We start from the raw sequence: 69,875 nt of genomic DNA on the forward strand, positions 1-69,875 counted from the left end.
GTTCTCATGCACCCCAAGCCCCATGACCACATCACCCTTCCCAGACCCCAGTCAGGTGAGCACTTCCCACACACCCTGAGCCCTGCAGAGAGGGACTGAATCGGCCAGTGGAGAAAAGATGCACTAGATCCTTCTAGTGCCCCTCCACCCACTCCCCCTCTGCCTTTCAGCCCCCCGGGAAACAGATGTCCCCGTGGATACCAACCTCATCGAATTCGATACCAAGTAAGAAACACTCCCTGCCTTCTTACTTTGATCCTCTAGGACAGAGGTTCCCCTATCGTCCAGATCCACCCTCTTACCTTGTGGGTGTTTCCTTCTGGTGGGGGAGATGGGTAGAAGTATCCAATCAGCTGAGTCAGCCTGTTGAGGCTGCCACTGCCCCGGGTCTCTTGTGAACCTCTCTGTCTGGTTCTAGTACTGCTCAAGCGCCAGACTTTAGGATGGGGTGGGAGGAAAGCGGAGTGGGGGGGCCCCAGGAACGGTCAGAAGCCCTTACATCGTCTCCTCGTTATTGTCACCAAGCTACGCCACAGATGATGACATTGTGTTTGAGGACTTTGCCCGGCTCCGGCTGAAGGGGATGAAGGATGATGACTGTGACGACCAATTCTGCTAGGAAAAGGGGCTGGGAGAGGTAGGGGCTGGACCGAGATCCCACTGTCATTTCGGGTGGGAGGGTCCCAGCCTCTCCTCCTTCCCCATCCACCCAGGATACACACTGGACCCATCATTTGTTGAATGTGGGCATTCATCTTTGGACGTCAGCTCTGCGGCCCTAGCCCTGCTCCCTAGGGTGGCAAGCTGTATGCCCACCTAAGGTTTTGGGAAGGGAACACTGAAAATGAGGAGTGATTTAGAGAAAGGAGTAGAAAGAACTCCCACATTTGGCCTCAGACCAACCCGCTCCCCGCCCCCCAAGTCATCACTTCTGCCTCCCATTCCTTGAAGATGAGACTGTGTGTGTGTGTGTGGAGGGCAAGGCCATTTCTTTGTTTCAGAGCATAGGGAAGAAATAAACCTTTGAATAGGCATGAGTGTGTACGTGTTTTCTCAGCAGAGTTTGAGGAGTGTACAGTGTGCCCATCCATGATGCTTTTTCCTACATCTTCAGGGTACCTTACACCGGTTATCAATAAATGTTTACTGCTATGCCTGTGTCCCAAGGTAAATATTGAAACTTGGTTTGGTCGGTGCACACTCCAGGGTAGAGCTTGGTAAAGCCACAAAGTAAACCGTCTTCTACAAGGAAAACACTAACTAACTTCCCTGAAGGTGAGATGGTCCAGGGAGCTGGGCGGGGGGGTGCCTCTCTGTTGAGGCTGGCAACACATGACCACATTGTGATCTTGTTAGGTTTATCTCCACTGTTCCTTCTGGTTTGTAAAGCAGTCTGCTTCTGGGACTTTATAACCACATCTGCATACCTCACCAGACAGATGCCATACAAGCAACCTCCGTAAGAGTCATACTGTGTGGGCCAAAGCCAGGCATGGTGGGAAGGCGTCAGCCACACTCTACAGACATTTCTCACCTCCTACATCACCCACTGTAACTCCTGCAGGTGACCTTTCTATCCTGGTTAGGGTTACTATTGCTGTGATGAAACACCATGACCAAAGCAAGTTGGAGAGGAAAGGGGTTATTTGGCTTACACTTTCTACACCATACATAGCCCATGTTGAAGGAAGTTGGGACAGGAACTCAAACAGTAGGAACCTAGAGGCAGGAGCTGATGCAGAGGCCATGGAGGAGTGCTGTTTACTGGTTCACTCTCCATGGCCTGCTCAGTCTGCTTTTTTATAGAACCCAGGACCACCAGCCCAGGGGTGACACTACCCACAATGTGCTGGGCCCTCCCCCATTGATCACTTAAGAAAAAGCCCTGCATGCCTGCCTATGGCCTGATCTTATGGAGGCATTTTCTCAATTAAGGTTCCCTCCTCACCAGTGACCCTAGCTTGTGTCAAGTTGACATAAAGTGAGCTAGGACACCTTTCTAAAGGCTCCATCCCATGAACATCCCTACTGTGTGCCAAGCATGGTATAAGGACATACATGTTTTAAATCATTCCCTGGTGGCACTACCTGTGTCCCAGGAATGGGAACCGAGAATGCATTGGTGTGATGTAGGCTGAGGTTGGGGGATGATTTCCCTAGAGGAAGTGAACTTTAAGCAGAGAACTGAAAATGAGTTAGGGGGTGTGCATGGACAAACATTTGGGACCATGGCAAAGCCTCACAAGAAGGCTGGAAGGTGTAGCATATAATCTCAGACCAGGGACCGGAGCAGCCAACAAGAAGTGAGGTAGGTTTTGTTGAGACAAATGGGAGCAGCTTGCGTGGGCACTGGTCTGTGCTGGAGCTCATGAAGTTGTAATTAAATCATTTATCCACAGGCCATCTCCCCTACCCGTGCCGGATTGGTCACAAAAGGAACTAGCCCCTTTCAAGTCTTTGCCTCTAGTGTCCCTGACCCCTGTGACCCTGCTCCTTGACCTCTAAGGCCATGGACCTAGCTTCACCAGGGAGGCAAGATAAAGATCCAGACTTAGGCTCTTCAGTCTCAGGTTCTGAGTCAGAAGATCCAGAGGAAAAACCCATGACTATGGGTTGGAGAACGATGCCTTTAAGAACAACAATAACAACAACAAAAACTGATGTTTTCAGTGCTGTTTAGAAGGCAATCCATGCACATGGCTTAAACAAAAATCTGAACAGTATAAAACAGTAAATAGTGAAAAGGCAAGCTCCCTCGTGCCTGTCCCTGACCCTGATTTCTTTCTCCTACCAACCATCGCTATCCTTGTTTATTCAAAGACCGTTCTTTGTGTTGAGTCACACACATGAAATCCTCACTGCCTCATCTCAATACAGGGGCAGCAAGCCATGAGCTCATCCACATCTCGCTGCCTTCACTTGATAGTGTTACCCGGAAGAGGCTTCCTGAAGCCCTGCTCACACCCACCCCATCCCTTTAAGGAGCAGCTCTGTTAGTCACTAGATGTTTACTGGTTTCCTAATGGACATTCTGAATGTGCACTATTTTTTTTTTTCAGTTCTGTTTTGTAAGTTATCCTTGAAGATCTGTCTTTTGGGCTGTGTGACATGCGCTGTAGGGCAGAACCCTGAAAGGAGGGCTGCAGACTGGAGGGATGGCTCAGCAGTCAGAGGGCATGGACTGCTTTTGCAGAGGATCCGAGTTTGGTTCCCCGCACTCATGTCAGGCAGCCCACAATAGACTAGAACTCCAACTCCAGGGATCTGAGTCTCTCTTCTGGCCTCCATGGCACTTGTGTTCATGTGCATATAACCTTCACACAGACAGACAGACAGACACACACACACACAATTAAACTTTTTTTTTTTTAAAGAGTTGCTGGTTCAGAGAGGGTGAACATATTTCTAATCATATCAGTGCAGGTAAAATACAGTGTTACTGTTTCATTTTTATTTATTTGTTTGTTTATTTATTTATTTACAGACAGGGTTTTATCACATAGCCCTGGCTGTCCTGGAACTCGCTATGTAGACCAGACCAGGCTGACCTCCAACTCACAAATCTGCCTGCCTCTGCCTCCTAAGAGTTGGGATTAAAGGCATATGCCACCATGCCCCAGATTTTTTTTTTTTTAACATATATGAGTGTCTTGCTGGCATATATATTTTTGTATCACGTATGTGCAGTACTCATGGTGAGGGCGTCAGATCCCCTGGGACTGGAGTTACAGGTAGCTGTGAGCTGCCAGGTAGAATCAAATCTGAGAATCAAACCTTGGTCTTCTAAAGAAAAATCACTGCTCTTCACCTCTGAGCCATCTCACCTGCCCCAAGTATTTCCTATCTCAATTACATTGATCTGATTATAAGAGAAGATAAACCCAACTTCCTGAGCTGATGCCTTTGTATTTCTTTTAGGGGATTAGGCAGGTGGGGCAGTGCTGGCTGTTAAACACAGGACCTCAGCATGCTAGGCAAGTGCTCCGTCACTGAGCTACATCCATCCACACACACCCTGAATAGATGAAAAGCTCTTAAGAGTGCAGCAAAATAGGGCTGGGGAAGTGGTGCAGTGGTCAAAGGTGCTTATTCTCAGTCTTGAAGAGCCAAGTTCAATACCCGAACACACAAGACAAATTGTCCTCTAACCTCCACACATGAACCATGGGACGCGTACCTACACACTCATATATAATACAGATTTTTAAAGAATACAGCAAGATCTTGCCATGTAAACTAATCAAGTCTCAGATGAGCATTGCATGTTTTCTCACATGTGTGCAAAGGTAGCATAGAAAAAGAACTGATAGGCAAGAAGAAGGGGTCCATGGGGTAAAGGGGTTAAGAGAGGGTAATAAGGCAGTGAAAGGTAGCATAGAAAAAGAACTGATAGGCAAGAAGAAGGGGTCCATGGAGTAAAGGGGGTAAGAGAGGGTAATAAGGCAGTGAAAGATAGCATAGGAAAAGAACTGATAGGCAAGAAGAAGGGGTCCATGGGGTAAAGGGGTTAAGAGAGGGTAATAAGGCAGTGAATATGGTCAAAACGTCATATATGTGCATGAATGGCATAATGAAACCCATTATTTTGTACAATAACATACACTGATAATCTAGACATAATGACACACTATAATTCCCATACTTAGGAGTCAAAGGCAGGATAATTGCCTCAAGTCTGGGGCTAGGCTGATCTATGTTGAGTTCCAGGACAGCCAGAAATACAGAGTGAGACACTGTCTACGAAACAAATAAATGCTGGGTGTGGTGGTGCACACCTTTGATCTCTGCAGAGGCAGGCAAACCTGTGAGTTCAAGGCCAGCTAGGGCTAAACAGGGAGATCCTGTCTCAAATAAATAAATAATAAACGAAGCACACACCGACAAATGGAAAAAATAAAATGAGCACACTAATAAAGGCTGAAGTACAGCCCGGTGAGAAAGCACTCACCCGGGCTGTGTGCATCCTGGGTTCAATCCCCAGCCCCGAGGGAAAGAACAGGCAGAAGGCAGGGTTTGTTAGCTCATTGGTGGAGTGCTTGCCTAGCTGCCCAAAGCACAAGAAAGGAAGGAGGGGTGCGGGGAGGAAGAGGAAATTAACCCTTTGTAGTATATGGTATTCTCCCAGGTTGTTACATCTTCTGCTCCTTTAGTTGTTGTTGTTGTTTGTTTGTTTTTTTTTCTGAGACAGGGTTACTCTGTGTAACAGTCCTGGCTGTCCTGGAACCAGGCTGGCCTCGAACTCAGAGATCCTGCCTCTGCCTCTCAAGTGCCGGGATTAAAGGTGTACGCCACCACCGCCTGGCTGCATCTTCTGCATTTGTATCTTGTTCTCTTTTTATTTTAGAGCACACGGTGTGACATTGTTTGATATCTCCACACCACAGTGTTGTATAGCTTTCACCTTTATCTAGTTCCAAAACATTTCGGTTGTCCGTTTTGAGGCATGGTCTCCACTCTGTAGCCCAGACTGGCTTGAACTCTTGAGCTTTAGGCTTCAGAGTGCTGAGATTATAGCAAAACACTTACTTCTGATATTATTAATGCCCACACTTTTAGTCTGAGGTAGACTTTTATAGCCATTTTCTTTTTTCTATGTAACAGTTTTATTTTATTTATTTATTTTTTTAATGATTTATTTAGTTATTACATATATAGTGCTCTGTCTGCATGTATGCCTGCAGGCCAGAAGAGGGCACCAAATCTCATTACAGATGGTTGTGAGTCACCATGTGGTTGCTGGGAATTGAACTCAGGACCTTTGGTAGAACAGCCAGTGCTCTTAACCTCTGAGCCATCTCTCCAGCCCTAGCCATTTTCTAACTGGCTTCTTCGTTTATTTGGTCAAAAGCCTTTTACACTTCCGTTAGCTCATGATTTGACACTTCGTGTTCTTTCCAGTTCACACACCAAGATCTTATCCAAGACCTTATCAACCACTCTCTCATCAGCACACTTGGTTTCTCTTCCCTTTCACAATTAAAACCTCACCGCTAGATCCATCACCCACCCCCACCTCTTTACGCTAACATTAGGGCCAGTGGCTAGTTGGTGTACACTGCCAATGACAGGAGTCACATGACACTTATTTGTCCATTCGACAAATACCTTTGAACCCGTAGGTTCTGACACTGTGCTGAGGCCTGAGTAGAGATCCAGGACCACTGATCGTTTCTAACCTAGGCTGGGCTTTCAATACCTAATAACTCCGTGACCTCCTCCTCTGCCCCATACTACTAATTTTACACCTGCCTCATGCTCAGTGGCTTCTCCCCCCTTTTCCCAGATAAAAAACAAACAAACCAACCAACAAAGCATGGGTGATTTTGGCATCCCACCTCCTGCTCCCCTACATTGATGTAGAAGACAGTTCAACACAGGAAGGTTATGGTGCATCCCTAGGGCAAGGCCAGTCCCTCCATCTCTGCTCACATCTTCCTCTCATCTCCTCCTAGATCTCAGTTCATCAAACCGCCTCCTCCTCTTCAACCTCTCTCTCTACTGGCTCTTCCTCCAAGGTAAATAAACCCATTCCAGTCCCTTCCATTGAAGGGAAGGAAGAAAGGAAAGAGAGAGAGGACATAGGGAAGAAAGCAAGGGGAGGGGGGAGAAACCTCTCCTCTACTCCGAAGTCTCTTTCACAGGAATGTCTATCTCGATTTTCTCTCCCACTTTTCTCTGGTTTGGATTTTGTTGTTGTTGTTTTATTTTTAATCTTTATTTTCACTTTATGTATGTGGGTAGTTTGCTTGCATATATGTCTGCATACTACATGCATGCGGTACCTATGGATATGAGAGGAAGGTGTTGGATCTCCTAGGACTGGAGTTACATTTGGTTGTGAGCCACTATGTGGTGCCGGGAATTGAACCCAGGTCCTCTGGAAGAGCAGTCAGTGTTAACTGCTGAGCCATCTCTCCAGCCTCTTGGTTTGGTTTTTTGAGACAAGTAGATAAGACTGACCTTGACCTCTTCTTCCTTCTACCTCTGTCTTCCAAATGCTTGGACTTACTGTCAAGCTTCGTTCTTTTTTAAATTTACTTTTTATTTTCAAGGTAATAAATACAGACCTTTTAAGGTGGCAGATAAGCACTGGAGTAGTGTTTGCCTAGCACATTCAAGACCCTGAGTTTATCTACAGCACCATATACATACAAAAAAGAGTCATGTGGTGCTACAATATTCTTTTGTGTGGTGGTTGTATTTGTTTGGGTTTTTTTTTTAATTTATTTATTTATTATGTACACAGAAGAGGGTGCCAGATCTTATTACAGATGGTTGTGAGCCACCATGTGGGTGCTGGGAATTGAACTCAGGACCTCTGGAAGAGCAGTCGGTGCTGTTAACCTCTGAGCTATCTCTCCAGCCCTGGGTTTGTTTTTGTTTGCTTGTTTGGTTGTTTGTTTTTGTTTTTTCAAGACATGGTTTTTCCTGGAACTTGCTCTGGAGGCCAGGCTGTTCAAACTCTCAGAGATCCACCTGCCTCTACCTCCCAAGTGCTGGGATTAAAGGTGTGCACTATGTTTGGTTTTTTTTTTTTTTTTTTTTTTGGTTTTTCGAGACAGGGTTTCTCTGTGTAGCTTTGCGCCTTTCCTGGGACTCACTTGGTAGCCCAGGCTGGCCTCGAACTCACAGAGATCTGCCTGTCTCTGCCTCCCGAGTGCTGGGATTAAAGGCGTGCGCCACCACCGCCCGGCCAGATCTGCCTACTTCTGCCTCCTGAGTTCTGGGATTAAAGGTGTGTACCACCACCACCCGGCAGCTTTAGAGTTTTAACAAGGCCAGATCCCACGCAGGAGACAGAGCCAGGAGGATCTCTGTGAGTGTGAGGCCAGCCTGGTCTACAGAGAGAGCTCCAGGACAGGCACCAAAACTACACAGAGAAACCCTGTCTCGAAAAACCAAACCAAACCAAAACAAACAAACAAAAAAAAAACAAACAAAAAACCAACCAACCAACCAAACAAACAAACAAACAAGTTTTAACAAGAAAAAAAGTAAAGGCCTGATTTCTTTCTCCCTGGAGGGATCCACCCTCTCCACCTCCTTCAAATGTCTCTGAGGACATTTCCCCCGCATCTCTGAACATACTCATTTGGCCCCTTCTTGACTTCCCCTTTCAGCATCATCTAGCAGACGCCCAGCTATGACCTATGACACAATGCTGTCATCTACAAAGCTCAGACTGCAGACCATGCTGTAACTGCAAAATTGAGTTGCAAAATAAAAAGTGCAGGGGCTGGAGAGATGGCTCAGCGGTTAGGAGCACTGACTGCTCTTCCAGAGGTCCCGAGTTCAATTCCCAGCAACCACATGGTGGCTTACAACCATCTGTAATGAGATCTGGTGCCCTTTTCTGGCGTGACATGCAGATAGAACACTGTATACATAATAAATGAATAAATAAAATATAAATCTTTTTTTAGGTGGGGGGGGGGTTTGAGGCAGGGTTTCTCTGTGTAGCTTTGCGCCTTTTCCTGGAACTGCTTTGTAGACCAGGCTGGCCTCGAACTCACAGAGATCCGCCTGCCTCTGCCTCCCAAGTGCCTCCCAAGTGCGCCACCACCGCCCGGCCTAAATAAAATAAATCTTAAAAAAAAAAAAATAAAAAAAATAAAAAATAAAAAATATTCATCCCAGGGATGCAAGGATGGTTCAACATACGAAAATCTGTCAATGTAATACACCATATAGGGCTGGAGAGATGGCTCAGAGGTTAAGAGCACTGACTGCTCTTCCAGAGGTCCCGAGTTCAATTCCCAGCAACCACATGGTGGCTCACAACCATCTATAATGAGATCTGGCGCCCTCTTCTGTATACTTAATAAATAAATAAATCTTTTAAAAAAATATACCATATAAACAAACTGAAAGAAAAAACCCACAAAAATAAAAAAATAAAAACTGCAAAAAAGGGCTGGAGAGATGGCTCAGAAGTTAAGAGCACTGACTGCTTTTCCAGAGGTCCTGAGTTCAATTCCCAGCACCCACATGGTGGCTCACAACCATCTACATGTAATGAGATCCGGCTCCCTCTTCTGTGTACATAATAAATAAATAAATCTTAAAAAAAAAAAAAACTGCAAAAAAAAAATCTAATGATGAGAGGAGGAAAGGGAGTGACAAGATTTTTTTTTTAAATTTTCATTATGGTTTAAATAAATTTAGGATCTTGTAGGCCTCATTTGAAGATGAATTTATAGATGCAGGCCACAGCTTGGACAAACCTGGCAGAAGGTGAAGGCCGAGCCCATCTTTGTCCCTCCTGATCCTCGTATAATGCTTTCCATCCTGCCCCCATCCCCCTGAGTATTGTACCGGTTGGGATCTGATCAATATCCGGTACTGAATTATGCCTCTGCGAAGATTTCTGGTGGACTCTGTGGCCCTCTCTCTTTTTATACAATTTTGTTTCCCTTGAGTAATAGTCATTTGAAATTTGCTTATTCTACAAATACATCATGAATTCAGCCCTATACTCCCTTCCAAGAGTCTACATTTCGTTCTTTCAAAACTAAAGATGTTCATCTCTTTCATCTCCTTGAAGACATATTTCACAATCTGTCTATTGATCTGGGGTTCATGGTCACCTCTCATGAATGACTTCTTTCTCAGCTCGTGGATGTCCTAGCTGCCTCTTCCGTGGGGAAATCTGACAGTCTGTACAGACCAAAATGTTTTTATTCTGTCTTCCTAATTGGGAGTTTAGCTTTGTGAATCTCTACATACCCCCTTAAAATCTATTCTCCTGAGGTGTTGCCCCTCCCTTCTGTATTATGCAAAAGGTGTGGCAAAGGCAGACACTGGACTAACAAATGTAGATCAACAAGGGACAGACAAGGTAATCCCTTGCCTTTGCCATTGGAAAACTCCCTGAGAGGCCTCTTGCAAGCCCCGGTGTCAAATTTGGTTCAGTCCTTTCTTGTCATTGTAGAAGAAACTTCTTTTCAGAGCAATTAAAGAACCTAATGCCTAGTGTAAAAAACCATACTGCTTGGGGTGATAGCTATAGGAGAGAAAACAAAAAACCATAAATCAAAATTGGTAAAGATTAGATTTAGAAACTCCCCAAAGTTAGGGTTGGGGAAGGGTTTTGTTTTTGTCTTTCAGGAGAATGAAGGCATCCAGCCAAGGAATCTGAAGAACACTGGACAAATGAGACATCTGAAGAAAAAGAACAAATCATCTGGAAAAAATGTCCCATGAAAAAGATTTTCTGCAGTGAGCCATGACCATGCCTAACAGTGACTTTGAAGTCTACAAAAAGATGATGGGACCCCACAATGACGATTCTATCAGGACAATGATAACACCACTAAGCTGACAAACACCACCCAAAGATTGGCTTTGGACTACAAACTGCTCAGGACAATATTGAGATGCCTAGCTAAGATGATACAGCCTCACAATCAGGACTTGACCATAATCTTAAATATGCTTTGTGTCCCCATAAGACTACCAGTATCCCCAATCAGCAGAAAGTAGCCTAGAAAACTATACTCACATTCCCAAAAAATGGATTATGGATATTTGTCTTTGTTTAGGGAGGGGTTGGTTAAAAAGTGTTATTGGTCATAGTCAGTCTCTTTTTTTTTTTTTTTTGGTTTTTCGAGACAGGGTTTCTCTGTGTAGCTTTGCGCCTTTCCTGGAACTCACTTGGTAGCCCAGGCTGGCCTCGAACTCACAGAGATCCGCCTGGCTCTGCCTCCTGAGTGCTGGGATTAAAGGCGTGCGCCACCACTGCCTGGCGTCCGTCTCTTTCTAAAAGAAGAAAGGGGGATATGATATAGAAATATATTATCTAGAAATGATAGGATAAAAGGGTAGATTATTGAATCTACTCTGAAAAGAAAAAAAAGACAATATAGATTAAGATAAAAGGTAGAATATTGAATCTACTCTGAAAAAAAGAGGTATAGAAATGATAGGATGGGGCAGGCGACACGCCGAGGGACGAAGCCGAGCCGCTGAACCGCCGCCAGGTCCGCTCCGGCTCCACGCCGCCCGCCGCGCCGCCGCCCGCGTCCTTCTCCTCCTCCTCCTCCTCCGCCAACGCCGCCGCCGCCGCCATGGGAGTGCAGGTGGAGACCATCTCTCCTGGAGACGGGCGCACCTTCCCGAAGCGCGGCCAGACCTGCGTGGTGCACTACACGGGGATGCTTGAAGATGGAAAGAAATTTGATTCCTCTCGGGACAGAAACAAGCCTTTTAAGTTTATGCTAGGCAAGCAGGAGGTGATCCGAGGCTGGGAAGAAGGGGTAGCCCAGATGAGTGTGGGTCAGAGAGCCAAACTGATAATCTCCCCAGACTATGCCTATGGAGCCACTGGGCACCCAGGCATCATCCCTCCACATGCCACTCTGATCTTTGATGTGGAGCTTCTAAAACTGGAATGACAGAAGTGGCCTCCTCCCTTGGCTCCTTGCACATGGATCTGCCATGGAGGGATCTGGTACCTCCAGACGGGTGCACATGAATCCATGTGGAGCTTTTCCTGATGTCCTACCACTCTTTGTATAGACACCTACCCGACTGAATGTGTTCCGTCACTCAGCTTTGCTTCGGACACCTCCATGTCCTCTTCCCCTTCTGTATGTGTGTTGACTTAAACTATATGCCATAAACCTTAAGTTACTTTGTTTTGGGGTGAAGATTCAGTTTCAGTCTTTCAGATCTAGGTTTCCAATGAAGTATATTGTCAAGTATTAACAGCACAAGCGATGGGTTAACTTTAGAATAGGAATTGGTGTTGGGGGTGGGGTTTGCAAGAATTTTTATTTTATTTTATTTTATTTTTTTTGGATGAAAAATTTATCTATTATATATTAAGACATTCTTGCTGCTGTGCTGCAAAGCCATAGCAGATTCGAGATGCTGTTGAGGGCTGGATTTTTCTCCAGTGAGGGAGGTCCTGTTAAATTGAAAGCCCTATCCAAACTGAAGTGGGAAGGGAGGGAGCGAGCCTTTGCTTCTGACAGTCCTCCCACCTTCTGAAACCGTCTGCCTTTTAAAGCAGGTCCCTTTACTGCTGTGTTGGACACTACAGTAGGGTCGGTAGGGACCTCTGAAGCCTTCTTTGTGACCTGGCTTAATTTGTTTTTCATCCTATGGTTTTTCTAGTGGATTTTCAGGACTTTTGTAATCTTGTAACTATCCAAGCTCCACTTCCTAAATTTTAAGAACTTTATGGAAAGTTTAAATTGAAGGTGCTGTTTGTAGACTCACCACCCAACGGACGCCCAGTCATCACTACAAATCCTGAGTGTTCTCTAAGAAAATGATGCTGGTCATCACAGCTTCAGCATCTCCTGGGTTTTGATGCTTGGCTCTCTCTGCTAATCTCGGCTTCCCAGCTATTCCTCCTCCAGTTGCTTCTCACCCTCTGCTGTCCTGTGTAGTGATTTGGTGAGAGAAAGTACGCTTTTGTCCCCTGCCCTCTGCACCACATATGCGTTTCAAGTTTATTATTGCAATAAAAGTGCTTTATGCTGGCTTTTCTCAAAAAAAAAAAAAAAAAAAGAAATGATAGGATGGGCCAGGAGGTGGTGGCACATGCCTTTAATCCCAGCACTCAGAAGGCAGAGCCAGGCAGATCTCTGTGAGTTCGAGGCCAGCCTGGACTACCAAGTGAGTTCCAGGAAAGGCACAAAACTACACAGAGAAACCCTGTCTCGAAAAACCAAAAAAAAAAAAAAAAAAAAAAAAAAGAAATGATAGGATAAAAGGACAGATTATAGAATCTACTCTGAAAAAAAGGGAGAATATGGATATGATAAGACAAAAAAGGCAGATTATTGAATCTACTTTAAAAAAGCAACTACTAGTTTTAATTATTTTACATTGGATTTTTGTATTTTGCATACAAATTTTGTATATTGATACAAATTTGAGATTGATTTTATTGGAATATACTGTACATACACTCTTACCTTGTTCAAGGTATTATACCTATACAGTTCATTTAACAGTGTAGTGCAACTTGCTAGTCCTTGAAAGTTATTATTATGTTACCAACTAATTAGGATATAAAGAAATGCAAGTTAGTAGTTAGTCATTACAATCAAACTTGTAAGTTATATTAGGTATGTTTTCAAGGTCAAACAGATATATTTTAGATAGACAGGTCATCTTCAAACACTTCAGAGATCTACAGAATATGGCATTTAAGATTTTTTTTTGGGGGGACAGGGTTTTGTAGCTAGAGTTTTCCTGCCTGGCCCACAGTCAGGACAAATCTCTGTCACCCACCAGTCCCACAGCTGCTCAGACCCAACCAAGTAAACACAGAGACATATATTGCTTATAAACTGTTATGGCCATGGCATGCTTCTTGCTAACTGTTCTTATATCTTAAATTAACCCATTTCTATAAATCTAAACTCCATATGGAGTTTACTTTCTTTCTTTCTTTTTTTTTTCTTTTTTTCGAGACAGGGTTTCTCCGTGTAGCTTTGTGCCTTTCCTGGAACTCACTTGGTAGCCCAGGCTGGCCTCGAACTCACAGAGATCGGCCTGGCTCTGCCTCCTGAGTGCTGGGATTAAAGGCGTGTGCCACCACCGCCCGGCGTGGAGTTTACTTTCTTTGTGGAAAAAGTTAGCCACTGGGCAAGAAAGTGTCCTTGCCTCAACTGCTGACAGTTAGCTGTCCAAAATGGACAAGTGGGACACAAAAGAAAGGACTGCTGAACCTTGCCAAGACAAGGTAGGAAGGCCCTTTAGAAAATACTGCTTCACAGATGAGTCTGTCAGATATGCTAGGCCTGTAGGCTGAAGATGGATGTTCCAACACTGCAGAGGAACCTTGGGTGACTGACCAGGCAGTCAGTTGTTTCTGTCATTTCTCACATTTTTTGGAAATTTCTTGTTTGCACTTCCTGATTACTTAGGTAATATTATTTCCTTCTCAGGTGTCTGAGGGAGTTGAAGATTATATAGTTATAGTTTTCCTTGTTAACAGAAAAGAAACTCACTAAAGAGGTATAAAGTGTATAAGTTTGTTATTTTTTTTTTCCAGAGCTGAGGACCGAACCCAGGGCCTTGTGTTTGCTAGGCAAGCACTCTACCACTGAGCTAAATCCCCAACCCCAAGTGTATAAGTTTGAAAGACATCAAAAGACAGTTTTAGGTAGCAATACAAGTTAGGATAGAAAGTGAATTAAGTTGGGTGATGGTGGCCCACGCCTTTAATCTCAGTACTTGAAGGCAGAGCCAGGTGGATCTCTGTGAGTTGAGGCCAGCCTGGTCTACAGAGTGAGTTCCAGAACAGGCACCAAAACTACACAGAGAAACCCTGTCTCAAAAAAACAAAAAACAAACAAACAAACAAAAAAAGTGAATAGGATAAAATATGGAGTATTTTCTCTGGATTTGTCAAATGTTAATGGACTGGACATTGTTAATGTAATTATTGACAGTATATATTATATATACTTATTATATATAGTTTTTCTTATATCAGTTATAACCTTTTATTTTCTTAGACAAAAAAGGGGAAATGTGCAAATATATATTTTGTACCCTAATAAAACTTACCTGAAGATCAGAGAACAGAACAAGTCACTAGATTAAACATAGAGGCCAGACAGTGGTGACCCAGACCTTTAATCCTAGCACTCGGGAGGCAGAGATCCGTATGGATCTCTGTGAGTTCAAAGCCACCCTAGACTACATGAGATTGACTCAGTCTAGGAGAGAAAATAGAGCCAGGCAGTGGTGGCACACACCTTTAATCCAAGTACTGGGAAGCATACATGTCTTTAATCCCAGGAAGTGATGACTGGGTGGAGAAAGGTACATAAGGGTGAGGAGACAGAAACTAAAGGCTTTTTCGGCTGGAGCTTTTCAGGCTAAGGATTCCTAGAGGTAAGAGGTGGCAGTAGCTTGTTCCTTTATCTCTCTGATCTTTCAGCATTTACCCCAATATCTGGTACTGGGTTTGGTTTTTTATTTATTATTATTATTTTTTTCCGTTTTTCTTTTTTTTTCTTTCTTTTTTGTTTTTTTTTTGTTTTTTTTTTTTTTTTTTTCGAGACAGGGTTTCTCTGTGTGTAGCTTTGCGCCTTTTCCTGGAACTCACTTGGTAGCCCAGGCTGGCCTCCAACTCACAGAGATCCGCCTGGCTCTGCCTCCCGAGTGCTGGGATTAAAGGCGTGCGCCACCACCGCCCGGCCTATTTTTTTTTTTTTATTAAAAAAACCGTTTAGCAATTTGTGTTACAGGCCTGGAACTGGCTGGTGCTCAAATTCCCATCTGTTACATACCAGCTTTTCATTTTCTTTACCTGAAGGCAGAGTTCCTCAGTTTCTCTTTCATCCCATGATGGACTTTTTTCTTTTCCTTTTGAGACAGGGTTTTTCTGTGTAGCCCTGGCTGTCCTGAAACTTGATATACAGTCCAGGCTGGCCTCGAATTCACAGAGACCCACCTGCCTCTGCCTCTGGAGTGCTGGGATTAAAGGCGTGTGCTACCAATGCCTGGCCCATGATGATATTTTCATATCTTCATGATTTAGTTTTCCAGGCCATTCTTCTGTAATCAACCCTGTTTGTTTGTTTGGAAGAAGAGACAAGGAACATAGGCAACATACTAAGACACTGTATCAGCAGAATAAATGGGGGCATTCTTGCTATGTTGCCGAGGCAGCCCACAGACTCCTTCCTGGGCTCCAGGGATCCTCCTACTCCAGTCTTTCAAGTTAGCTCTGACCACAGGAATATGCCACAGTCTCAAAAAAAATCAATCAAACATATAAAATCTCTTATCTGAGCCCACTAGGATTTGTTTTTCCTCTGTATTTATTGCTTTCATGCTAGAAAGTTCTTCAAATATCAAGAAATCCTTTTCTGTCTGGTCATACTCAAAAGTGAAGTGGTAGTGTGAATTTGTAATCCCAGCACTCAAGAGGATGTCCAATTCCAGGAGAGCCTGAGGTGAAAAGAAGTTGACTAACTCTTCCATGTATACAACCGGGACTTACCAGCAATGAATTTCAACATGGTCTTGTCTGGCTAAGGACTTTGTTAGAACCCTGGTGTTAATTAGATTGTTTTTCTGAGTAATCAAGTTTCCCAAGGAGCATCCTATGGTGATATTTTATTTGTACTGAAATGTGATTTTATTTGTATGTTATAAATAAAGTTGCCTGGGGGTCAGAGCTAATAGCAAGCCATAGCAGAAGCCGGCAGTGGTGGCGCACACCTTTAATCCTGATCACATGACAGGCAGATCTCTATGTGTTCAAGGATACAGCCAGCATGGAGACACACGCCTTTAATCTCAATATCAACCATAGAGACCTAGAGGTCTGTATAGACAGGCAGTGACAAGGAGGTCATATGGTTGGGTTTACAACCAATAAGAAGGCAGAACAGAAAGTCAATAAAAAGACAGACACACAGGAATTAGGCCTCTTTTCTGAGGGGAAGGACAGAAGTGGCAGGAAGGGTAAGAAGGCGGTTTTAAGTCTCAGCTTTAGCTACTGCTCTGACCTCTTGGGCTTTTAACTCTGCATTTGGCTCTGTGTTTCTTATTTAATAAGACTGTTACATCTACAGCATCCTGGAATCTTTTTGTAGCTTTGCACCTTTCCTGGAACTCACTTGGTAGCCCAGGCTGGCCTCGAACTCACAGAGATCTGCCTGCCTCTGCCTCCCGAGTGCTGGGATTAAAGGCATGCGCCACCACCGCCTGGCGCATCCTGGAATCTTGAACCTGGAAACTATAAATTTGGCTGTCAAGTGTAGAAACCATAACCCAGTACATAAACATTCACTTCATTTGTTTTCAGTGCCATGCTTTTTTTCTCAACTGTACCCAGGCACCCACCAAGCAAAAAGACCTGCTTTCCATTTCCAACAAAGAACTTTCTGAGGCAAGGTGTGGTGGCACACATGTACTTCCAGTACTTGGAGGCAGAAACAGCACAGAAGAAACTCTGAGGCCTGCTTGATCTGTAGTATTTCCCAGGCCAGCCAGGTACACAGCAAGATCCTAATTTTTGTTTTGTTTTGTTTTATTATTTATTTATTTGTGTGTGTGTGTGTGCACACGCCTGAGTAAATGTGTGTCCACAGAGGCCAGAAGAGGGCATCGGGCAGATCCCCTGGAACTGGAGTTACAGGTAGTTGTTAGCTGCCATGTGGGTGCTGGGAATCGATCCCGGGTCCTCTGGAAGAGCAGCCAGTGCTTTTAACTGCTGAGCCACCTTTCTGGCCCCCAGAGGTTCTAATCTAAAAAAAAGAAAAAACACTTGAGTATTCTCCTGGCGTAGGGGGTAGTTGCCAAGATGTGTGAAGTCAAGACCTGGTAGTTTAATTACTTCAAATAAGCCCCTGAATTTCAGTACCAGCTTTACCCAAAGTCACATCACGACCACTAACTTAAGGGCAGTCTGCTCCCTAGAACTTACTGTTGGTTTAGTTACCACTTCACCACGAAGCCAGCTACCACTAGCCTCTGGCCCCCAACCATCATCTAATGTTTCCATATGCATTCCCGTCCCTTTCTCTTTGGCCGTTTTTCTTTTCCGGGCTGAGGATAAAACCCAGAGTTCCAAACAAAGCTTCTAAGCCACAGTGCCAGCATTTGGGGTCTTTAGGTTAGCCTTGACTTTGCCGTCTGGGGCCCCTGGCGTTAAGGTTAGCACCATCACTACTTATTTCTCCACTTTTTAGTGTAGTTTTTAGTTTGTTTGGTTTTCTTGCAGAGAGAATTCCATTGAGCACAAGCTGGCCATGAGCTCACTGTTTAGCTGAGGATGACCTTGAAATTCTGATCCTCCTGCCTCTACCTGCCCAGGGCTAGGGTCATAGGCATGTGACAATATGCCCCGTTTTCCCATTCCTCTTTGTCATTTTGTTTGTTTCTTGAGACAGGGCCTCACTATGTACTCCTGGCTGGCCTTGGAACTGGCTATGTAAACCAGGCTGCCTTTGAACTCCTAAATGCTGGGATTAAAGACGTGGACCACCACACCCAGCTGCTCTTTTCATTTATTTTACTTGCATGAAGAGTTCCCCAATTTTTCTCCCAAGGTCTTGGAGACTTCTTTGTTAGAAATGGAAAACAGGGTTTTCACCTTGATGGGCACCTGGGTATACAGTTGAAGGGGCAAAAATGACAGAGGGCCAGGCGTGGTGGCACACGCTTTTAATCCTAGCACTCAGGAGGCAGAGCCAGGAGGATCTCTGAGTTTCAGGCCAGCCTGGTCTAGAGTGAGATCCAGGACAGGCACCAAAACAACACAGAGAAACCCTGTCTTGAAAAACAAACAAAACAAAACAAAAAACAGTTCAAACACCACTTCCTCCAAGAATTCTTTTCCTGGGACTGAAGAGAAAGCTCAGTGGTTAAGAGCACTGAGTGCTCTTTCAGAGGACCCTGGTTCGATTCCCAGCACCCACATGGTGGCTCAGAACTGCCTATTACTCTGGTTCTAGAGAATCCTATGCTCTCTCTGATCTCCATGGACAGTGCATGCACATTGTGCACAGATATACATGCATGCCAAACACCCATACTCGTAAAACAAATAAATCTTAAAAATAAAAAAAAAAAGCTTTGCACCTGCACTAACAAAACACTGGAGTGGGAGACCATATCGTTTGTCTTTATATCCCTGGAGCTAGCACCTAATTGATAATCAGAGATAGAAAGGTGGATGGAAGGAGCCAGGACCTGAGAACCACCTGGGCTCCGGATCAGGAAGGAGCCTTAGGGAGAATAGCTTAACACTCCATCAGGCTTCCCTTGGGAGAGATTGGCCAGCAAAGAGCCCATGACTACCCAGTATGGAGGAACACACTCGAATTTCCACCGCCCTCACCTGCACAGGGCCAATGCTTAATAAATTCTTATAAATTCAATAATGCCATCAGACAGTGTCAATTAAATCTGACAGGTCTAAACAGCTTTTGGGCCACAAGAACTGTTTCAGTGGTGGCTCACACCTTTAATCCCAGCATTAGGGAGGCAGAGACTTCGTTATTCAACTTGCGGGGGCTGGGGTGAGGGGCAAAACTTGTGCGAAAGTCATGTCGGGCCACTCTTCCTCAATAAATCAATTAAAACAGCCAAATTAAAAGTGGAATGCCGAAAAAGTAGGCTTACTCAATGTGGCCACATCGGGAAGAGGGACAAAGAGATCCAGCAAGCCCCGTTAGCCAGCCTTCACGGTCCTAAAGTAACACCAAGGTTATTTATAGAGGACTAAGAATGTGTACATCTAAGTAGTCCCAGTCAAGGGGTGGTCACACCCACCACTGACGCATCATTGCCTGGGTTCAGTCTCATTCTGTAATGTGGTGTGCAGGTTATTAGAACTGTGTAAAACCTTGGAAGACGAGCCCCCCCCTCTGGCTGGTGCCCTTTCCTTCTCCCAGCATGAGAGTCCTAGGAAAATACCCATTTCTTTGGGATCCATTATTTCAGTTGTCTGACAGTCAGAATGAAGAGACCCAAGTGTCTCTTTAGAGTATCTTCATCTCTGTGAGTTCCTGCCCAGCCTGGTCTACAGCGAGACCCCCAGAAAACAAAAAAGTCGATACCGCCTCTTTCCACCCGCCACGATCTGACACTAGAGTCCTGGAAGTCATACTAGATCAGGTGGACCCGGAAGGGCGAGGCCGCGCTGAGCATCCTGGGAATTGTAGTGTTCGCTACAGTGGCCTCTGCGCAGGCGCACACAAACAGGCATTTCCGGGCCTTGGCGCCCCATCTCGAAAAAGACGGCCTGCGGGACTTTCCCCGGGAACCATGGCTACCTACAGCCTGGCGAACGAGCGGCTGCGCGCCCTGGAGGACATCGAGCGCGAAATCGGCGCCATCCTCCAGAACGCAGGTTCGGGAGGCGGGGAGCGCAGCTCAGGGAGAGAAGGCCGGGCGGGACTCCGCGCGCGGTGTGGGCGGGACCTGAGTGCTGGCCTGAGGGCGGGGCTACGTGGCCAGCCTCGGTCTAACGCCGCCCTCTGCCCGCCCTGGCAGGAACGGCGATCCTGGAACTGTCCAAGGAAAAAACCAACGAGCGGCTTCTGGACCGGCAGGCGGCAGCCTTCACCGCTTCTGTGCAGCACGTGGAGGCGGAGCTTTCGGCTCAGATCCGCTACCTAACCCAGGTGGGTGTGTTTAGAAGGTGCTGGGCGGGGACCCCAGCTCCCCACCACAGCCCTAGCCTTAGGGGTTCCCTGAGCTTTAGCTGGGTAAGACTGTTTGTTATGCCGGCGTAGGCATTTTCTTTTTCATTCTTTTTTTTTTTTTTTTTTTTTTCCTTTTTCAAGACAGGGTTTCTCTGTGTAGCTTTGGAGCCTGTCCTGGAACTCACTCTGTAGACCAGGCTGGCCTCGAACTCAGAGATTTGCCTGCCTCTGCCTCTGCCTCCAAAGAGCTGGGACTAAAGGCGTGCTCCACCACCGCCCGGCTTGAAGTAGCCTCATTTCAGGGCTGGTTTAGTCCTCTTAAAGCTAGGGATTAAAAGTGTATAGGGTGTGTAAACAATACCTAGCCAGACCAGGTGGTATAGGCCTGTAATCTCAGCCACTCAAGAGGCCGGAGAATCACAAGTTCAAAACCTGTCTGGGCAATTTAGACCCAGTAGGTAAAAAAGAGGGCGGGGCCCCATGATAGAGCACCTGCCTACTATAAAGGAGGCCCCAGTGCTGAACAGAACATAAAACTGAAGCCACTGAACTTTGCTCCCAGAAACTTGACCTGATGATGCCCCATATGCTTGGGGACCAAGTAAAGGGACAGCACTAGGCCAAAGTCCTTACTCTGCAGTCTTATCCTCCAACTCTAGGAAGTACTCACTGCCGGCCACATTTCACAGATGAGGTTCACATGGGTTAAGTGGTTTGCCTTAGATCACTGAGCTACCACACAGCTAAGGTAGATCAGAGACCTGATGTCTGGTGGTGGGGTGGTCAAGAAAGGCAGTGCTCCACTGATTGATCTAACTGTCCTGTAGGTGGCCACAGGGCAGCCCCACGAGGGCTCCAGCTACTCTTCCAGGAAGGATTGTCAAATGGCACTAAAGCGAGTGGACTATGCCCGCCTCAAGATCAGTGATGTGGCACGCACCTGTGAACAGATGCTGGAGAACTAAGTCAAGATGATGCAGAGTGTGACCTGCACCCTGGGACAGAAGCCAGAGACTGGTAGGCTGGGGAGCAGAGTGATGCGTGCTCTACTGGTCAGGGCAGATGAGGACCATGGAACAGAAAGTAGAACTGGAGACTCTAGCCCACGCCTGCCCACAGATCTGTTCTGGCTCCTCCAGCAAGATGGCCCTGCTTTCCACTACACAAGCTCAGAGGGGAGTCAGAGAGACAACTGCCCAACCCACTTCCTCATGCACACCCTGCCCTAGGGTTCCAGAAGATCCAATAAAAATATCCTTTTTTTGTTAAGGTCTATTTTTACTTTACAAATATGGCTATTTTCCCACATGTATGTCTGTACACCACATATATGCAGTGCCTGTGGAAGCCAGAAGAAGGTGTTGGATCCCCTTGGAAATGGAGTTACAGAAGGTAGTGAGCCACCATATGGGTGCTAGGAATTGAACCTGGACCCTCTGGAAGAGCAGTCACCACTTTTAACCTCTGAGCCATCTCTCCAGCCCCCCAATAAAAATATTCTCATAAGCAGGCATGATGGCTTGAACCTGGAATCCCAGCACTTGGGAAGGGGAGGGGGAGGTTGCTGAAGTTTGAGACCACTCGGGGCTAAGTACATAGCAAGACTTTTCCTCAAAAAGGAGCCCGAGTGGTGGCACACACCTTTGTCCCAGCACTCAAGAGGCAGAGGCAGGCAGATCTCTGTGAGTTCGAGGCCAGCCTGGTCTACAGAGCGAGTTCCAGGACAGCCAGGGCTACACAGAGAAACCCTGTCTCAAAAAAAAAACAAAAAAAACAAAAAAAAAAAACAAAAAAAAAACTGAGAGAGACAGAGAGAGAGAGAGAGGGGGGGGGGGTTATGTTCCTCATTGGAAGAAACAAAACAGGAACTGTTTTAATAATAAAAGCTGTAACTTTTTTATAAAGATCAGGCTCGCTCTCTGGGATCGAAGAGATGAGGAAGTGAGTCCAGCCTGCACAGAATCAGCACAGCGTCAGCACAAGAGGGAGAAAGCCTCGGCTTTCGGTGTGGGATTGGAGAAGAGCTGATGTAGTGTGAAGGGGAACTTGTGGCCTGGGGGCACCATCAGCACTTCTAAGGGGACAAAAACTGAAGCCAGTGTCTGCAGAAGTTAGTAATTCTAAAAAATAGAAAAAGTTGTTAAGGTTTATGTGTATGAATAATAGTTTGCCTTTGTACGTATATGTGCATACCTGGTGCCTGTGGAGGTCAAAGGAGGGTCGTCGGGTCCCCAGGAACTGGGGTGACATACTGTTGTGAGCCACCGCCTGAGTCCTCTGCAAGAACAATTGCAGCCCTCAGCCACTAATTCTAAAAGCAATTTTACTATTACAATTAAAGACATAGAAATTGGCCAGTTTATTGTTACACAATGTAAAAAAACAGACATTTTAAAAAATTAATTTATTGGTAGTGGGAGGGTTAAACTTAGAACTTTACTCATGCTAGACAGGCTCTCTACCCAGGGGCTGTACTTCTAGATTTATTTATTTATTATGTATACAGTGTTCTGTCTGCATGTATCCCTGCAGGCCAGAAGATGGCGCCAGATCTCATTACAGATAGCTGTGAGCCACCATGTGGTTGCTGGGAATTGAACTCAGGTCCTCTGGAAGAGCAGCCAGTGCTCCTAACCACTGAGCCATCTCTCCAGCCTGGGGCTGTACTTCTAGACCACATAATTTAGAATAGTACATTTTATTAGCAGCAGGGGAGAGCACTAAGGGGAGGAGGGCTGCTCATATATTATTAATCATGAAGAGCAGAGGCAGGTGGATCTCTGTGAGTTTGAAGCCAGCCTGATCTACAAAGCGAGTTCCAGGATAGCCAAGGCTGTTACATAGAGAATTCTATCTCATGTTCAGCAAGTATGTAATCCACTATGGACGTGGAGGTAGGAGAATCAATAGTCATCCCCAGATACATAGGGAATTTGAGGCAGGCTTAGACTAAATAAGACCCTGGCTAAACAAAACAGAACTCTAAAAACTTATACATTTTTTACAGAAGTAAATTAGGGCAGATGTGACCTTTGTCCAACCCCAGAACCTTGTAGGTAGAGGCAGAGAATGAACAACTTAGAGCTGCCCCAGATTATTGTCTCAGAGCAGCATAAGAAAGAACGAACGAAGGTCCAGTTCACTGATGGAGCCCAGCCTGCCACCGACCTCCTGAGTCCTCTCTCACAAGCTTCCGTTCTTCTTCAGGCTCTGGAGTCTTGGTTCACAAGTGTATAATGGAGCTGCAGATCTGGAAAGAATAAAGAAATTGGGAGGTGAACTCTGAGATGAAGCAGAACTGAGGCAGGACATGAACTGAATGGAAAGTCAGACTCCTCGACATTAAATAACCTAAAGACCTAGTCCATGCTGGCTGACTTCCCTCCCGGCCCATGGTGCCGACAGCCTTACTATCTGGTGGACCCTTGCCAGGAAGGCTCTAGTCCCCGAGGTGAGGTTTAGGAGTCTCACGTACCTGCAGAGCTTTGCCGCCCCGCTCTCCTCCTGTTGCACAGAATGTACACTATGGCTGCTGTGAGAAGAAAAACAATGGCCAGGAGAGACAGCACTGGTGCCGCGGCTGGTAGGCCAGCGGAAGCTCCTGGCGTTCCTTCTTGCAGGTTGCCCTCCGACCGGTTTTTATTGGCCTCAGCCTCAGGTCCAGCTTCGGGATCATAGCCTGACGTGAGAGCCGTGGTTTCATAGCCTGACGTGAGGGCAGTGGATTCGCTGTGGTGGGTGAGCTCTTTGTTCAAGGACAGTGTTCCAGGTGGAAAAGTGGACTGCTGGGTACTCTGAATCGGTGCAGGGGTGCTTGTGTCTGGAGGTGTCCCCTCTGTGGCCACTGGGATCCAGGTGCTAGCATGAGGCAAATGCTCCTGGTGGTGGAAACTCTTCCTGTGACCATTTCCACACTCTGGAGAAAAAACAAATAAAGGATCAGGGCTACTGGAACAGCTGAAGTATCTTCCTCACCTATCTTCAGGGCAAGGCCATTTTATACACACACACACACACACACACACACACACACACCCCACACACACACACACACACACACACCCTTGCCACCAATAAGAAAAAAAAAAAAGCAGATTAACCAGAAAAGCAGAACAAGTTGAGTCAAAGTCTGATGGGACACAGGAACCTATTCCATTGTGCTTAGACTGGATGAGGAATGGACAGTTGTATGATTGGACAGGAAGGGTTCTGATTAGTGGTCATGAACAAGGGGGGTTAGGGTGTAGCATGTACAAGACCCTGGATTAAATCTCCAGTCTCCATCCCCACCCCAGGGTAACAGAGGGGACCAGTATGGCCTTGCCAGATTCTTTTTGGCCTCCAAGTCCGGGCCAGAGCTCCTATAGCATGAAAGTATCTATTATGCCTCAGTTCCAGGTGACATAAGTCATGGAATTCCTCTGTGGCCTGCTGGCACCCAGAAAGGTGGAGAAAAGTCAGAGTGACTTTAGCAGTCTCTCAACTGCTAACATCACCGATTTGGGTGTCATGTTCTGAGCCCAGCAGAGGGAGGGGCATGGGGAGCATCCAGGGGACAGTTGAAGAGCTGTGTCTACAGCTCAGTGGTAGAGTTCTTGCCTAGCATGTATGAGGTGAGGTCCTGGACTCATTCCCCAGTTCTGTGCAAAAAGAGTTTTGGGGCAGGGCAGCTGAAGGCCAGGGGAGGAAGACAGTGGCAGAGGGACAGACGGACAAGGATCACAAACCACAAAGTCACAGGGTAAGCAGGGGTGCTGCACTGCACTGGACCCTGGAGGGACTTTACTCTTCATCTATAGCTGTTCTGGGACTCACTTCCTGGTAACAAGGCCCAGGGTATCTGGGAGGGTTGAAGGAAATAATATAGGTCTCCATAGCCTGAAAGGCAGTGTGGGTACCGTTGACACCAGGTAGACTATTGAAGAACATTTCCTATTTTCTATCTTTCTTTTTTGTTTGTTTGTTTTTTGGAGACAGGGTTTCTCTGTGTATCCCTGACTGCTCTGTAGACTAGGCTGGCCTCAAACTCACAGAGATCCACCCACCTCTATCTCCCAAGTGCTGGGCTTACAGGTGTATGCTACCACGCCTGACTTGTATGTTTCTTGTATGTTTGAAAACTGGCTTATGAATACTTAAGAACTTTTCATTTAGTTGATTGAGGATTTTGTTTTTTTTTTAACCTAGAAAAAAAAAAGAACTATAAAATATTGAACTCAGAGTTGGGCCTTTAATCCTAGTGCTCAGGAGGCAGAAGCAGGCGGATGTCTATGAATTCAAGGCCAGCCTGGTCTACAGAGTAAATTCCAGAACAGCCAGGGCTACACAGAGAAGCACTGTCTTGAAAAAACAAAAACAAAACCAAAACAAACAAATAAAAAAAATTGAACTCAGTAAAATACATGCTGTTTGGGGATTAAATACAATAATATCTGCAATTTATGATGAAAAACATTTAAAATCAGGTGAGTTGAAAGGGGGAGTGATGGTACATGCCTGTAATCCTAGCACTTGTGAGGATCACTTTAAGGGCGGAAAAAGAGCAGGAAGATTGATGATGGACAGAGAGATGGATAGATAACAGAACGGGTTTGCAATAATGCAGGTATAGTAAAATGCTGTAGAACCAATACCGTAACTATTACTGATTGTGTATTTGCTTTATTATGTAAATAAATATAAAATTGTAAATCAAATACTGAAGAATGTAGTTGATGTTCATAGAGGTTGTTCGCTGTATAATTCTTTCAACTTTTTGTTTTGTTTTGTTTTGAGCCCTGGCTGTCCTAAAACTCACTCTGTAGACCAGGCTGGCCTCAGATTCACAGAGATCCACCTGCCTCTGCCTCCCAGAATGTTAGGGTTATCCACACCTGGATAAACTCTTTCAACTTTAACGTTAATTTTCATCATTAAGTATTAGAAAATGAAAAGAGTACCTTCAAGTGATTTCAATTAAAATACGATAGTGAAAGCCAAGCCCATTGTAGAGACCTGTAATCCCAGCGATGGAGAGGTTGAGGCAGGAGGATAACAAGTTCAAGACCATTCTGGTCAACTTAGCCAGACCCTGTCTGAAAATGTTTAAAAAGCAGGGCAATAGCTCAGTGGTAGAGCAGTTTTTTCGCATGACCAATCTCGAGTACACTCTATATTATAGTAGTGACTTCAAGAAAATATAAAGTAGGGCTGGAGAGATTAGGGCTCAGTGGTTAAGAGTGCCGGCTGCCTTTCCAGAGAACCTGGGTTCAATTCCCAGCACCAACATGGCAGCTCATAACTGCCTGTAACTCCAGTTTCAGGGGATTCAACACCTTCATAAGACATACGTTTACACAAAACATGAATGCATACGAAATAAAAATAAATTATATAGAAGAAGAAAATGGCGTGTGTGGTAGAGCAAATTGGCTGAAACCAGAAGATGACAGAAAAGATATTGATTGAGAAGGCTCAGAATTAAGAAAGCACTTCAGCCAGAGTTAGGAAGGTGCTGTGTGGCAGAGACACAGGAAATGTAAGATGGAGGCCCACTGGAGAATAGAAAAGGGTCTCACCTTTGCTATCAAAGCAGCGTACCAATTCACGAACCCACTGGTCTTGGCTTCCTCCACACACACTCGTGGACGGTAACTGAAACCTGCAAGACGAACAATCTAGCCTCCTATGACCACTCCTTCCCCTTCCTACTTTTCCTCATTCCAAAGATGTGGAGTCACCCAAGGTGAGTCCCACTAGAGCTGGAAATCCCCATACAAGTGAAACTGGTAAGGAGCTAGGCTCCCCCATCCCGACTGGGTGTTCGGGTCCTATAACTTCCGGGGGTGGGGTGGGGTAGGAATCTGTACCTGATGAAGAATGAACAGCGATCGTATGTTTTCAGGTATTTTCGGATATGATCCACAGTAGCAGGCGGTATCCCGGTGCCAGAACGAATTCTCCTATCACAGGAACAGCTTCCAGTGACACTGCCCTGGTTGCCATCACCTGAAGGGGAAACAGGGATAGGCCTTGGTGCTCAGACCGTTCGGTTTCCAGCTCAGCTATCTCACTCAGCCTCCCCTACCCGCCAGACCAGTGTAATGCCAGTCCCAGTCTAAGCCCAGACAGCCTTCCCCTAGTCCTGGCTGCTGCCTTTGGCAGCTCTGGGCTGAGTTCTTGATCCCTCAGTTCTTGTGCCCCTCCGCAGCTTCCATTCTGCCCCAGCCCCACCCCTTGACTAACCTGGCCGGGCCAGCAGATTCAGCAAGAAGAAAAAGAGCGCTAGGGGCAGGGGTCGGAGGCCCTGCCTCATCTCCGGGCTCTGCGGAGCTTGCTGCCGCCAGGGCACCTAGCCGACATCCAGCTGATTCTCTTGCTTTTGATTCTTCACCCCGCCTGCCTCAAGTTCTGCGGAGCTCAGATGGGGAGAGGGCGCGAGGTGGTGGTGCCCTCCGTCCCCGCGCGATATCCCGAACCGACCGTCTGGTCGATACCGGGGAGCCTGCGCTGCGCCCAGCTCCCACGTCCCCACGTCGGGGAACCCCCAAAGGCGGAGCTCCTTCACCCGACTCTAGACTCACCAGCAGTCGTGGGGTCAGCCAAGACTGCCTAACAAAATCGAAAGAAAGCTCGGACCGTGGCGCCAGAGGAATCTGAGAGGGCGAGCCGTGGCCCCCCCGGAAGAGTGACTCGCTTGGGTTCGGGGATGTCAGACTTTCGCCTGTCTGTCTGCTTCCCGGCTCCAAGATGCTTTCACTTCCCTGGTCCGCTGGGTCACAGTGGGATCCAGTCACATGGCCAAGGTGAAGCAGTCAAGCAGGTCACCAGGCCTGTGGGAGTGTGCACGCACTGGCCGGACGCCCTAAGCATGCCACCCAAGTTATGAGCAGTGGGCTCGGGCAGCCCTGACGTCACCGCGGTCCTCCAGCACGAGGTATTTACCTTCGAAAAGTGGCGGCGGCTGCAGGTACCGGAGGAGAGGAGCGGCCGGAAAGGGGTGGGTTTACTGGGGCTCACCCCAAACTGATCCTCGCCCGCCCGAGAGAAGCCTCAGTACTTAACTCTCGCTTGTACTTCCCACAGATCAACAGACCCCAAGTTTTTCCCTTCTCAGGAAGCCTTTCCCCGTAGGATTAGCCTTACCTCGTGTCTTAAGCCAAGTCTCGCTTTAGGATTTGAGTCACTGAGTTTTGTGCCCCAACTATGATTTCATCCCTGAGTACTCATCTTTAACCCTAAATATCCACTTTCCAATCTAGCTTCCCTCCATCCTTATCCCTGCAAATCCTATTCTCATTTCCTAATACTCTATAGATTTTATCTCAAACCCATACATACCCTTCTCCTTTTTGTGACCCAGCCCATACCCTGGCCACTACCCTGTTCCTGACGGTTACCAGACATCCCTTTCTGGGTCCAGGCCCTGTGTGTGTCTGAAAACATGGAGTTTGTGTCAGGATACCGGGATGAGTTCCTTGATTTCGCTGCTCTTCTCTTTGGCTGGTTCCGCAAGTTCGTGGCAGAGAAGGGGACCATGGGGACCAACCTTGAGGGCCGATGGCGTCAACTGGAGACTCAGATAAGGAGGCTGCCCCAGGACCCTGCCCTCTGGGTGCTCCACGTCTTACCAAACCGTAGTGTGGGCATCAGCCTGGGGCAAGGTGCAGAGCCAGGTCCTGGACCAGGCCTGGGGGCTTCCCGGCTCCTGGGAGATGAGCCTCCACTCCACCTGAGGGACCTGAGTCCTTACGTCAGTTTTGTCAGCCTAGAGGATGGGGAAGAAGGGGAAGAGGAAGAAGACGAAGAGGAGAATGGAAAGGCCAGTTCAGGCACAGAGAAGGTGGAACCACAGGGAGGTGGGGAGCCAGCCCGTCCAAGCAGGGAATTCCCCCAGGAAGCAAAGCCTCCAGCCGAGTCACAGGTGACCCAGCAAGAGACAAGCTGTGATACTGGATGCCGAGAGGACAGAGGAGAGGATGAGAAGGCTCCTGAAAAGAGGAAAGGGCGGAGGAGTGGTGAGAACCCAGGGTGGCCCTGCCCTGTCCCCTGTCCAGACACCTTTCTGTACTCCTCCTATATCACTCAAACCCAAGTAGGAGTCACAAGCTGGTAACCTTCATGCAAGTCTGATGCCCGAAGTTCTGCCATGATGTGGTTCTGTCTTTTAATTTGAATCAGCATCTAGGCACTGTAAAGAATGAAAGTCCAGAGACCTTGAATCTTAAGAAAAATCCAGGTGCTAGGGCTGGAGAGATGGCTCAGAGGTTAAGAGCACTGGCTGCTCTTCCAGAGGACCCAGGTTCAAACACCAGCACCCCCATGGTGGCTCACTACCTTCTGTGACTCCATTTCCAAGGGGATCCCACACCCTCTTCTGCCTCCCGCCGACACTTCATGCATGTGAGGTACAGACATACATGTGGAGAAAACACCCACAGGCGTGAAATAACAAAGAAACAAAAACCCCGATTTTGATTAGGTACCTATGTTACTTACATGCTGGCCCTGTATAGCAGCTGCCCCCTTTAGATGGGGACCGCCTCTTTGATCTAGTCCCTTCTACTCATTGAAGTTGTCTGCCCCTCAAGGCATCTAAATTTGGTATATCTGACTGTGACTATCTGTCCCCTTCTCTCACCCAAATTGTCCCTCTTTCCCCAGAGGCTGCCCCCCTGCACCTCTCCTGCCTTTTGCTGGTGACAGATGAGCATGGCACCATCTTGGGCATTGATCTGCTAATGGATGGAAGCCAGAGCCTAGCCACTGAGAATCTGGCTCCTCGGGCCTATGCTCTCCTTTGCCATAGCATGGCCTGCCCTATGGGCTCTGGGGACCCCCGAAAGCCCCGACAGCTTACTGTGGGAGATGCCCACCTGCATCGGTATACATATCTGCTATCAGAGGGTGGGAAGGAGTGGGATCAGAACCCCTCCTCCCCCCCAGCCCTTTCAGCCTGACACCGCCTTCATCCCCATGCAGAGATCTGGAGAGCCTTGTCCCCAGGCTGGGCGTGAAGTTAGCGAAGACCCCCATGCGGACATGGGGCCCTCGGCCAGGCTTCACTTTTGCTTCCCTCCGGGCTAGGACATGCCATGTCTGTCACAAGCACAGCTTCGAAGTGAAGTTGACACCCTGGTGAGCACCCCCAAGGCTGGAGTCAAGAGAAGACTCCAGCAGTCAGACAACCAAGTAGAAAGGCGGGCGCGGTGTGTGTGTGTGTGTGGGGGGGGGGGGTGTCCCTGCAGACAGACAGAGGGAGGGCCAGGAAGGTAGGAAAGGGTAGGAGAAACAAGTTAGCCGCAGGATGCAATACAAACACGCAGATTACAGCTGACAGGACCCGCAACGACTAGCAGGTGCCAATTACCCCTGTGTCCCCAGTCCCCAGTGCGGTGCTGTCTTATACTGTGGGGAGGCTTGTTTCCAGGCCGATTGGCACCGATGCCCAGACGATGTGAGCCACAGATTTTGGTGCCCGAGACTTGCCGCTTTTATGGAGCGAGCAGGAGAACTGGCAAGTCTGCCTTTCACCTACACTGCAGGTACCATAAGAAGGCCAACGTGGCAGGGAGGGGAGCCTGGGACCAGGTCTTTGGGATTGGCTCCAGGGCTCGAGGAATGAGTATTTGGTTGAAGTCTGCATCCTTGGGATATGAGCTGGTGCTGTGTACTGGGTATGAGGGATCAGAGACAGAGCAGCTGAGGCCGAAGGACCTGACCCCTGAGAGAGACCCGGGCATCTGAGGGCATGATTCAAACGCTTGCTGCCCACTTCTACCACTGTCCAGTTGCACGACCTCAAATAGTCCACTTAGCCAGGCATGGTGGCACGTTCCCAGCACTTGGGAGGCTGAGGCAGGAGGATCTAATGTTCTAGGGAACCCTGTGCTACATGACACCTTGTCCCAAAAACAAGACAAAACAAGAGCTGGCCCTGATAGGCATACCTGTAATCCCAGCACTTGGAAGGTGGAGACAGGAGGAGCAAGGGTTCAAAGCCATGCTCTGCTACATAGTGACTTTAAAGCCAGCCCGTGCTATAATGAGACCCTGTCTCAGAACAAAAACTTCCCACTTCAAACCCAAGTTTCCTCATCTGTAAAAGAGGAATACTAGCGAATATAAAAATCACATTTAATTATTTCAAGGGTTATGTAAGCTCTTGGTGCCTGGAACATGGTAGACACTCAGAAAAGAAAATTCCTTCCCTATATAGAACCAGGCTCAAAGTCAGGGTCCTTAGGGATAGCAGAGGAAAGCTAAAGTCCTGGGGCCTAGCCCCCAAGCCCTCAGTCTTCACCCCCTTCTGCAGAAGTGACCAGTGAAACCTTTAACAAGGAAGCTTTCCTGGCCTCTCGGGGCCTCACTCGTGGCTATTGGACCCAGCTCAGCATGCTGATTCCAGGGCCTGGCGCCCCTAGGACCCCCTGGGGCAGCACACCATCCCTCAGCCACCTTCTCAATGGTATGTGGGTCCTCTTGCCAGGAATGGACTCTTAAGCCTAGAGGGAAGGTTGTGGGGCTGGAGGAGTGGACCAGGTCCTATATAACCACTACCACCCCTGTACTAACACCATGGGGGGGGGTTGGGGGAGTGGACCAGGTCCCATATAACCACTACCACCCCTGTACTAACACCATGGGGGAATTGGGGGAGTGGACCAGGTCCCATATAACCACTACTATGCACACCACCCCTGTTCTAACACCATGGGGGAATTGGGGGAGTGGACCAGGTCCCATATAACCACTACTATGCACACCACCCCTGTACTAACACCATGGAGGAGTTGGGGGAGTGGACCAGGTCCCATATAACCACTACTATGCACACCACCCCTGTACTAACACCATGGGGGGGTTGGGGGAGTGGACCAGGTCCCGTATAACCACTACTATACACACCACTCCTGTACTAACACCATGAGGGGGTTGGGGGAGTGGACCAGGTCCCATATAACCACTACTATGCACACTACCCCTGTACTAACACCATGAGGGGGTTGGGAGAGTGGACCAGGTCCCGTATAACCACTACTATACACACCACCCCTGTACTAACACCATTAGGACTATTTTAAGTCTTTCCACAGACCTCAAAGGAGTCATTTCTGTCTGACCCATTCAATAGCCCTGTCCCCAGGCTAACTCCAATCCTGCTTCAGCTTCAGCCCTTCTCCCAGGGTGCACAGCTCTTCCAGGAGGAGCAGGGAGGCGAGGCAGGTGGGGGTGTACAGCCCCTAGGCACTGTTTCTCATCCACTCAGGTGATCCTTACCAGCTTCTGCAGGGAGACGGACCTGCCTTGATGCCTCCAGTGCCTCTAGACCCTCCCAGGAGCCTCTTTGGTGAGCTGGAGGGGTCCTGAAAGAACTAGGAGTTGGGACAGAGATCCTAGAGGGGGTGGCGGACAGAAACCTGGTGCCTGAGAAAGGGGGGGGGCGGTGCTTATTAGAGATCGAGGCCCAAGCCTGGGACCAGGCCCCCCCATTAAGACAACTCTCCCCAGGTTCATGGCAGGATTACTACACGTGGCGGGGCCTTAGCCTGGACTCCCCCATGGCTGTGCTTCTCACCTACCCGCTGACTGTGTACTATGTCATCACCCACCTGGTACCCCAGTCCTGTAAGGAGTGCAGACAGGATGGGAGGGTGGGAGGGTGGGGGTGGCAGTAGGGGAGCCCAGATCTTTAATGAGTGGACTTCTCACCAGTCCCTGAGCTCAACATCCAGAACAAGCAGTCACTGAAGATCCATGTGGTAGAGGCCGGGAAGGAATTTGATCTCGTCATGGTGTTTTGGGTAAGTCCCCACTCAGGGAGTGTGCGTTGAAAAGATGGATGTGGTCGTAGCGTGGGACCCCGAGCTGACCTTCTCTCTGTCTCTTAAGGAGCTCTTGGTCCTTCTCCCCCACGTGGCCCTGGAGCTGCAGTTTGTGGGCGACAGTCTACCACCTGAGAGTGACCAGCAGCATTTTACTATGCAGAGGGTAAGAACTGGAGAGGGACCTGCTTCTCCAGCCCCGCCTCTGATAGCCTGGTGGGACCCTCTCCTTCCCCTCCACCTTCCTCTGCTCTTCCTGGTGCTCCCATTACCTGGACTTCCAGTGGCTTCCCCACCCCACTCTTGGACCCACAGGATGGCCCTGAGGTGTCTGTGCGTCCTGGTTCTGGGGTATCAGCACGGCTCAGCTCTGGGACCAAGGAGAAGGGAGGGCGAAGGGATCTGCAAATCAGGGTGTCCACCCGGTCCTACCACCTGCTCCAGGGACCCAAGCCTGATCTGGTTATTGGTAAGAGCCTAGGGCTCAAGGACGGGGATGTGGGGAATGTAAAAGAAGCACACCGTGGACACCAGTGTCCTCCTCTCTTGGCAGGATTTAACTCCGGCTTTGGTCTCAAGGACACATGGCTGAGCTCTCTGCCCCGACTTCAGGTGGATAATCTCACCTACCCAGTTCCTTTCTTTCTCTAAAGGACTGGGCTCACCCACCCCTCAACTGCTCCACAGACTTGGGGAGTACCTCTCCAGCATCCTGGTCTCTCCTGAGGCTTTATATATCTGGGAGGGTGGGGCTTGGGATGTAACTGGGCGAAGGAGCCTCCCAGGGAGTGTCTGAGGGCCCACCCAAACCTCAGTCTCTCCGAGTGCCAGCTTTCTTCACTGAGAGCAGTGAGTACGGCTGTGTGATGGATGATCAGGCCATGGCGGTGGCCACAGGAGGGGGCACCAGCTCGCCCCAGCCCAACCCCTTCCGCTCCCCATTCCGCCTCAGAGCTGCTGACAACTGCATGCCGTGGTAAGGGCTCATGGCTGCCTATTGCTCTCCTGACCCCTGATTTATATACTCTATAGCCTAAAAGGTCTCTGTACTCCTGGGATTCTCTTCGCCCCAGCCTTACAACCCTGCACCTCTGTCCTCGTTCCTCCTCTTCTTGCTGGTCTGAACAACCTCCAACACAGACAACCTTTTAGATCCCACTCACAACATCTCTCAACCCCTCACCCTACTCCTAAAAAGACTCCTTTGCTCCTTTGTTTTTTTCTGGGGATCGAACCCAGGCGTCAGGTTTAGAGTCCCTCACACCACCACCACCTTAACAGCACCTAGCCCTGAGCCTGTGCCCTGGCCTCACCTGCCCTGCCCCCCGACCACGCCCTCGCTGCAGGTACTGCAACGCCTTCATCTTCCATTTGGTCTACAAGCCTGCCCAAGGTGGCTCCGTCCGCTCGGCACCCGGCCCTGCACCTCGACCCCCGACTCCTGCTGCTCCTCCTGTCCCGGCTCGAAGGCGCCGGGGAGAGAAGAAGGCCGCACGCAGGCCCCGCCGGCGAAGATGAGGGCCGAGTTGGCAGTGGTCCACCCCCTTCCCAAGCACGCTTCCGAAAGGAAAACACTCCAAGGCCCGGGGGAGGACTGAATGTCAGCACACACGAAAGGTTAAATAAAATCCCTTGTTTGAAGCCTCTGAGTTCCTTTGACTTCACCCCCACGATCGGTTCATTATCCTGGGAATGGAGATAAGGATTAGGGATAACTTTCTCCCCGTCCTTTTTACTCTGCTCTCTAACTCGGGTGGGGAGTGGGGTATACAACCTCCCCTGACAATCCCCAAATCCTCTCCCAGTGTTGGTAAGATGGTTTCCAGTCTGGTAACATCCGGGTCTCCCACCAAAACAACTAGAGCCCAAAAAAGCAGAAAGTGGCTTCCCCTAGCTGGGCTGGGAAGCAGAGCGCCTCCACGGGACACAATCCACACATGGTTTGGAGTTTTGAAGAGCCTCAGGAGGCAAACTCCACCTTCTCTCATCCTTCACAATCCCACACATCCAGAACCCAGACCTCCCTGCCAACGTCCCCTTCAGGGACCTCTCTTCCTCACCCCACCCCCACCCCCAGTGTAGGTTGGAAGTGACGTTTGGTAGACAGGAATAGGAAAGCAGTTATACTGCATGGGGACCAGAGGCCGATGTGGTGAGCCATATTACAACAGGATCGTGCAAACGGAGCCTGGCTTTCCAAGATTTCTCCACGGCCAATCAAGAGCACCGTTATGTCAACATAATGGCATCTCCAGAGGCCAGCAACATGGCTCAGCAGGGAAAGGCACCTGCTGCCAAGCATAGCAAAACCTGGCTTCAGTCCCCAGGACCCACCTGGAAGGAGAGAAGCAGTTCCTGCTAGCTGTCTCCTCTCACCTCCACAGGCACAGGCATGTGTAAACACACTGTATACATAAGTATATGATAAATAGGTTTTAAAGTTTTTAATGTAAAAAAAAAATCCTTATCATTAGCCTTGTAGAGCTGCTAAAGAACCTCCCAAGCCAGGTGTGACGACTTATTCTGCAATCCCATCACTAAGAATCTAAGACAGGAGGATTGCCTTCAGTTCAAGGACAACCTACACTACGGTCTAAAAAAACGATACTTGGAGGCGGCTTTCTCTTCCCACCATGTGGGTCCTAGGAAAGGAACTCAGGTGTCAGGCTTGTGAAGAGCCATCTCACCGGCCCCAGGAGTTTCTTAATACAGTGTCCTGCTCACATTAAAATTCCTCCAGTTAGCTCGAATGTGCCTTTAGTGTTGCTCTGTTCCGATCAAGAAATAATGAGAGCTGAGTATAATGGCAGATGGCTGTAATCCCAACATCTGGGAAGCTGAGGCAGGAGGAGCTCCCCAAATTCCAGGCCAGCCTGAACTACCAAGTGAGACCTCACCGAAAGAACGACAGAGGGGGCTGGAGAGAGAGATGGCTCAGAGGTTAAGAGAATTTGCTGCTCTCGCAGAGGACCCAGGTTCCATTGCCAGCACCTACATGGTGGCTCACACCTGTCTGTAACTCCAGTTGGAGGGGATTGGATGCCATCTTCCGACCTCCTTGGGCACCAGGCACACAAGTATGCACACGCAGGCAAAATGTGTACACACATCAGATAAAATGAATGAATCTGATTTTTAAACATTTTTTAAAAAAGAATGAGAGGACTGAGATTTGCACACCGCCTTTGGTTACGTCTTAAAGACCTCTGCCTCTTCTCTCGCATTTTCCCAGAGCTTATTCATTGAGAACCTAAAGGAAGCAGCTTGTCCCCTAGAATGTTTCTCCTTCTGAAACTGGCTGACTGCTTCCTTGGGGTTGCATTTGTCCTTTATTTGTGTCTTTAATTTCCACAAACACGCCATTAGGTCTAGATGATTGGCAGTGTGTTTTCATGCCATCCTCGCCAACCTCAACCAGCTAAGCTCATGACTTCTAGTTCCTCTGTCCCCTTGAGCCAGACACCTCTAAATAACAATATGCATTCTGTCATTATGGAATTACCCATTTTCTTGCTCAATTATTATTTCACTTCCTTAGGGAGGGAGGCATTTCCTGCTTCATACTTGAAAGCTAGACAGACACATCCCACAAGCCCTGAAAACACCTTTTATTTCCCCTTTCTCGCAATCATAATTCCTAGTCTACCCTTTTAGTTACACACCGACAAAGGGTAGGCACTGCATCTGTCTCTAAAGGTGTGGTGGGGCACAGGCCTAGGAACTTAGTATGCTGTGTATCTAATTACTCCCACACACTCAGGCTTTCTGCTCCCCCTCCTTATCATTTCTCCTTAGCTTCAGTCTCTGTAGTCAGAGAGGAGAAGCTGGGTTTCCGGGTGAACTGAAGAGAAACAAAATGTTTCACTGCTCCTTCTCCAGCCAAAAATAAACTCCAAATTCCTGGCAACAACAACAATAACAAAAATAGGAAAAAATAGGAAAGGATATGCTATCTGCAAGCCGTGGGATTGTCAAAGATTCTTTTACTCACTTTGTTCCACCGACCTGTTCACTTTTCTCCCATGAACAGACAGTACTTTTCTAATAAAAATGTTTCATAGTCGGGTGGTAGTGGTGCATGCCTTTAATTCCAGCACTCAGGAAAGAGAGGCAGGTGGATCTCAGTGAGTTTGAGGCCAGCCTGGTCTACAGAGAGAGTTCCAGGACAACCAGGACTACACAAAGAAACCCTGTCTCAAAAATCAAAACAAAAAATTTCCTATGCAAACTGCTCCTTTCTGAATTCACTTCCCCCTGAGCATGGTTTCATGCCTGTTATGGCATAAATTGAGAAGGCTAAAGCCAGAGAACCTCTAGTTCAAAGCCAAGTCCTGAGACTCTGTTCAAGAAGAAAGAATGAAAGGAAGGAAGGAAAGAGAGAAGGAAGGAGGGAGAGAAGGAAGGAAAAGAATAAACAAAACCAGGAAGAGAATATTTTATAGTGTATAAATTATGTGAACTTCAAGTTAGAGAGTCTGTAGAGCTGTTGAAACAGAGCCATAAACATCACTTTGCATATTATCTGATGCTTTAGGACACAAATGCAGACTTTGACTATAATAGGTTTTCTGTCCCCCGATAAAAGGTTTCTCTGCTGACACAGTAAGCCAGATTAAGCTGAATTGAAAAAGTATAACAACAGGTTTATTTGAGCAAAGCAACTTCCAGGTGGGTTCTCCAGCCCCAGAAATCAAGGCCAGAGAAGCCTTACGCCCAATCTAAGGCAAGGAGATTATATAGCTCGTAGGTGAGGGGTGATGATGTGTCCACCACAAGCTGGGTTTGTGCCCAAGCACGGTCAAAAGCTGACCACTTAGGTGGGGACTTGGGCTGCTGGCAACTTCAGGGGAGGAGCTGCCGTGGCTGTCAAGAAGGCAGAACCAGGCTTTTTGGAGCCTCCCTTTGTTGGAGATTCTCTGAGAGGGCAGGGTTTGGAGAGACACCGGAGCGGGGCTTTCCGGACCATGCAGGGGTGAGCTAGATGTTCCAACTGGACAGACTACCCTATGTGTGCTGTGATTTGATGTGAAATGTCTCCCTAAAAGTCTCAGCTACCAGACAATGGGCTTTTTGGAAGAGATCGGTGGTGAGATCTCTGACTTAATCAATTAATTCCTTAAAGGATTCTTGTTACTGAATTATTACCAGGTGGTGGGGAGTAGGAGACAGGGCTTTATTAGAGAAAGCAAGTCTTTGGAGGCATGTCGGTGGGGTGCCATGTTGTCCCAGGCCCCTGTCTGTCTCTTTTTGCTTCCTGGTTGCTTTGAGGTAAGAAGCTGAGCTCTGTAGGCCCTCTTGGCCAGGATGATCTGCCTCCTTTCAGGCCCAAGTCATAGAGACACAGATCGTAGACAGAAACCTGTGAGATGGCAAGACCCAGAGAACAGCAGTAAATCCTTTTCTTAGGTATTTTATGACATCAATGAGGTCTAATATGATTGACAATAAGAATCCCATGACTACAAATGCTAAAATAACTAACAGGCCTTTGGCAAAAAAAAAAAAATTGTGCTAGCCTATTATAGGGTAGGATTTTGAAAACATGGGTTTAAGACATTTTGTGTGAATCACAAATCCAATTAGTAGGTCTCAAAACACTTTCTCAGCTGGGCAGACATGGTGGCACACACCAGTAGCCCTCACACTTCGGAGGTGATGGTAGGCGGATCAGAAATCCAAGGTCACGCTCAGGTACAGAGAACTTGAGGCTAGCTTGGGCCATGTGAGACTTTATTTTTTATATTTATTTATTGTTTTTGAAACAGAGTTTCTATGTGTAGCCCTGGCTGTCCTGGGACTCACCCTGTAAAAACCAGGCTGGCCTCGAACTCACCTATCTGCCTCGAACTCACATATCTGCCTGCCTCTGTCTCCCAAGTGCTGGAATTAAAGGTGTATCCCAACACAAGGTGACTAAGACTTTTAACACCATTTTAAATGAAATCGAGTCCAACGAAATAGACTAAAGTGAAGTATTAATGTGTATTACATATGTGTATTATATGCAGTACTAGTAAATACTATTCTGGTTCACCTGCACATGCCACATATGCTTTTACATATGTATATGCACTGCATCGTGATATAAAATGTCATCTCTTACTATAGGTCATGGCCTGAAGGAAACAGACAAGAAAATTACAATACAGAGTGATTGGTGTGAGAATAAAAGAACTACATTTTTTGGGACCTAGAAGAGGCCCCAAGACAACTTCTGGATGCTCAGGCAAGACTTCCAGGAAGAACTGATTTTTTTCAAAGATTTATTTATTTATTATGTATACAGTGTTCTGCTTGCATGTTAGAAGAGGACATCAAATCTCGTTATAGATGGTTGTGAGCCACCATGTGGTTGCTGGGAACTGAACTCAAGACGTTTGGAAGAACAGTTAGTGCTCTTAACCTCAGAGCCATCTCTCCAGCCCCAGGAACTGATTCTTAAGCTATGACCTGAGGACACATGGGAGTTCACCAAGGAGAGGGGAGAAACATAGCAGCTATCACAGCACGTGCAAAGGTCCTGGGGCCAAAGTAACAGTAGGCAAAGGGCTTGGGACAAAAGACAAGAAGAAGTTCAGTCTAGCCGAGTTTAAAATCAGACCCAGCCTCTCTCGCGCTTCCTCTCCCTCTTCCTCCCCCTCTCCCTTTCTCTCAGCATCTCAACAATATAACCCCAGCTTGGCCTTGAACTGGGGATCCTCCTGCTTTAGACTATAGAGTGCAGAGATTGTAAGTAAGGACCACCATGCTAGGCTACCCCACAACCACTCTGGTTTTTTTTGTTTTGTTTTGTTTTGGTTTTTGGTTTTTCGAGACAGGGTTTCTCTGTGTAGCTTTGCGCCTTTCCTGGAACTCACTTTGTAGCCCAGGCTGGCCTCGAACTCACAGAGATCCACCTGCCTCTGCCTCCCAAGTGCTGGGATTAAAGGCGTGAGCCACCACCGCCTGGTCCACCACCACTCTTTGTCACAGTCCTTTTCTTTTTTTAGGCATATTTCATTCATTTGCTCATTTACTAATTATCATACATACACTAAAACTATTTAAAAAAATAACTCCCATGAAAAAGGAGACCATATTTGAAAAACACATTTTGATTATATTCATTCATCACAGTGCATATATGAAGGTCATTGAGAGAAGTTGCAGAGCTGGTTCTCTCCTAGCTGGGTCTCAGGGATCAAACTCAGGTTGCCAGGCTCGGTGACAAGTACCTTTACCCGCTGAACCTTCTCACTGGCCCAAAGGAGACCATCTTGTTTATAACCAGGCCCTAGAAAAGTGCCTCGGCTATCACAGCCCCTCAGCAATCACTACAGAAATTTTAGAAAGACATTCCTATTCTATTGGAGTGGGGAGATGTAACTCAATTGGTACAGTGTTTGCCCAGCATGGGCAAAGATCTGGGGTAGTTCCCCAGCACCACGGAAAACCATGCCTGGTGGTGCACACCTGTAAACTCAGCAAGTGGGAGGTGGAAACGGGATCAGAAGTTTGAAGTCATCCTCTGCCACACAGCAACGCCGGCCCAAGGTATGAGAGATCATGTCTCAAAATAATAATAATAACAACAACAAAAAAGACCATAAGAGATGATAAGCAGGAAAAACTGGAGAAGACAGAGACTGACCAGCAGAGAACCCTCTGGGCTAACGAAGAGGTAGAAACAATGGTTGTGATCCACACTGGTGGGAAGTGAAGGACAGAGAGAAGACAGATAATGGAGGGTGGACGGAAGAGAGCACTATTTGCCACAGCCAGGACACCATAAGAATGCAGAACACTGACAGCTAAAAAGGGTGAAGGAGAAAGACAGTTTGTGCTGCGACTTGTGGGACATTCTGGGGAAGTTTATGATCGATGAAGCCCAAGATCAGCTCACGTGACCATGAGAATAGATGTGAGCACCTAAAGGGACTGAGGGATGGCCGTAAAGCCACAAGTGCTGGGAAGGTGGCATAGCAGTGGAGACCTTGCCTAGCATGCCAAAGCCTTGGATAGGATCCCAAAAGTGAAAAAAAGCCAAAAGCAGAATTCACATGGGAGGCAAAATGTAATAGTGTGGAAGGAAAGAGGAGCCAGGAAGGCTATGGAGAAGCCAGGAGAGCGGGTGGGAAAACCAGAAAATCAGGAGAGGCCAGAAACAGGAAGGGAGGGCATCAGTTAACGCGGGCCAGGTAGGAGGAAATGGAAAGACGGCTGTTCTTGGCAGCAAACTGGCATTCCAAAGAGTGGTGGTGGCAGGCTGGAGATCGAACGAAGGTGGAGGAGGAGTGTGTGGGAGCCTTCCTCTGGTACCCTAACTTTCTCTGCCCTTCACTTCCTTCTAATACCTATGTCTGCTTCTTCCTATGGAGACACAGAAACAACTACCAGGAAAACGTGCTTATTTTACTTTTGAAATGCCACCATCTTTTAGTCTAGCACTTTCTATGCATTTTATAGTGAATATATTTCCAGTTATATTTATTTATTTGTGGGTTTTGCTTTGTTTTGTTTGTTTTTTGGTTTTGGTTTTTCAAGACAGGGCTTCTCTGTGTAGCTCTGGCTGTCCTGGAACTCACTTTGTAGACCAGGTTGTCCTTGAACTGCTTGCCTCGTGAGTGCTGGGGTTAAAGGTGTGTGCCACATGCCCAGCCTTCCTTATTTGTTTGTTTGTTTATGAGATAGGTTTCTCCAGCCCATAGTCTAGAATTTACTAAATAGGCCAGGTTGGCTTCAAATTTTTTTTTTTTTTTTGGTTTTTCGAGACAGGGTTTCTCTGTGTAGCTTTGCACCTTTTCCTGGAACTCACTTGGTAGCCCAGGCTGGCCTCGAACTCACAGAGATCTGCCTGGCTCTGCCTCCCGAGTGCTGGGATTAAAGGCGTGCGCCACCACCGCCCGGCTTGGCTTCAAATTCTTAATCCTCCTGACTCAGTCTCAGCCTCCTGAGTGCTAGAATTGTAAGCATGTGCCACCACATCCAGTTTTGAAACAGAATCTTATTATTACTATTTAGCTCTGGCTGGCTTGGAATTTACTATGTAGCTGAGGCTAGCCTTTGACTCTCAGTAATTATCTGGCTTCAGCCTCTCTAGAGTGCTGTGATTACATGCATGAGCCACCATATCTGGCTTATTTATTTATTTATTTATTCATTCATTCATTCATTCATTCATTTTTGGTTTTTTGAGACAGGGTTTCTCTGTGTAACAGAGTCCTGACTGTCCTGGAACTTGCTTTGTAGACCAGGCTGACCTCGAACTCACAGAGATACTCCTGCCTCTGCCTCCTGAGTGCTGGGATTAAAGGCGTGAACCACCATGCCCGGCTTGATTTTTTTAATTGTTATGTAATTACAACTATTTACCCAGTATAATGTGCTATGACAGATCAGGGTGACTGGTATCACTTTTATTATTTTGTGTCAGTAACATTCAAAATCCTTTGTGCTGCTGCTCTGAGGCATACCGTAAACTGTCCACCATACCCTGTACATACAGAACATTGTCCAAATGCACCCGTGTCCACTGACCCCTCTCAGTGAATATAAATGACCCTCAGTCCCGGTCTACAGGAAGAATCACTGTATCCATGTAGTTGTATTTGTAGACACTTTTCACCAGAATGTAGAGTTGGCTTTGTTTTAGACAAAATTTTAATCATGCTGCGCGTAATTCTAATTCCTTTGTAATTTTTATTACGTTAATTACTTAATTGGCACATGCTTGCACCAAGGTGCATACGCGGAGTTAGAGAGTATCTTGTTGGTATCAAAATCAGGTCATCAGGCTTGGCAGCAAGCCCTTTGTCTGAGGAGCCAACAACTTCCTTCTTCATGTTCAGTATATTACGGCCAGTTTGTAAAGTCTTCCAGTAGCCTCTTTTCGTGGTTGACTGCACACTCATTTAAGATCACAACTTAACCAGCTCTAGTTTTGGACATGGGAGCAATTCCTAAATTTTCCCAATGATAAGTGAAGGATGAAGTGAAAAGGGGCCCAGTTTGCTACCAAGCAGGATCCAAGACAGTCTGGGCCTGCTTGTTTAGCAAGAAACTGATGTCCCTGCTTTGCATGGAGTTTCTGATCACAGAAGAGAACTTTTTTATAGGTATCTGGTAAATGTGTAGGTTGGGGGCTGGAGACACTATCAGTCAGTCCCAGCTCAGCCTTTCTGCCTCAGGCCTGAGGCCCAGGAGAGAGGACCATAGTCAGAAATCTAAGGAGCCATTGACAAGAACCACTGTAGAGCCAACGGGGCTTCACTTTTGGGGACACACAGGGTGGTTTGGGAGGTACTAGTGATTCCAAGGAACCCACAAGAGTACCTCCACTCAGGGATGACTGGCAGCTTTCAAAGCTTTTGCTTTCTCACCAGGGCATCACAGATGAGATAAGAGTTGGCAAGCTGTGGGTTGTTAGCAAACAGCCCTAGTTGATGGCCACGTGCTGAGGCGGGGGCATGGGCTTAGTTTCCCAGTGTTTGGGGAGTGTGTTTGCCACCTTTCTGTTGTCAGTTTTTAGTCTGAGCCCACTGTAATTAGAGAACACTCTGTATGATCGCAATGTTTAAAACATTCTCAAGGTAATTTATGTTTTCTTTATGTGCATGTGTGTTCTGTCTCCATGTATGTACGTGCATCACATGTGTGGCTGATGCCCACAGAAGTCAGAAGAGGGTGTTGGATCTCCTAAAACTAGAGTTACAGACATTTGTGAGCCATCACATAGGTGCTGGGAACCAAACCCGGGTCCTCTGTAGGAGCAACAAACGCCCTCTCCAGTCCCTCACCTCAATTTTCAAAACTCGCTGAGGATTGATTTTATGACCCGGGTGTATGGTCTACCTTAGCATATGTTCCAAGGCTACTTGAAAAGAGCGTGTATTCTATTGTTGGGTGAGGTAGTCAATAAATATTGATTACACCCTGTTGGTTGAAGGTACTGTGTTTTTGTTTCCTTATTGATTTCTGTTTAATTGTTCAGTCAGGGGCTGACAGGTGAGCTGTGGCTTATGACTTCAGAGAAAACTGGTTTGAAGCTGAGCTCTCCTAGCCTTCAGCAGAGTGGAGAGGCTGGCTTCTAGGAAGGTAGACAAACTGATAACAAGGTAACCAGACTCTAGGGAAATGCTTCTCAGAGCCAAGCTCCACCAGCCTGGGATGGGAAACCCAAGTATCAAATTCTCATATGCTCATGCTGTGCCGGATTATACGCTGAGTTCCTGACATGCCCCAATTTCACAAGTCAGGGGATATTACCCTCCCTTCCTGATAAGGAAACTGACTCACAGGAGACCGTGTGACTTAATCAGTCAAACACACCAGGCAGTTGAGCTTCAGGACATGGGCCTTGATGACCCTCACTAGCCTCCTTCATGCTAAAGGATGAGGTTTTCCAGGACAGTAAAAAAGGCTTTGCCTGGGAGCACTTCCTTCCTGGATGCAGGCATTCTTTCCTCTGCCCCAACCCTCTCTTTGTGTGTGTGTGTGTGTTTTGATTATTTTGAGGGGTGTGTGTGTTCAGAGTCACAGCCTTTGTTTGTTTTGGGCTGAGACAGTCTTTCGTTGGTCTGGAGCTTGTCTAGTAGGCTAAGCTGAGTGGCCAGCGAGCCCCCGGATCTGCTCCGCCTGTCTGTCTCCCCAGGGTTAGGATTACAAGTCTGCGTCATCACACCAGCCCACACTTCTCTCTCTTTTTTTTTTTTTTAACATGAGTTCCGGAGATCAAAGTCTGGGAATTGGACTCAGACTTCCATGCCTACAAGGCAAGCATTTCCCACTAAACTTTCTCCCCAGCTCCAAAGTCAGCACGCCTTAAACCAGGCATCTGTGATTAACTATGCAGAAAATCAGAAACACTTGTGCTGGGTGTTCTTCTTCTTCTTCTTCTTCTTCTTCTTCTTCTTCTTCTTCTTCTTCTTCTTCTTCTTCTCCTTCTCCTTCTCCTTCTCCTTCTCCTTCTCCTTCTCCTTCTCCTCCTCCTCCTCCTCCTCCTCCTCCTCCTCCTCCTCCTCCTCCTTCTCCTCCTCCTCCTCCTCCTCCTCCTTCTTCTTCTTCTTTCTTCTTCTTCTTTTGGTTTTTCGAGACAGGGTTTCTCTGTGTAGTTTTGGTGCCTGTCCTGGATCTCACTCTGTAGACCAGGCTGGCCTCAAATTCACAGAGATCCGCCTGGCTCTGCCTCCCAAGTGTTGGGATTAAAGGCGTGTGCCACCGCCACCCAGAATGCCAGGTCTTCTTCTTCTTCTTTTTTTTTTCCCTGTGGGTTGTAGTCTGATTGTTCTTTATTTTATATCTAGAATCCACTTATGAGTGAGTACATACCATGTTTGTCCTTCTAGGTTTGGGTTACCTCACTCAGGATGATTTTTTCTAGTTCCATCCATTTGCCTGCAAATTTCATGACGTCATTGTTTTTCTCTGCTGAGTAGTACTCCATTGTGTATATGTACCACATTTTCTTAATCCATTCTTCAGTTGACGGGCATCTAGGTTGTTTCCAGGTTCTGGCTATTACAAATAGTGCTGCTATGAACATAGCTGAGCATGTATCTTTGTGGTATGAATCAGCGTTCCTTGGGTATATGCCCAAGAGTGGTATGGCTGTGTCTTGAGGTAGTTTGATTCCTAATTTTCTGAGAAACCACCATACTGATTTCCACAGTGGTTGTACAAGCTTGCATTCCCACCAACAGTGGAGGAGTGTTCCCTTTGCTCCACATCCTCTCCAACATTGACTGTCATTAGTGTTTTTTGACCATAGCCATTCTGACAGGTGTAAGGTGGTATCTCAGAGTCGTTTCAATTTGCATTTCTCTGCATGCCAGGTCTTCTTAAGGAGAGCCACAGTGCTCTAAGATCACCGTTGCCCCTCAGCCCAGCCCTGCCAACCCCACCACCACAGTGAGAAGGGCAAAGGCATAGGTAAAAGACAAGACAAGAGAACCTGAATCCAGGCCCACTAGCTGGCTAGTTTCATCACAGCTATATTTAGGCTCTGGAATTTCCCTCCTGAAGACCCATGTGGTCCTCATAGTGCTGCTATTGGAGGATGGAGGAACTTCTAACATGTAGAGCATCATGGGAGGTCTTTTAGGTCACTGGGTTACGGCCTTGAAAGGAAATGTGGTACCTGGGCCTCTCCTTGTTTTCTTTTGCTCCTTGGCCACGAGGTGAACATTATTACATGTGCTCCTGCTAGAATGTGCTGCTTCCCTACAGCCCTCCAAACAATTGAGCTCACCCGGTCATGGACAAAAGTCTCCTATTCATGTTTCCCATCCCAGGCTGGTGGAGCTTGGCTCTGAGAAGCATTTCTCTAGAGTCTGGTTACCTTGTTATCAGTTTGTCTACCTTCCTAGAAGCCAGCCTCTCCACTCTGCTGAAGGTTAGGAGAGCTCAGCTTCAAACCAGTTTTCTCTGAAGTCATAAGCCACAGCTCACCTGTCAGCCCCTGACTGAACAATTAAACAGAAATCAATAAGGAAACAAAAGCGCTGTACCTTCAACCAACAGGGAGTAATCAATATTTGTAGATTACTTTACCCAACAATAGGAACACACAGAAAGGATGAACGAAGATAAACCTGTTCTTCTCTAGAGGTTAATTATCTCAGGTATTTTGTTATAGTTATGGAAAACAAACCATGACCTTAGGCAAGTGACCATTTTCTCTGGATCTATCTCCTTGCATGAAACTAAGCATAATAATAGTGCCTGAGTTTCATCCTCAGCCAGCCTTAGCCACAAACAGCTCTATTCATCTCCCTCGAGAGCCCAGTCTCCTAGATCCTCCCTATCCTGCCTCAAATCCTTCCATTGAGCTTTCTGGGACTCAAGGTAAGACATCAACACATTGCCCCAAGTCACCAAGCTGCTCTCAACTTTCCTATTGCCTTCCTGCACTCATGGAAACCAGCTCTCCCTGGACCACTCTGCACGCTGCAGCACGGAGAGCTGGTAGCTATTTTCCTTTCCTCCCACACTCTACGTACCTGGAAATAATGCAGGCATCTTTCTTGCTTCTTGTTGCTCCCAAAATATTCTCTTTCCCAAACCCAAGCATCTTTGAGGGACACACCCACAAATCACACTCTCCATAGCCTATCATCACCGGACGCCCACTGATTTCATCAATGCCTTTTTTTTTTCTTTGAGGCAGGGTTTCTCTGTGTAGCTTTGGAGCCTGTCCTGGAACTTGTTTTGTAGACCAGGCTGGCCTCAAACTCAGAGATCCGCCTGCCTCTGCCTCCGGAGTGCTGGGACTAAAGGCATGCGCCACCACCGCCCAGCTCATCAATGCTTAAGCGTCTGGCATACATTTGCTTTTCTGCTATGAGTCTTTGTGTGGGTACAAGTCCACCTGCACCATCCAGCCAATACCCTGACTTCTCAGATCCGTGTCCTCTACACTCTGGTACAATCTTTCCCTCCACCCCATCTTAGCTACACACTCTGTGGTCAAAACCCAGGCTCTGGCAGGAACTGGCCAGCTCCAGACTCCCCAGTACAAGCATCTCCTCATTATCCCTCTTCCAGTACCATTCTACCAGCGAGTCTCCAAGCCTTCAGGCTCTTTGGTCGAAGCATTTCATATTTGTACTGTGTATCACCCTCTTCTTACCCTTACATCTCGGCTAAACCAGGCATCCACTTGTCTTTTGCTGTAAACATCTTTTACTATACTACTTTGTTGGAGTTCTTTGTTTTTTTTTTTAAAGATTTATTTGTTTATTATATATACAATATTCTGTCTGCATGTGTCCCTGCAGGCCAGAAGAGGGCACCAGATCTCATTACAGATGGTTGTGAGCCACCAAGTAGTTGCTGGGAATTGAACTCAGGACCTCTGGAAGAACAGTCAGTGCTCTTAACCGCTGAGCCATCTCTCCAGCCCGGTGTTCTTTTTCTTTTCTTTCTTTCTTTTTTTTTTTTTTTTTTTTAGTACTATTTGTTTGAAACAAGGTTTCCTGTACTCCAGCTTGGCCTCTAACCCATTGTGTAGCTAAGGATGGCCTTGAACTCCTGATCTTCCTGATTCCATTTCCAAAATGCTGGGATTAGGGAATGAGCCACACGAAGCTCTGAGTACACTTAGTTTTCCTCTTTCCATTTTGCTGGACTATAACACTGCAAGCTGAGCCAGGCACGGTGGTGCACACCCTTTGTCCCCCTACTCAGAAACCTGACTCAGGAGGATTGTCACCACTTGGAGGCTAGCCTGGGATACATAGTTAGTTCAAGGCCAGCTTGAGCTACAGGGCAAGTTCCTATCTCAAAAGAACGAAACAAATGGGCAGGAAAGATGACTGAAGGGTTGAGAGCACTGGCTCCTCTCCCAGAGAACCTGAGTTCAGTCCCCAGTATCCACATGGCCACTCAGAAGCATCGGTGACTCCAGTCCTAGGGGATCAGACCCCCTCTTCTGGCCGTGGTGCACACAAGACAAGCCAGTGGTACCCAGACATACATGCAGACAAAACATCCATACACACAAAATAAAAACAATAAAAAGTTGAAAAGCAGCCCCAGCCCACCACCCCCACGGTGCGGGACACACAGAAGACAGTCAGAGCCCCTACCAGGGACAGATGCCACTGTGATGCGCAAGTATGTGATGGAGAGATAAGAGAGGGAGAGAAGCAGAGCAGTTCATGTGCTATGGAGAGAGCCAGAACTGGAGACAAGAGTGAGGAACAGGCTGATAGGAGTGGTCTGCACGACTACCTGAGGCCACGTGATGTCAGGCTGGTGTGCGGAGGGCCACGTCTGGGTCCGTGGCCCTACTGCAGCTGGGGTTTGTGGCCCGTGTTACCACCAAGGGCCACCAGAGTCCATGCTGATGTCTGGGCCATACTGATCTGAGTGGCTTGCAATGCCATCTGAGGCCATGGTGACATCCAGGCCCATGCTGTGGCAGAAGACCATGTCTGGATCCATGGTCCTACCGAAGCCAGGGTCTGTTTGATGTCAGTGCCCATATTACTATCCAAAGCCTCTCAGATGCCTACGGTCTAGGAGCCACCAGAAACCATGCTGATGTCCAAAAGCCAGGTTGAGCTGGTTCTGCCCATCAATAAAAGCAAGAGAGATGGTCCCGCCCCTCACCAACCGCCACACACAGAGGCACTGGTACAGTGTTGGCACTGGAGAGCTGGCCCCAGTGGTGTGGGTGAGGGAGAGCTGGTGGAACCATCACTGTAGGGTCTCCACGACTCAGGGAGACAGCAGGAGAGCAGAAGGGAGTCTCAGTGGGGGTCCAGTGTTGGTGTAGCAGAAGCCAAAGGCCTTGAACCAGACCAACAGCTCATTGCAATGAACATTTCCAAGGAAAGCTGTTTGGGCAAAAGAGTACACTGAGTGACACACCGAAGAGCCCAGTGCCACTGCAATGAATGGCTATGTGAGGGAGAGGCAGGAAAGAAGGAGGAGCAAAGTGGCACACACACACACACACACACACACACACACACACACACACACACGCAGCAGAACTGAAGACAAGGCAGCTATGTGGCTGTGAAAGAACACTCTGGTTAATAGAGGAGCAGGTTGTTGCCCAGAGGGGTCAGAGAGACGCTTTTTATTATGTTGTTGTTTTTTTTAATTTCCTTTTGTTGGGGGAGGTTGCAAGGGTGGAGGGCAGACATGGAAGGACTGGGAAATGAGTGGGACAGGGATACATGGTGTGAAAATTCCCAAAGAATCAATTAAAAATTATGTTAATAAATTAAAAAAACCAACAACAACAAACAAACACGGGCCAGGGAGGGGGCCGACTGTGGTCAAAGTGCTAACTGCGCAAACCCGGTGCCCGGAGTCGGAGCCTCAGAACTCACGTGAAAAGCCAGATGCTGTGACTCTCCTGCTGTCTCAGCGCTCTGACAGTGAGATGGGAGGTGGAGGCAGGAGACTGCCTGAAAACACAGCAGCCAGCTGTGTGTACACAGCCCAGCAGCCAAAACATGAGACCTCCAGAAGGTAAAGGTGAGAACCAACTCCTGAACACTGTCCTCTGACCTCCCGACTCATGCACGATAGCAAAGGCATACTCTCCCTACAGACACACAGACACACAGACACACAGACATACACACACACACACACACACACACAGACACACAGACATACACACACACACACACATACATACACAGATACACACACAGATACACACACAGACACACAGACACACAGACATACACACACACACACACACACACACACACACACACACACGATAAAAAAATAAATTTAAAACAAAACAAAATCCTGTGAAATTTGACTAAATCAAACTCAATGATATTTTTCCTTTTTCTTTTTTTTAAAGAATATTTTTATTTATACTTTGACAGTTTCATGTGTGATACAACAACCTATCTTGCTCATATCCACTCCCAATTCCTTCTCCTATTCTTTCCAGATCCACCTCCAACACATTCTCTTCCTGTCTCTAAGTCCTTTTTTTTTTTTTTTTTTAATGAAACCCACTGAGTCCAACTAGTTCTACTCACACAGCATGGCTTTGGGGCCATCTACCAGAACCAGTTAGAACCAGGGCCTCATGAGTCTCTCCCCATCAGTGCTGGAATGTTGACAGGCTTGATCTTGTGTAAGTAACCACAGATTCAGTGAATTCATAACACAATGGTCACATCATGTCCAGAAGACAGCATTTCACAGCACCAGAGGATCCTCCGGCTCTTACATGCTTTCTGCCCCCTCTTCCTCAACATTCCCTGAGCTTTGGGATAGTTAATATAAATGTCCTCTTTAAGATTTATCATTCCCAGTCACTTCTCAGCACTTTGACCAGTTATGAGTCTGAGTTAACCACTGCCCACTGCAAAAAGAAGCTTCTCTGACCAAGATTGAAAGCACACAAATCTATGGCTATAAACATAGCTAGAAGGTAGTTTGGTAACATGCCCATTTAACAAAACCACAGTACTAGGTACCCCTCTGGGGCCTGTGACCTCCCCAGCCACGCATGGGCTTTAATCAAGGTTATGGTACCGGGCACGAATTCCTCCTGTGGAGTAAACTTCAAATCCTATCAGAAAATAGTTGACTACCCCAAAAGCATCCATGTCACTATTTCGTGCGCATCTTGTCTGTCAGGCTGACACTGTAGCACGCAGGGTCTACCACTGAGTGAGACTGCTGATGACTTTTCTCCCCCAACAGGCCACACTGCCACTTCCACCACTACAAAACAAGCCATCAGGGAGTGAGTTCCCAGATCAGTGACAGGCTGATTTCTCTGTGTCCTCAAATCACAGTGGGTTGTGTCTTCATTAATAGGGTCTTACCATCTAGGTATGGCGGGCAGACCAAGAGCAATAGAATACCAATAACCTATGCTACTTTGGGAGGATTGAGGCTTCCCTGATCAGTGACTCATAGACAAGTATCTCATGCCTAGCACCGAGGCTTCTGTTTAACAGACCCATTCCCCCAACCATCACCACTTAAACCTTTCCCCCTCAACCCTTCCCTCTGCAGTCCTATCATGTATATTGTCCCTTCTTTCCAACTCCTCCCCTCCTCCCTCTCGGAGGTACTTCCTGGCTTCCGGGCCTCTCCAGACAATCCAAAGTCAAATATACAAAGCTAAAATTTGAAGCTAGCAGTTGAATATATGAGAGAGCCAGGCAGATCTCTGTGAGTTTGAGGCCAGCCTGGTCTACAGAGTGAGATCCAGGAAAGGCACCAAAGCTACACAGAGAAACCCTGTCTCGGGAAAAAAAAAAAAAAAAAAGAAAGAATGAAAAAAATTAAGGACTTATCTATAGACTTACATTTAACATCTGTTTTGTTTGTTTGTTTTGTTTTGAGACAGGGCCTTTCTGTGTGGCTCTAGCTGTCCCAGAGCTCACTTGTGACCCAGGCTGACCTCAAACTCCCAGAGATCTGTCTGCTTCCACTTCCCGAGTGCCGAGATTAAAGGCATATGCCACCATGGCTGGCCCTCCGCCTTGTTTTCTGAGACAGGGCCTCTTATTGAATCTCAAGCTCTTTGATTCAGCCAGGCTGGTTAGCCACAGCTCCAGGGATCCACCTGTCTCTGCCTCCCCAGTACTGGGATTATAGACTCACATGACAGTACCTGACATTTCCACGAGCACTGGGTGTCTTGAACACAGGTCCTTACGTTTACAGAGCAGGCTCTTACCCATTGAACCTAGCTCCTTGTTATGTTTTATTTGAGCTGGGGTCTTATGTAGCCCAGGATCTCCTCAAACTCACTCACTATGAGGATGGTGTTGAACCTGGTCCTTCTGTCTCTACCTTCCAAATGCTATGCCACCATGCTTAGCCATTCACTGACAGTCTCAAAATCTGTGTACTATATTTTTTCTTTGTCTGACAAACACTAATAAATTCAGCTGTGATTTCCTATTGCTGTTATGTTTCTGACAGTTTCCCAGTATATTTCTATTTCAAAACAATATGATTTAAGTTTCTAAAAGTATATGGCTCTTATATCACCATTATAAATACATATAATATTGAAATGAAATGCCTATTTAACAAAACACTGTAAAATACCGTTTAATTTTTATTTTTTTATTTTACTAACTTGAGTAAGCAACATACAGCAAAATTCAAAATACAAAAGTGAGGACTATTTCAGCGCATGGTGGCACACACCTTTAATCCCAGCACTTGGGAGACAGAGGCAGGATGATCTCTGTGAGTTCAAGGCCAGCCTGGTCTACATAGTGAGTCTCAGACCACCCAAGGCTATGTAAAGAGACCTTGTCTCAAAAAATGAAAGAAAATAAAAGTGTCAGCTGAGGGTATAGCTCAGCGGTAGAGTATTGGTGAAATTATTAAGGCCACTCCATGTAGTTAAAAGGGAGGTTTATTTTGTGGGGTAACTTACAAGTGAAGGGATAGTTTACAGAGTCTGGGAAAGGCGTAGAGCAGTCCTGTGGTGTTCTCTAGAGAACTCTGCTCAGTATACCCCCAGCGTCCAGGGTCCAGGAACCAAGAGAGTTGGCCCATCCGGATCCCGGGTCTTCAGGGTCCTCTCTTGGCCCCGCCTTGTAGGCATGACAGTTACCGAAGCCTCAATGGTGGTTAAAACTTCCAGATCAAAGCTGGAATGGCTACCCACTACAGTAGAGTGCTTTCCTAACATACACTAGGTCATGGTTCAATCCTCATCAACACAGACACACAACAAACACATAAAAAATAAAACCTGAGGTAAAACATAGCTGTCTAAACAGATGAAGATAGGTTTCTTCTGTATCCCAGAATCTAATCAATATTTTTATGTATAATTCAGCTATCACTTGGCTTAAAAGGGTTTATTGGGAAATGTTATCATTTATAGTACTTTCTACAGAGAAAATATTTTACGGTTTAAAAAAAATGGTGCTGGATATGTAACTCAGTTGATAGAGTGTTTACTTAGCATGCAGGAAGCCCTGTGTTCACTCTCTAGAACTACGTAAAACCAAGCAAAGTGGTACACTAGGAAGATAAGACATTGTCTTATTCGATGTTCTATTGCTGTGAAGAGACACCATGACCACAGCAACCTTTATTTTAAAAAAAAAAAGCATTTAATTGGAGCTTGCTTACAGTTTCAGAGGTTTAGTCCATTTTCATTATGGTGGGGAGCATGGGGACATGCAGGCAGACATGGTGCTGGAGAAGTAGCTGAGAGTTCTACATCCAGATCCTCAGGCAGCAGGAAGAGAATGACTCTGGACTTGGAATAGGTTTTTTGAAACCTCAAGGCCCATCCCCAGTGACAAACTATCTCCAACAAGACCACACTGTAGGCAGATTTTTTTCCAATAGGGAATGCTGGCCAGCTTCCAAATAACTACACAGAGACTTAATATTAATTATAAATGCTCGGCTGATAGCTTAGGTTTGTTACTAAATAGCTCTTACAACTTAAATTAACCCATTTCTTATCTAAATTCTACCATGTGGATCGTGGCTTGTTATCTCACTTTCTACACATCCTGCTTCCTCTGCATCTGGCTGACAACTCCTGAGACTCCTCCCTTCTTCTTCCCAGAGTCCTCCTAGTCTGGCTCACCTGCCAAATCTCTTCCTGCCTAGGTACAGGAAGAGCTTTATTAACCAACGAGAGTAATACATATTTACAGTGTAAAAAGATTGCTCCACAGCATCACCCCTCCTAACCCTTTCAAATAGTGCCACTGCCTGGTGACCAAGTATTCAAATCTATGATCCTATGCCGGCCATTCTCATTCAAAACACCACAGAAGTTCAAGGTCATCTTCAGTTACACAGCTTGCTCCAGGCCAGCCTAGAATTCAAACACATACAAACACACACACACACACACACACACACATACACACACACAAAGATACAATAACAAAAGTAATTTTCCTTCCTTACCATCACCTAGTTCCCCTCCTCAGGGCAACTACTACTAACAGAATATTGTTAATCAGTTCAGTTTAGAAGCATTTCTAACGTTTTAACTGATTATTTTCGTGGAGTTTAAAGTATTTACATGTTGTGACCCACATATTTGGTAGGATTAGCCATCTTATTTCATTCTTTTTGGTTGTGTTTTTCTTTTCTCTGTACATTATCTTTGCTTTTGGCTAGGCAGTAAAGTGAGCTAGACGTCAGTCTGATCTACATAGCAAGTTCTAGGCCAGCCAGGGTTCCATGGTGAGACCCTATCTCAAAAACAATATAGCAGGGCATGGTGGCACACACCTTTAATCTCAGCACTCAAGAGGCAGAGATAGCCTGGTCTATATAGTGAGTTCCAGGCCAGCCAGAGCTACTCAGTGAGACCTGGTCTCAAAACAAACAAACAATGCCCTGGAGAGATGACTCAGTGGTTAGGAGCACTGGATGCTCTTGCAGAGGACTGGACTCAATTCCCAGCACCCACATGGTGGCTCCCGACCATCTGTAACTCCAGGTTCAGGAGACCCTGATGCCCTCTTCCGGCTCCTTTGGCACCAGTCACACACATGATGCATAGTCATACATAGGCAAAACACCCATTCACATAAAATAAAATAAAAATTAAACAACAACAAACCCCAAAACGACGCTTTTGCGCTCATCTTCTCTGATGTTTTAAAAGACCTGACATCCCATGGCTCACTTCTCTAATGTTTTTCCTTTTTTGTTTTATTTTGAGGGAGGGTTTCTCTGTGTAACCCTGGCTGTCCAGGAACTCACTCTGTAGACCAGGCTGGCCTTGAACTCACAGAGATCTGCCTGCTTCTGCCTCTCAAGTACTGGAATTAAAGGTGTGCGCCCCCACTGCCTGGCTCTAATGTTTTTCTTTAACATTTCCAAAATTTCTTTAATATTTCATTGTGTTTTTTGTGCTAGGATTGAACCCAGGGTCATATGCACGCTAAGCCCATGCTTTGCTCATCACCTCGGCCCCAAGGCATTTTTTGTTTGTTTTTGTTTATTTAGTTTGTTTTTTGTTTTTGTTTTTGTTTTTTGAAGACAAGAAGACCTTACTGAGTAGCTCTAGCTGTCCTGGGACTCATAGAGTTCCTAACGTTGGAATTAAAGTCATGTGCCATCACACTCAGCTGGGCTTTTTTTTTTAAGATTTATTTTTGTTATTTCTAAATTATGTGTATTTATGTGCATGTGAATGCAGGTGTCTGTGGAGGCCAGAGGCATTGGATCCCCTGTAGTTGGAGTTACAGGCAGTTGTGAGTTACCCAATGTGGGTGCTTGAAATTGAACTTGGGTCCTCTGCAAAAGCAGCTTACCTTCCTAACCACTAAGCCATCTCTCCAGCCCCACAAGGTGTTATTTTTTAAGTTGAAGCATAGTATTTGTACTTCTTTATGTGATACATTATTCTAATTTTTTGTTTGTTTGTGTTTTTCGAGACAGGGTTTCTCTGTGTAGCTTTGCGCCTTTCCTGGATCTTGCTCTGTAGACCAGGCTGGCGTCGAACTCACAGAGATCCGCCTGGCTCTGCCTCCCAAGTGCTGGGATTAAAGGCGTGCGCCACCATCGCCTGGCTACATTATTCTAATTAAATACTAAATAATACAATAAATATACATCTGCCACATACAGTGATCAAATCAGAGTAATTAGAGTTTCCACCCCAATGTTGTCATGTCCATGTGTTTGTTGGAAGAATTAAAACTCACTCTAATTGTTTTGAAATATATTTTGAGTATAGTAAGTTGCAGTCTACAAGAACCATCCCATGCTGTAGAATGTCAGTCACTCATAAACAGTGGTTGGTACTTAAACCAGAGGAAGGCTTCACCACTCCCCAGAACTCAGATGGGAGAAGGCTTTGCCACATCTATGGTTCTTAGGTGTCAGAGTCCTTAACTCAGCTGCGCCCATGTCAACAGTTCATGTTTACTCAGGACTTCATCGGCTCCCGACATCCCTCCCCTATCTTATTTCTTACATGCTCCCAGTGCGGTTGACTTCTGGCACAGTGGCAGCTCTCCATGTTCTCCAAAGCCTGACTGACAAGAGAGAGAAACAAAACACAGCTGCCTCTGGCCTGTGTTGTTTGGGTCATCCTGCTATAAAATGGAAAAATCTCGAAAACCAGTAAGTTCCTTCCCCAGCAACATGCTTCTCTCACGGCTGCGTGTAAGAGCCTGGTCACAGTCGGGCGGTGGTGGCGCAGTCTTTAATCCCAGCACTTGGAAGGCAGAGCCAGGCAGATCTCTGTGAGCTCGACCCCAGCCTGGTCTACAAAGTGAGATCCAGGACAGGCTTCAAAGCTGCACAGAGAAACCCTGTCTCGAAAAAAACAAAAACAAACAAGCAAAAAAAAAGAGCCTGGTCACAAAGTCTGTGTATAATTCTTTCAGACCTTGGTGAATCCCAGTTAACAATAAGGGTTTTTCCCTTTGGAGAACAATTCTCTCCATGCCCTTAGGGCAACTGTGTTAGCTCATTGGTAAACTTGCAAAAAAAAAAAAAAAAAAAGATACTTTTCAGCGGCTTCATAGCCCAATGAGCAAGGCCTATGAGGTTGGACTCCTCTGGGATCCAGTTCCACAGACCCTGCCTTTTGTGAGGAAATGGCCTCAGAGCTACAGAATCTTGTTTAAGACTTCATAAACCAAAAGTGAAATGTGAAGACCTTTGGGTCCTTCCACTATGTTCTGTAGCCCAACTCTTCGCCTATTCTTTCCTAAGTATCCAAACTTACTGTCCCTTCTTCGAGAAACCAAGGGCATGTCCCCTAGACTTAGTCCAAGAATTGGTGGAGTTATAAGCCTTTTACTCTATGTCTGAGGTTCCTCAAAATCTCCTTCAAAGCACCAGCATTTGACTGCCTGTCTCTAGTCCTGTCTGTCCAATGTTTACATCCAACGCATAGGGCTGCACTCTCCTCTTAACCTCTATTTTTCTCTTTATCTTAACCTTTGTTTTTGTGCATCTCATGGGAGCAATCTGACCAGTTTGAGCTCTCCATAGGCAGGAGTCCCTGTTCAGGAACCACTTGCCACATCCTGCATGGCTTGGTCCTGCAAACCTGACCGGGGAGACTCAGAAATGAAGAAATGACAGGTACAGAAGAAATGAAACATGCAGGGTGGGCTGGAGAGATGGCTCAGCAGTTAAACGCACTGGCTGCTCTTCCAGAGGCCCTGAGTTCAATTCCCAACAACCACGTGGTGGCTCCCTCTTCTGGCCTGCAGGTGTACATACAGGCAGAACACTGTATAATAGATTTTTAAAAATCAAAAAGGAAGAAAGAAATGAAACATGCAGGAAAGCTGGGAGGGGCAGGCTGTACTCGCTCTGGGGGAGGGCACTAACTATGTAACCCAGAATCTCATCAAATTAATTATATACCCCTTTCAAGTGGGAGGTCTCTGCAGGGAGCATCTCAGACTGCACTTGCTAGTTTTTGCTCACACTGTCATTAGTAAACACTCATACCTGGTCTAGAGAAAGGCTTTGTCATGTCTCTGATCCTCACTGGAGAATGTTTTGCCATTTCCAAGGGTCTGCGGTGTCGGGGTCCTTGACATGGCTGTGCCCACGTCAATAATACACATTTATTCACTCGGGACTTCACTCTTACACATTCACTCAGGGTTCCCTTCATCCCCCAGACAAACATGTAAGCAAAGGAAAACAGTATCCTATGCTTCCCCTGATTTAAGTGAGGAAGTCAGGCTTCACCCTTCATTCTCTCCTCAGATAATATTGATACTATTGGAGGTTGTAGGAATGGGTTATTATTGTTCTAACCCATCCCCGTGGTTCTAAGGAAGTTCTTATTATGGGATGAATTGTGTCTCAATTTCTTTATATATTGATGTTCTAACCCCCCTTACCTCAGAATGTAACTGTATTTGGAAATATGTGACTCAAAAGTGGCTAAGTTAAAATGAGGCTCCTTAGGATGGGCACTAATCTAATCTGAGGCCATCTGCTCAGACTCAGATACATCTACGGAAAATTCGTGTGGAAACACGTGGAAATAGTCATTTCCAGTCCATTCAAAAGGTCTCTAGGGAAGCCAATCCTGCCAATTGCTTAATTAAGGATTTCCAGCCTCTAGACATGTAAGAAAAGAGCTTTCATGTTGACACCTCCCAGTCCACAGTACGTGGTTATTCAGCATAGGACTCAATAAATACATTGGAACATGGGACTCAATAAATACACTGGAACACAGGACTCAATAAATACACTGGAACACAGGATTCAATAAATATACTGGAACACAGGACTCAAATACACTGGAACATGGGACTCAATAAATATACTGGAACACGGGACTCAACAAATACACTGGAACACAGGACTCAATAAATACACTGGAACACAGGACTCAATAAATACACTGGAACACAGGACTCAAATACACTGGAACACGGGACTCAATAAATATACTGGAACACAGGACTCAATAAATATACTGGAACACGGGACTCAACAAATACACTGGAACACGGGACTCAGTAAATACACTGGAACACGGGACTCAACAAATACACTGGAACACGGGACTCAATAAATACACTGGAACACGGGACTCAATAAACACACTGGAACACGGGACTCAATAAACACATTGGAACACGGGACTTGACAAATACTCTGCCCAAAATATCTCAAAGAAAGGGAGGACTCACTCCTGTGCTCTCACTGGCTCTGTCTGAAATGACCATGTAGGCGGGGAAGCAGGGGCTCCTGAGTCAGCTGAATTTGTCTGCTGGTGGCTCTTCCTTGAAAGTCAGCAGTGCCTAGAGAGGGTCCAGTAAAGACCGAAAATGACAATACACGTGGCGTGGCCCCCTTGTTCAGGACCCTGCTTTTCTAGCCTCCCCTGAAATGAATTAATCACTAAGTCTAAGGAGCCAGGACATGTGGGGTAATAAGGATGGGGTACACCAGGCAGGGAGCTCTTGTTCTAGGGACCTGGTTGCTGGCATTGCACCCAAGATGCGGTCCTACTTGAAAATAACTCAGCACCTCATCCCTAACGTTCCACCAATAGCCACTGTCTCACCAGACCCCTGCAGAACTGTTGACTTTTCTTGGAAAATGACCCCCACTCCTCATCTCTATGCACAGAATCTCTCCCAGGACCACCCTGAGTGTTGCTAGTGTAATGTGTTTCTTTTTGGTATTGGTTCAGGGTGACGATGTGCTCTGCTTCCTCAAGCCCCGAAACTCTCAGCCGTAAGAGGAAAGAAGAAACGCCATGAGTCCACGTTTGCAGGGTTTCTCCTGAAAACCTGCACGGGGATCTTCTTTACCATTGGAGGATTGCTCCTTTCCTAAGGGCTCCATGTGGTCCACAAATGTGAGTTACTCTGGCCTGGCCAGGTTCCCAGAGTATCCAGCTCTTGTCACTGCAGGTCACATCCTCAGTAGAAACTCACGAATTCTCAAATAGCTTTGTTCTCATTCCTGGGGCTCTGTTCACACTTTCCCACAGCAGGAAACAAACCTATTATGTGTTTGTCAAGTCCCAAGTTTAGAGACCTTTGATTTCCCTTTTTCCCCCAGTACCTCCCCTTTCAGTCCATCCACGACCCAGTGCCGGAGCTGGACACTCCCTGACCAACACCTAAACCCTTCCTCTCTGGACTGTCTCCTGTTACCTAGTCTCCCTGCTTCCATTCTTCCCCTCACAACACGTTCTCCAGACACCCCCAAACAGTCAATTTAGAAGTAAATGGGGAAACTGAACTTGTAAGTAGTACACATCTGTGATCTCAGCACTTTGGAAGCTGAGATGAGAAAATCTCAAGTTCAAGGCCAGCCTAGGTCCCATAGCCAGACCCTGGTGCTGGATTCAATCCCCAGCACCAATAAATTCATAAACAAGAAAATTCATGTGACTTCCCCCCCCAAAGCCCTAAGAAGGTCCAACATCATCTAGCCCAACCCCCGCTGATCTCTCTGACATCATCTTGGGCCTTTCTTCCTTTTTTGATTGAAATCAGAATGCCCCAGTACCTTCAAAGGGCAGTAACTTTTGGTTCCTTGTTTTCCCCCTCTGACGGAGTCTGCCTGTTTCCTCAAACCAGAGTGTGTGCTCTGCCTCCTACTCATCTTGTGGCTTCCTCCTCCAAAGTTCCCCTCTCTGGGAAGAATTGACAGATTTTTGTGGCCAAGGGCACACAGACTGTCTGAAAATGAATCCAGGTACTTCCAGTTTCCTCATGGGTAAAACAAAGATGATGACGATGTGGTGGAGGTGGAGGTGGTGGTGGAGGTGATGGTGGTGGAGGTGATGGTGGTGGAGGTGGTGGTGGAGGTGGTGGAGGTGGTGGAGGTGGAGGTGGTGGAGGTGGTGGAGGTGGAGGTGGAGGTGGTAGAGGTGGTGGTGGTGGAGGTGGTGGAGGTGGTGGTGGAGGTGGTGGTGGTGGTGGTGGTGGTGGTGGTGGTGGTGGTGGTGGAGGTGGTGGTGGTGGTAGTGGTGGTGGAGGTGGTGGTGGTGGTGGTGGAGGTGGTAGTGGAGGTGTCTATATTGGCAAAGTTTGTCAGTCACTTTCCTCTGTGTCTTGCAGAATATCTGGCAGTTTCTTCTGTGAAGCAGGAACCATGAAGGACCATCCCACCTTGTTTTGGCAAAGTTTAGCAGTCATTTTCCTGCGGATCCTGCATGTCCAGTTTATACAACATACTGTCAATCAGTCCAGGCAAGAGCAGCTTCTTGCCAAATGAATAACTTTGCCACGTTGAAAGCAAACTCTATAAGGAGTTTCTTTGATACCCATCATCTCTGAAATAAATTGATGCTGCCAGGAGCAGATGTGTCTCATTGTCACGAAAAGCCCTAAGTTAACAAAACATTTTAAAATGCCATATTCTGTAGGTCTTTGAGAGGTTTGAAGACCATCTATCTAAAATATATCTCTATATAATCTGGAAAGCATACCTAACATCTACAATTTGGATTGTTATAAATGACTAACCACTAACCTATGTTTCCTGATTATCCTATATAGTTTATAATAATAGTTTTCAAAAACTAGAACTTCACCCTACATTTCCTAATGAACTGCATAGGCACAATATCTCAAACAAAAATAGAAACAAACATACAATATGTTGTAACAAAAATAACCTTAAAAATTTTTTTATCAATAAACAAAAGTCCTTTAAACAGAGTATAAATATATATACAGTGTAACAAAAATAACTTTAAATTTGTATCAATATACCATATTCTCCTAAATGATAACAAACATCCATAGCCCACCAAATAACCAAAAACCACCCACAACCCCCAACTCCTGGAAATGTGGGCATAGTTTTCTCTAAACTGCTTCCTGCTGGCTGTGGGTGAAGGCATCTTTAGGGGTCCCTGAGAAAAGTTTGAGATAATGACCAAGTCCTTGGAAGACCAGCAGTTACGTTTATTGATAGATGTCACCTGTCAAGATTCAGGAGGTCTCCTGTGGGGCGTTTACCCAACCACCCCCACAGTTCCCCAGAGTTTTCTTGAGTGCGAGCAGCAGGAAATATTAGAAGGATTCATTGCGGAGAATATCGCGGAGATAAACAGATAGAAAATAAAGGATAGCCTCGAGAGGGCCTGGAACCTATTCCAACAGGCCCCGACTGTCTCTGCCCCAGGGTTTTTATAGAGACACCAAGGGGTGGAGCAAAAGACCTCCTCCCCCAGCTCAGGCAAGTGCAGACCATCTCAGACACCTGCACTCAGGCCTGTGGTCTAATCATCCTCTATGTGGACCTTCTGGGTAAAGCCACGAGGAACCCGAGAACGGGCTCCCACAGGTCCCCCTTTCTTAATATATAAAAAAATAACTATAATGGCTTACAGCAATCTCCATAGCTGTTACACCTCCCAGTATGGGAGTAGAGGATGATATAGATGGCATTTCTCTTTTGAATTAGGTCCAAGGTGACTACAGCAGTCTTAGCTGCCTCAAGCCCTTTCTAAGCCAAAAACTCTTAAGGCAACTACAAACTTAAAGAATCCCTTAGCTTCATCATTACCATTAACAGATTAACATAAACATTGCTATACATAGCCACAATTCTCTGTCTTACAACTCAAAGCAAACTCTTAACAGAACCATTTGAATTAGCATATATGGTGCTATATATAGTTAACAATTTTCTCCGTCTTACAACTTTAACTCAATCATTTGAATTTTCTTGTTAACAGAACATAGGAAAAACTTCGATGTATTCACATCAAACTTAAATATTTCCTTAACTCCACAAAACCAGGGTGCATTAATATCAATAGGGTTCTGCAAACATAATTCAATCTCATAGCTCCTCCTTTTCTTTATAATTTTTTAAAGAAAACCTCAAACCTAGTTAGAAGAAACTCATACAATTCCTACAAACCCATATTGAAAAGCAGTCTTCTCAATCTAACCATTAACACTTTGAAAACTTAGCAAAACATCCAAAAGCAGTTTCTTAATAAAACTCTTTACACACTTTAAAAGTAGTCTCTTAGTATACCTCATTTGCATTTCTTACTAACAAAAACATGACATTAATCCACTCAAACAACTTTTGAAATTAGACTAAGGAATATTAACTCTCCCCTTTTCTTTATAATTTAAACAAAATCTCAAGCCTAGTTAGAAAACCCAAACTTTTCCATTTAAACAGTTCCATTTGTAACAAAACCAGTTCTGTAAGTAATTCCATTTTTACATAAACAGTTCCACAAAACAATTCATGAACCACCAATTAATAAAGCATATATGCATACACATCTTGACTCTAGGTAGAAATAATAAATTTCTTCATTTAAACAGTTCCATTTTTAACCCAATTCCAGAAAACAGTTCCTAGGTCATTACTATAAGTAAACTCAAAATTGTCCCATTGCATGAAATCTCTATTGTTCATTTCATTTCTTAAGTCCCAAAATTCTAATGATAAATTCTGGTACGAGCCTTCCAAATATGAAGAAATCCATAACCAAAGTCTTTTTGTAATTTTATCTCATTTTAAGTTCAAAAAGTTCAAACAAGAAATAAATTCTGGTATCAGGCTTTCACTTCCAAATATGAAGAGACTTTTTACAACCAAAACTTTTTGCAGTTAACAATTTTAGTTCAAACAAGCGTCTCTGCAACTTTTATTCTCAAGCCAGAGACCTTTTTAGTTATAGTAATATTTTAAACTGCACCATTTTTTGCTGTTAGCTCAGGTTTTTCTGTGTTGCGACGATTTTCCACGGATCTCAGTTGTGGATGCCTTGTGTTGGTTCTGGCGTCCGCCATTCTTAGCTTCTTAGCGGCTTCTGGAGCTTTTGAAACCATTCAGACTGCCTACTTTGCAGTCTACTGGGACACTAACCTTCTGTGTCTTGGGTTCTTTCACCATATACATTAGGAATAGATTCATATTTAACATTTACACTTTTCAAACTCACATATAACCTTTTGCCTTGCAAAGCATTTAGACTCACATTCAACATCTACATTTTACAAACTCACATATAACGTATTAACATCTACTTATTTATACTCCTTAAGGAAACTATAGAACTACTTTAGCAAATATATTTCTTATTATATATTTCTTATATTCATTCCATCTTATTCTTATTTAAACTTACATTTACAGCTAACATCTTTACTTCTTACAAGCTTATCACTACATGTCTTAAGACTACCTTAGATACTTCTTGCAAGCTTATATTCTTAAAGGATCTATAGATCTATTTTACAAACTTATATAGGGCTACCATTAGCATATATTTAACTTAGCAAACACCTAAAGATTTTTTAACACAGATCTAACAAGAGAATTTTTATAAACTTACATATCTTATTTTCATCTTTTTCTATTTCTTACTCTTAATTATTATCACTATCTCTATTAGAAAGATTCTTAACTAGACAGGAAGTACGTACATCATTGCTAACGTTTAGAGTTTATAGTCAGCTTTGTTATGAAGCACTGGGATTTAGTGAGTGTTGTTATAGAATTGTGATAGTTGTTGCTAGGGGACTGTAACCTTCCCAGGATGATGCCACACTCCAAAGTTGCCAGTTCTCTCAGCCGTTCCGGACCGGCAGAGATGCACTGTCAGCCGTAAACGGTGTTTAACTAGAGGCTGTCCCTTCACCCAAATTCATAATAGTTCCCCTAAGTGCTTCAATTCAGACAAACATTTCTATTATAGCAGTACTCTTGGTTTGCTCTACCAAAAAACTTCACACTGAGGGTGAAATTACCGTATTTAGCTGCTGTAAGGTCTTTGCCAAATACCGCACAGCTATTAGGTGATATAAAGTATTTTTCTAAAGGAGCTAGTAAAGCCAAAAGCGGCACAGCTCTGAACTCTATTTCCTCACTGTTTGCATTAACCAGTGACAAAACCTCAGAAACACTAATTGAGCCACTTTCATTCTGGTTCCATTGTAGGATCATCATTGGAGCTGACCTTTCTTAGTTCCAAGCTCCTTACGAAACGCTCCGGTAATCACCGAGCTTCATTCTCCTCTTGTGAAAAAACACAAACATGTCCTCGACCCCATATTAACACAGGATCGGGACCCTTCCACAATCCCGAGCAGGGATCTTTCCATTTCGCATTACCCTCAGCTAAAGGACCAGGAAGATTGGAGTGAACTCTAATATGGCCCACAAAGCATGGCAGCTTTCTTTTGTAGATAGCATAAGTTTCCTTCATATCTAAGACAACGTTCAGTGTATAAACTGCTCTCTCTTGCTTTAAGGATTTTAAAGTGGCTTGTTTGATCTTATAGGTAGCTTTCTGTCATCCAACTACCGTTAAAACTTTGCACAGCTATTAGGGTAAATAAGTCATTTTACCAACCCCCAAACCGCGAAGTGACTAGTTCCATATCCTTTCAATGTTTCATTGGAACTGACACTTAAAACTCTTAGATGATTTTCCTCCTTATTCTTTTAAAAGCTGTATTTTAAAGTTTACCATGAACGTATTTTCGAGCTGACAAAAGTGTTTCAGGGCAATGTCGCCATCTTTAGCAGAAAAACTACCTTTCCCAGAATGCATTTCCCTTATATCAGTCCATAATAGTATCAGTCCCTTAAATCAGTCCTTTATATCATTTCCCTTATATCAGTCATTTCCCATAGTTCTTTTTGGGTCTGAGAGTCAACTTTTAAGTTCTTTTTTACCAGACTTGCTTACAAATTCTTGCCCGGGAGGTTTGAACAAAGTTTTTTGCTTTTGCAACGGGAGATTTGAACAGGCATTTTACATTTTCAATTATGGGACATTGGGAGGTTTCTGGTCTCTCCTCAGCTGGCTTTAACAGGTGTCTCTCCTTTAATTGACACTGGCCCCCAAATCAGAACTGTACCTGCCTCGTTAGCGCGCATTGAGGTGGGCAATTTCTGATAGCAACTTTCCTCGGGGCTTGTGTTTGTCTTAGCCAGTCAGTGAAAAACATTCACAGAGTTTTTTCATAGCTCTTTCAGAGAGATTTTCTCCCACTGATCTATTTCATTTTGCTTGTTCCTTCCTTCCCCAGATGCAGAGCTTCAAGTATCTGCAGCTCTGAACCTCTGCTAGCTGCCCTTGAAAGTAGGGGCTTTTTTTTCTCCCCCCCGAATCTGCCTCAAATTCTAGCAGCTTTTTCAGGTCATATTTTTCTGGGGAGGAATCGGTCCCTTCTGTTTCTTTAGAGTCTTTCTCCCAGACAGTTCCCAGTTTGGTCTCAGTTTATCCCCTCTACCCCAGAAACAGTTTCCGACACTACAGTGGTGGCTTTCCCTGCTACTGAAGGTAGGGACTTTTTGTCCGTTTGTTTTCTGGGTCTGTGTGGTTTGCGTACAGACTGAAAATCTAACAAGGGAGGTTTTTGCCATTTCTAAACTCCCATTAGGACAGGTGTTTTGCCTTATCAGACCTTCACTTGGCCCAGTGCCCCAGTGGGTTGCATTTGCTTGTCTGGGTGCTCAAGGACAGAGCTTATGCCAGAGGCAATCAATCACCCCTCAGGGCTACACTCCCTCATCTCATGGGAGTCAGTTGAAACAAAGCTTTTCTCTAAGAGGTGCTTTCTGACAGAAAAGAAAACTTTACTCCTGGATAGTTCTGTTCTGCCCTAGCTGGGCTCTTTCCCCAGACAGCGTTCTGACTCAGCAGCACAACTGCTTCAGACACAGTTCAGCTTTACTGTTTTCTCAGAAAGGTCCTTACTCTGATAGGAAAGCTTTTTCTCAGATTTTTTGCAGCTGTGGACCTACCAACCCGGGACTTGTAGGAACGCAGACAACTGTGCTGTTCCCACTGGCTTTAGCTTTGGTTGTTCATTAGCAACCTTCCCCTGGGTCCTGCACCTTCCTGCCTCAGCTCTGTGCTCCAGGAAGTTTGCAACTGCAGGAACCCTAGTATCCCCGAAATGCACCCCAACTCAGAGACGCTGGCCAGTTGCCTCTGGGTTTTTGGTCAGAAGCGAGGATACAATGCTAACAGTTTGCATTGCTTCAGGGGATTTTTGCATTAGGATGATTAGGAGACCTTTTCATTCTGAAATGCTCACTCAGAAACAAAACCCTTGATGCCTCAGCTCGGTTGTAACTGAGAAGCTTGACTTTTTTGCTTTTCTCAGGTAAAGTTTCTGGCCCTTTTGGGCTCTCCATAGCTTTTTACCCACACTCTCCCAAGCATTTCCCTCAGGGTACTCTGACCCACTGTCCTTTACTAGCTTGAAGAGACAGCTTAGAAGAGGTTTTTAGGAACTTGTCCCTGCCTCCTGCATTGCAGGGAGGATTTTTAAAGCTTGAAAGAGAACTTAGAGGTTTTGCTGTCTTAAGTTTGTTGTTTTCCCTTTGAGCTAATCACAGGTGATCCCCATACTAATATCTTCAGGTGATTCTAATTTTTGCCCTTGAGAGAGAAAGTTAAAGGCTTTAGTTTTTAAGTTTAAGAGAGCTTTTAAGATAGGCTTTTTAGAGAGTTTTTTTCCACCAAATTTTCCAAGAAAAGCTTTATAGTTTGAGAAAGATTTTTTTCCCCCAGGAGAAAGACCAACTTTTCCCAAAACTTCCCAACTTTAAACTTTGACTTCTTACACCCCCATTTTTGCCTCAGGGAGAAATTACTTTCTCCTGCCGCTTGGACTTAGCATTTCAGCTGTCCCCAGGTCAAAAGCTTCCGTAGGAAACTTTCTTCCCCAAAAGCTCAGAGAGCTTTTTTACTACCCAAAAAGCCCAAAGAAAGATTTTCCCCAGTTTGCATTCATAGCCCCCAAAGTTAGAAATTGTAGAATTTTTCTGTCTAGTTGCCTTACTTATTTTTTCCTACACAATCTTACACTTCTAAGTTCTTCCTACACTATTTTACTACCCTATGCCTTATACTTATTTTTCACAGAAATTGAGAAAGGGATAGAAGAAAATTTTGACAGAAGAGAATTTCGCTGCAGCATCGGACATCCTTCCAGTCCGCTTTCCTTTTCTCTCGAGGATAAAACCCCTGCCTCTCAAAAATATATATATATAAAATATATATTTTCCATAACACCGGCATGCCTCATCCACTGGCAGGGCTGAACTCAGCACTTTCGCCAAAAACTCTGTAATAAAACTATTATTTTCCTTTATCTTTAGTCCCTGTTACTTTGTTTTTAGTCCCTGTTCATTTGTCTTTAGTCCCCCTTTTTTTTAGTCCCCCCTTTTTTTCTTTAGTCCCTTTTTTTTCTTTAGTCCCTGTTCATGGCGCCATTCTGTGGGGCGTTTACCCAACCACCCCCACAGTTCCCCAGAGTTTTCTTGAGTGCGAGCAGCAGGAAATATTAGAAGGATTCATTGTGGAGAATATCGCAGAGATAAACAGATAGAAAATAAAGGATAGCCTCGAGAGGGCCTGGAACCTATTCCAATGGGCCCCGACTGTCTCTGCCCCAGGGTTTTTATAGAGACACCAAGGGGTGGAGCAAAAGACCTCCTCCCCCAGCACAGGCAAGTGCAGACCATCTCAGACACCTGCACTCAGGCCTGTGGTCTAATCATCCTCTATGTGGACCTTCTGGGTAAAGCCACGAGGAACCCGAGAACGGGCTCCCACAGTCTCCCCTGATCAAACCTGATCCATATTATTCCTGAAGGAATCCACAACCTCTCATCTCCTGTGGGAACAAAACTTCAAAGCATTTTTTACTTCCATTTGACAATTTTTTTTTTTTTACTTTTTTTTAAGTTAAGGCATTCCCAAAGTATATAGGCTGATTTATTTCCTCAGTCCCACTTTCAATCCCATGTCTCTTAGCAGCTGTTGTTTGCTTACTAACAATCAAAAAATTCAAAATCAACACAATACTGTACAGGATCCAGACTCCCTGTATGTTTCCCATCTATGTGGCTTTTTTCCTTTATATTACTTTTACTCTCTCTTTAGAGACGTTATTTTTGAACTATTTCTTTCTTTCTCGACTGTCCATACCCATATTCTTTCTTTCTGAAGCCTATGCACATTGTAAAACACACTGGAACCTGTTTAGAGGTTTTTTCCATCTGGACCTCTTTTACTGCATATCTTTTAGCCTTTTTTTGACCGTGTGAACAAACCTTTAAACTGCTAACCTACTCCTGGATCGTCCTCATGGCTCTCTTGGATGACTCCACCCACTTCTTGGGTCGTGAAAGCCAAGCCTAAAGCTCACAGCTGGGTCAGAGGTTCATGACTGAGAACTGTGTTCAGTCTTCCTAGAGTTATAGAACGCCGATGCTTGCTCTGTGGCAGGTGTCTTTTACTTAGTTTCTTGTTTCTACTTAACATACTAGCTGCACAAGGCCTCACCAGCAGGCAGAAACTCTTAAAGGAGCTGTATTTTTTTTTCCAGCTTTCTTAAGTCCTACATGGAAATACAGGCCCACGTTGGAACACCAAAATGTTGTTTGTTTTTGCTCTTTTGAGAGGCCCGCCACTCAGCTCCCAAATAAATCACACATGGAGGCTTATTCTTAATTATAAATGCTCGGCTTTAGCTTGGCGTGTTGCTAGCCAGCTTTCTTAACTTTTATTATCCTATCTACCTTTTGCCTCTGGGCTTTTACCTTTCTCTCTGTAAACCTTACTTTCACTCTTACTCCATTGCTGGTTGTGTGGCTGGGTGGCTGGGTGGCTGGCCCCTGAAGCCTTCCTCCTTCCTTTCTCATTCCTTGATGTTTTCCTCCCAGATTTCTCCTTCTATTTATTCTCTCTGCCTGCCAGCCCCACCTGTCCTTTCTCCTGCCTTGCCATTGGCCATTTATCATTTTATTAGACCATCAGGTGTTTTAGACAGGCACAGTAACACAGCTTCACAGAGTTAAACAAATGCAACATAAACAAAAATAACACACCTTAAAATAGTATTCTACCACACTTGGGTGTTTCCTTGTTTAAGGAGCTCTTCCTCATTACTGCACATGCCAGGCTGACTTGTGAGCTTCTGGGGAGTCTTCTGTTTGCGCCTTCCACCTCACCATAGGCATAAGGATTATAAACTGGCATGCTGGGATTACAGATGCATGCTACTGCATC

General features: G+C 46.0%; 5 protein-coding genes across 7 annotated transcripts in view; 4 read left to right on the top strand and 1 right to left on the bottom strand.

The window, feature by feature from the left end:
* Positions 1-1,034, top strand: part of Arrb2 (arrestin beta 2) — an 8,325-nt gene extending 7,291 nt beyond the window's left edge. Inside the window, exons 13-15 of the mRNA XM_059269467.1 lie at positions 1-55; positions 171-225; positions 526-1,034. The exon at positions 1-55 is cut by the window's left edge and continues 25 nt beyond it. Coding sequence (XP_059125450.1) covers positions 1-55; positions 171-225; positions 526-619 — 204 coding nt within the window. The 3' untranslated portion in view covers positions 620-1,034. The remainder of the gene's footprint in view (positions 56-170; positions 226-525) is intronic.
* A 9,903-nt stretch (positions 1,035-10,937) lies between these two features.
* LOC131916159 (peptidyl-prolyl cis-trans isomerase FKBP1A) lies at positions 10,938-12,504 on the top strand. Its single transcript, XM_059269468.1, has one exon. It carries the CDS (start codon positions 11,067-11,069, stop codon positions 11,391-11,393), a length of 327 nt encoding a protein of 108 aa, XP_059125451.1. The 5' UTR covers positions 10,938-11,066; the 3' UTR covers positions 11,394-12,504.
* Positions 12,505-19,677: 7,173 nt separating this feature from the next.
* Positions 19,678-24,080, top strand: Med11 (mediator complex subunit 11). 3 transcript variants are annotated; one of them, XR_009380655.1, is made up of 4 exons: positions 19,678-19,834; positions 19,978-20,108; positions 20,957-21,146; positions 23,337-24,080. XR_009380655.1 is itself a non-coding variant. In XM_059271061.1 (3 exons), the coding sequence occupies exons 1-3, from the start codon at positions 19,750-19,752 to the stop codon at positions 21,092-21,094; spliced, it is 354 nt and encodes a 117-aa protein (XP_059127044.1). In that variant the 5' UTR covers positions 19,678-19,749; the 3' UTR covers positions 21,095-21,398. The 3 variants fall into 3 exon arrangements, 1 of the variants encoding a protein (XP_059127044.1); XR_009380654.1 differs by lacking the exon at positions 23,337-24,080 and adding an exon at positions 22,035-22,232; XM_059271061.1 differs by lacking the exon at positions 23,337-24,080 and having other exon boundaries at positions 20,957-21,398.
* On the bottom strand, positions 22,655-30,312 carry Cxcl16 (C-X-C motif chemokine ligand 16). The gene is made up of 6 exons (XM_059271060.1): positions 28,739-30,312; positions 27,354-28,656; positions 26,978-27,116; positions 26,687-26,769; positions 23,605-24,045; positions 22,655-23,379 (listed from the first exon to the last, which is right to left on the bottom strand). Exons 2-6 carry the CDS (start codon positions 27,421-27,423, stop codon positions 23,333-23,335), a joined length of 780 nt encoding a protein of 259 aa, XP_059127043.1. The 5' UTR covers positions 27,424-28,656; positions 28,739-30,312; the 3' UTR covers positions 22,655-23,332.
* On the top strand, positions 27,567-34,557 carry Zmynd15 (zinc finger MYND-type containing 15). Its single transcript, XM_059271059.1, has 13 exons — positions 27,567-29,125; positions 29,772-29,991; positions 30,090-30,245; positions 30,492-30,652; positions 31,423-31,575; positions 32,377-32,457; positions 32,619-32,735; positions 32,823-32,911; positions 33,000-33,098; positions 33,248-33,401; positions 33,486-33,544; positions 33,748-33,908; positions 34,279-34,557. Exons 1-13 carry the CDS (start codon positions 28,552-28,554, stop codon positions 34,448-34,450), a joined length of 2,196 nt encoding a protein of 731 aa, XP_059127042.1. The 5' UTR covers positions 27,567-28,551; the 3' UTR covers positions 34,451-34,557.
* The last annotated feature ends 35,318 nt before the right edge of the window (positions 34,558-69,875 follow it).

This window comes from Peromyscus eremicus, chromosome 8a, assembly GCF_949786415.1.
Source record: "Peromyscus eremicus chromosome 8a, PerEre_H2_v1, whole genome shotgun sequence".
NCBI classification, from domain to species: Eukaryota; Metazoa; Chordata; class Mammalia; order Rodentia; family Cricetidae; genus Peromyscus; species Peromyscus eremicus.

Bases quoted from the DNA above. Each gene is read 5' to 3' on its own strand.
- LOC131916159 (XM_059269468.1), top strand. From the start codon at position 11,067: ATGGGAGTGCAGGTGGAGACCATCTCTCCTGGAGACGGGCGCACCTTC.
- Med11 (XM_059271061.1), top strand. From the start codon at position 19,750: ATGGCTACCTACAGCCTGGCGAACGAGCGGCTGCGCGCCCTGGAGGAC. The intron at 19,835-19,977 runs GTTCGGGAGGCG...CCGCCCTGGCAG, and splicing joins CGCCATCCTCCAGAACGCAG to GAACGGCGATCCTGGAACTG. The intron at 20,109-20,956 runs GTGGGTGTGTTT...ACTGTCCTGTAG, and splicing joins AGATCCGCTACCTAACCCAG to GTGGCCACAGGGCAGCCCCA.
- Cxcl16 (XM_059271060.1), bottom strand. From the start codon at position 27,423: ATGAGGCAGGGCCTCCGACCCCTGCCCCTAGCGCTCTTTTTCTTCTTG. The intron at 27,117-27,353 runs GTTAGTCAAGGG...TTTCCCCTTCAG, and splicing joins GAATCTGCTGGCCCGGCCAG to GTGATGGCAACCAGGGCAGT. The intron at 24,046-26,686 runs GTGAGACCCTTT...TTTTTTCTCCAG, and splicing joins ACGCTGCTTTGATAGCAAAG to AGTGTGGAAATGGTCACAGG.
- Zmynd15 (XM_059271059.1), top strand. From the start codon at position 28,552: ATGGAGTTTGTGTCAGGATACCGGGATGAGTTCCTTGATTTCGCTGCT. The intron at 29,992-30,089 runs GTATACATATCT...ATCCCCATGCAG, and splicing joins GGAGATGCCCACCTGCATCG to AGATCTGGAGAGCCTTGTCC. The intron at 33,099-33,247 runs GTAAGAACTGGA...TTGGACCCACAG, and splicing joins AGCATTTTACTATGCAGAGG to GATGGCCCTGAGGTGTCTGT.